This window comes from Hevea brasiliensis, chromosome 12 (genome assembly GCF_030052815.1).
Source record: "Hevea brasiliensis isolate MT/VB/25A 57/8 chromosome 12, ASM3005281v1, whole genome shotgun sequence".
Classification (NCBI taxonomy): domain Eukaryota; kingdom Viridiplantae; phylum Streptophyta; class Magnoliopsida; order Malpighiales; family Euphorbiaceae; genus Hevea; species Hevea brasiliensis.
Genome location: NC_079504.1, coordinates 36,495,648 through 36,567,736, shown reverse-complemented (window position 1 = coordinate 36,567,736; position 72,089 = coordinate 36,495,648). Strand labels below are relative to the sequence as shown.

General features: G+C 32.4%; 3 protein-coding genes across 6 annotated transcripts; 2 read left to right on the top strand and 1 right to left on the bottom strand.

Annotated features, from left to right (window-relative positions):
- The first annotated feature begins 24,354 nt into the window (after positions 1 to 24,354).
- LOC110643521 (lysine histidine transporter-like 5) lies at positions 24,355 to 26,856 on the top strand. Its single transcript, XM_021795956.2, has 8 exons — positions 24,355 to 24,424; positions 24,507 to 24,742; positions 24,865 to 25,248; positions 25,358 to 25,754; positions 25,958 to 26,063; positions 26,157 to 26,248; positions 26,353 to 26,421; positions 26,587 to 26,856. The coding sequence occupies exons 1-8, from the start codon at positions 24,398 to 24,400 to the stop codon at positions 26,683 to 26,685; spliced, it is 1,410 nt and encodes a 469-aa protein (XP_021651648.2). The 5' UTR covers positions 24,355 to 24,397; the 3' UTR covers positions 26,686 to 26,856.
- Positions 26,857 to 28,576: 1,720 nt separating this feature from the next.
- On the bottom strand, positions 28,577 to 58,919 carry LOC110640592 (wall-associated receptor kinase 2). Its single transcript, XM_058130679.1, has 14 exons — positions 58,001 to 58,919; positions 57,742 to 57,912; positions 55,807 to 56,828; positions 47,429 to 47,593; positions 46,967 to 47,047; positions 46,673 to 46,751; positions 43,730 to 43,868; positions 43,556 to 43,604; positions 36,192 to 36,256; positions 36,014 to 36,092; positions 30,645 to 30,732; positions 29,569 to 29,633; positions 29,360 to 29,449; positions 28,577 to 28,953 (listed from the first exon to the last, which is right to left on the bottom strand). Exons 1-14 carry the CDS (start codon positions 58,917 to 58,919, stop codon positions 28,840 to 28,842), a joined length of 3,126 nt encoding a protein of 1,041 aa, XP_057986662.1. The 3' UTR covers positions 28,577 to 28,839.
- LOC110640413 (vacuolar protein sorting-associated protein 9A) lies at positions 48,118 to 55,745 on the top strand. 4 transcript variants are annotated; one of them, XM_021791749.2, is made up of 6 exons: positions 48,118 to 48,330; positions 49,206 to 49,353; positions 52,356 to 52,526; positions 53,807 to 53,986; positions 54,741 to 55,062; positions 55,291 to 55,745. In XM_021791749.2, the coding sequence occupies exons 1-6, from the start codon at positions 48,209 to 48,211 to the stop codon at positions 55,563 to 55,565; spliced, it is 1,218 nt and encodes a 405-aa protein (XP_021647441.2). In that variant the 5' UTR covers positions 48,118 to 48,208; the 3' UTR covers positions 55,566 to 55,745. The 4 variants fall into 4 exon arrangements, with proteins under 4 accessions (XP_021647441.2, XP_057987469.1, XP_021647562.2 ...); XM_021791801.2 differs by having other exon boundaries at positions 48,119 to 48,330; positions 54,753 to 55,062; XM_058131486.1 differs by lacking the exon at positions 52,356 to 52,526 and having other exon boundaries at positions 54,753 to 55,062.
- Positions 58,920 to 72,089: the final 13,170 nt, after the last annotated feature.

The following is a 72,089-nucleotide window of genomic DNA, read 5'->3' as shown; positions in this document are numbered from 1 at the left end:
GATCTATTTGATCAATTGAAGGGAGCAGGCATATTTTCCAAGATCGATCTTAGATCAGGGTATTATTAGCTAAGAGTAAAGGATGCAGATGTGTCTAAAAATGCATTCAAGACCCGGTATGGGGGCTATAAATTTTTGGTGATGCCGTTTGGTTTAACAAATGCATCAGCAGCTTTCATGAACCTTATGAACTGTATCTTCCATCCATACCTAGATCGGTTTGTAGTGGTCTTCATTAATGACATACTAGTGTATTCCAAGAACAAAGAGGAGTATGATGAGCATTTGAGAATTGTTCTGCAGACAATGAGAGAGAAGAAACTGTATGCTAAGCTATCCAAGTGTGACTTCTGGTTGAATGAGATTGCCTTTCTTGGACACATAGTATCAGCTGATGGGATTAGAGTGGATCCCAAGAAGATTGAAGCAGTGATGGAGTGGAAGCCTCCTAGAAATGCAACTGAAGTCAGAAGTTTCTTGATGCTAGTTGGGTATTCTGTAAGGTTTGTGAAGTTGCTACATAAAAATGTCAAATTTGACCATGTTGCTACATAAACTCATTTTCAAATGTCGGGAAAAGATTTTGTGGTCTATAGTGATGCTTCCCATAATGGGTTAGGGTGTATTCTGATGCAAAAGGGGAAAGTGGTCGCCTATGCTTCAAGGCAGCTAAGGCCACATGAGAAGAACTACCCTACTCATGATCTGGAGTTTGCAGCAATCATCTTCGCACTAAAGAAATGGAGGCACTACTTGTATGATGAAAAGTGCTACATATACACGAACCACAAAAGTCTGAAATACTTGCCAACCCAGAAGGAGCTTAACCTTAGACATAGGCGGTGGATTGAATTCCTAAAGGACTATGATTGTGTGATAGACTACCATCCTAGAAAGGCAAATGTAGTTACTAATGCCTTGAGCAGAAAGTCCATTACAGCATGGAGATCATTGCATGCCCGTTTGTCCTTAGCTTATGATGGAGCTATTTTAGCTGAGTTGCAAGTAAGGCCAAACCTACTACAACAGATACAAGATGGGCAGAAGGTAAATGAGAAGGTAATGATTATTATGGGCAAAATCACAGAGGGGAAGGAAACTGAGTATGAGGTAAAAGAAGATGGGTATTTGTATTACAAAGGAAGAGTGTGTGTACCAGATAATGGGGAATTGAAGATAAGCATTCTGAAAGAGGTATACACCAGTGTTTATGCTATGCACCCAGGAAATACTAAAATGTACCATGATCTGAAGCCTCATTATTAGTGGCCTAGTATGAAGGACATGGCTGACTATGTGACTAAATACTTGACATGTTAGCAAGTCAAAGTAGAACACCAAGTTCTATCAGGTTTGTTATAGACCATAAGTATACTTGAATGGAAATGAGTGTAACACCCCTATTGGTATAGCCTGGTATATTTCATTGTTCCGGTAACCGGTGTCAGTCCGGACAATTAAGGAGATTAGAGCCACACTTAAGACAACTTGAGAAGCCATAAACACAAATAATTAGTAATGTTTAATTAGTTAACTATAAATAAGAAAAACAGAACATAAGAGGTTAAACGAGCCGAGAGTCACAGCGATGAGTGACCTCCTCGAACGATCATGAAGTCATTTTAAACTCAAATTTCGAACCGTAAAAAGTAACGCTGCGGTCCTTAGGACCCTTATGAACACAGTGGAAAAGAGAAAATCATGAAAAAGAACTGTTAAGCCAGTCAAATAATTAGGTCAAGGAGCCGGAAGAAATATTGGATTATTTGCAAACCGGGTTGAACCGGCGAAGGGCAATTTGGTCAATTGACCCCGAGAGCTGACTCCTGACCTAACTGTCAAATAAAATCGGAGAAAAGAAAATTTCGGAATCGAAAATTAAATTAAAGAACTAATAGAAAAAAAAAAGAAAAAAGAAGGAAAATGAAAAAGGTGTAGGGAAATGACATCATGCATGACATCATGCATGATGCCATAAATCCCATAATTAATAAATTAATTAAATGAATTTATTGTTGTCTTCCATAAGGATAAAAACATAAAAGAAAAGAAAAAAAAAAGCATTCTTCTTCTTAAAAAACGTGTATCTCTCCTCTCTCTCTCTTTTCTCCTTAGTTTCCTCCATAGCCATGAAATTCAAGCTTTCAAAGCTTGAATCAACCCCATAAACTCCCCAAAAATTCTACTAAATTATGATTAAGCTTTGGTTGGGCTACTAGAAGAGGAGATTGAAGAAGCAAGAAAGAAGAAAAAAGAGAAGAAAATTAGTGATTGGAAAATCAAACAAAGGTTAGTATATAAATTTGAATTCTTTTACTAAATTTCTATGTTCTTAGTTTAATTAACTTAGAAAGTAACTTAAAATGAAACAAAAATAATTGTGAGGGATCAAAGCTGAATTTAGGCTAGCTAGGGTTTGATGTGTGTGCATGAATTTGATGGACTTAAAGGTGTATATGAGCTTGATAGAGTTAAAGAAGCATGTATATAGGCATTGAATTGGTTAAATGAAACAACTTAGTGAGTTAGGGTTTTGGGACTTAGGGTTGTGAACCAAAAATGCAAGAAATGAGTAAATTGCATGTTTAACCTATTGTGAAGTGAAAAATGGTCAATTGTGACCAAATAAGTTATGTTTGAATTATTGGATGTGAAACCAAATTCGTAGGTCAAATGGTCATGCTGCTGGCAGCATGACCAAACCAACTTTGAAGGACCAAAACGGAAATTTTACAAGTCCAATTGATATACCACCAATTGGGGATAAAAATAGACATAAAATAGCACAATTTTCATTAGGAACCATGCCCAAAAACTGACTAAAACTTGGTGAACCAATTGACCAAAGTGAAATGAGAGCAGGCTGCCACTGCACCAAACTGATCAAATGAACAGTAGTTGGTCATAATTCGAGCTAGACAGGTCAAATTGACCTGAAATTTTACCAGCAATTAGATAGGACATAGATCTAAAACTTTCATGAAGAACACCACCCCAAATTATGCCATTAACCCATTCAAATTATTGAGCAAAGTTGAGTTATTGTACCTGCGATTCTGCAGAATTCCATTTGAGCAGTAATGTTTGAAGGGCTATAACTCTCTCTAGGAAACTCGGATTTAGGTGATTCTTGAACCGATGGAAACCTAAGACATAGTAGAACAATTCATATGAAGAAAGTTAGACCAAATGATGAACTTAACTTGATCAAATTACTGAACAAAATTGGACCAAAAATCTACCAGAACCAAAATACCAGTATGAACAGTGCACGTGAACAGTAAATATATTTTGGCTATAACTTGAGCTACAGAACTTCGATTGGGGTGATCCAAAAATGAGAATACACTTAAGACAATAAGGAACATTTTCTATGAAGGAAGTTTTGCCAAATTCCAACAGTAGATTGACCAATGGAATAGTGCAACTAAGAGCACCAAAACCGAAAATTGGCAATTTTGCCAAAATGACCTAAGCTTTGGGAAAATGACCAAGTGTCGACACCATATTTTGGCCGATCCCAAAAATCAATAAAACTTTGAAACTGACCTCAGTACTAAGTCTCCTTTTGACAGCTAATCGCATTTCCGATCTCTCTTTGATAGACAGTCACATTTCCGATCTCTCTTTGATAGACAGTCACATTTCCGATCTCTCCTCAAAGAATTGAATCAATGCTAAGTCCTCACATCAGTCAAATCCTTACCAGTCTATTAAATCGCTCACCGATCTCTCCGACCCGTTGTAGTATAAACGAAGTGAACTAGATCTTTTCTTACCAGTTTTATTGCCGATCTCCCTTTCAAAAGTTTAAGAGCTAAGGTTTTGGTCCGGTTTAATGAGGATTTCGATCTTAAGTGTTCAAGTCAAATTTCCAATTTTAATCAAGTCCCGTTCAGTATTTCTTCCCTACCGATCTTATGCTCATTGTGTTTTCCGATCTCTCACACAGGTTAATAATCATCTTCAGTTATTTCAACATACTCAGACAATCAAGTGTTTAATAATTTAGAAATTTTCCGATCATAACCATTCATCGAACAAAAAGGGCATTCCACTTCATTTCATTTCAAAAAAATTTGTACAAGTCATTCGGCTGGGGGATCACCCCCAGCCTGATCTACATTTTGCTCATTTTCTCTCTCACCCTCGGCCTCCTCTTCGCTTTCCTCCTCGCCTTCGGGAGCCAGGTCGGCCATCCAAGAGAAGTCCTCCTCTAGGTAACGCTTTTGGAGCTCGGCCAAGAGATCCTTGTGAGCGTTCACATAGGCACCGGCTATTCCTGTCACCATCTCTTCATTGTTTGCCTTAAGCTCCTTAGCAAGATGAGCGACTGAGCGACCGTTGGCCGGAGTGCGGACTTCTAAGAGCATGATCCCTTTCAGCCAGAACATGAGTCTGTTCGGCCAGCTTATCCTCATAGTACTTCATCCGCCCCTCAATTTGAGATATGTAATCCTGAGCGGATGAGAGTTGGGATCGGAGGGATGCCACCTCTTGACTCTTCTTCTCGACCTCCTTACCCAGGCGGTGCGCCTTTTCCCGGACTATGTGCTGGTTCACCAAGCACTCTACATTCAAGCTCATGGATCGGGTCAGGATATCGTCAAGATTGTCCGGAGACAGTCTGTCCCGATCCTCCCGAAGGCAGATGGAAGACCCCAAGACTTTGGCAAAATCGGGGTTCTCCCGAACAGTCCGGTTGTTCTCCAGGGAGGCAATCAGCACTTGAGCACCACGAGAAGGGGGCCTCGTAGGAGGTCGAGAACGACCCCCTTCTATGCTTGGAACAACTGGAGGAGGTGGAGGCGGCTCTTCTCGTCGAGGAGGAGATCGGACAGCTTCTGCGATCGGTGGTCCCGAAGGTCGAGGCGGGTCCCCTTGTATCTCCCCAGGTTCATGGCCGGGTGTTTGAAGTAATGCCGAACGCTTCATCTCCTTTATTTTTCGGGAAATCTCTCTTTCTTTCTTCCGCTTCCTAGAACCTTCACCACCCGCCATACCTGCACAAAAAAGAGGTCAGTGAGATCGCTAAGGTCCAAATATCTGAGAAATAGAAAAATACCGATGCCAAGATCAGAAAGCGGAAGCCCGCGACTTTCGCCCGTGATCAACTCCATCATCCAATGACACAAAATGACGATACCGCATCTAAACAGAGTACTTTTGAGTGGCATTGATTCTTGCCCATCACTATTAGGCTTTCCTCCTTGTTCAGGGTAATGCGCTTCGGAATCAAGGGCCCCTGGTGCCACCAGCTACGAGGGAAGTCCTCGAAGCAGGTCGGATTTTTGCTCCTCAGAATGAAGAAGCGGTTCTTCCAATTCTTAAGGGAGGAGGGCAGATCGGTGAAGAGCCCACAATGAGGCTTCGCCTGAAAGAACCAGTGCTCATCATCCTTTCATGAGTTAGCACATGCGATTCGGCGAACACCTTAGCCGTAGGTCTGATTCCCTTAGCTCGGCACAGGCCTCGGAAGGCTACCAAGATCTGCCACGAGTTAGGGTGAATTTGGGCAATGCACACTCGGTGAAATTTTAAGACCTCCTTGAAGAAGTCATTTAGAGGGAACCGAAGACCGGCCTTTAACTGTTCCTCGTATACCATCACCATGTCATTCTCTTCAAAGGAGTGATCGGCTCGGTGATCGCCGTGACACCGATAAGTTCATATGAATCGGGCTCAATGTTGTACTCTGGCTAAACGATTGCGGTCGGATTCTTGCAAGATCGACGGCAGCTCATCCATAGGAAGATTCTCCCTCCCCGAAGGAGGTGCATGCCTTGATGGTGCGATCCGCCCCCGAGCTGGAACGGAGACCCTAAGAGGTTCTGGTTGTGCGCTCGGCCCGACCACCTCTTCTTCATCAGACGACCATGAAACATGGACGGAAGGTGGGCTTGCTGCTCTCTGACCTTCAGCACCGCTCATTTTTAAGGAAAACAAAGAACTTAAAGCTAAAAGAAGGATAAAAACCCTTACCGGAGCTTGAACGGAGTCGGAAGAGCTTGAAAATCGGGAGAGTTTTGGAATTGCTTGTGAGAGACAGAAAATGGCATAAAGTAAGAAACTGGCTAACCCCTACCCCTATTTATACTCGTCCGAGCATTTAATGCTCACGATGTCCCAGGCAATGCATCGGTTAACGGGATTCGCCAGCTATTCTGACACGTCTCTCAAATTCCATAAAGAGAACGGCTAATTAGAGATCGGCATATTAGGATAAATGTTTCTAATTGTGGATCAGTTAAGGATTGTTCAGTTAGGAACCAGATCGAATAAACACATCAGAGATCGGAAAATAATCAATGCAATAATAATAAGATGATAATTGACTTTTATTTCCAAAAGATCAGATTACATCGTTTGGGCGATCTCTAGGGATCGGAATAATAGAGATCGGAAGATGGGAGATCAGCATGAGAGATCGGAATAGGAGCGTGGGAGGGATCGGAAGGCAAAAAGAATAAGACAAATCCCAAATAACCATCGTCAGAATCAAAGCCGAGGTAGTTAAAGCGTGGCAGACGAAATCTCTACCGCACGCCTAAGAATCGCCCGCAATCTTTGACAGTGCGAGGTATGTCATGACAGTCCTGTACATCCCAATCTCCACCGTTGATCTCACTTGTAAGGACAAACCCGGAACCCTTGGATCAAGAGACAAGACGACAAGACCAGCGTCTTTCGCTCTTAGCCCTCAGATCACTCCTGACACGAGGATTTGAGACCGTCCGATTGAAAGAAGAAAAGGACGAATATTCTGAAGAATAATCTCAGCCGTTCATTTTGGTTCTCTTTAATTCTCAAGCATCCGATCATGTCCTTCAAAATCCAGACCCTCCATCTGCCTCAAAATAAATCCTGACCCTTCATGGAGAGCACCCGATTCCTATAAATACCTGCCTGAAAACTGTTCAAAGGGACGAAAAAAAGATATAGACAAGAGGCAGTGACTATAGTGGGATAACTCTGAAACTTAATTCAGTTTGTTACTCTGCTATTTTTTTTTGGTGTTTTCGTAGAAAAAAAAAAAAAAAACTTTTGAAACTAGTTTTCTGAAGTGTTTTCTTGCAAAAGGGATTCTTGAATACTGAAATTTTTCATTTTCAGTTCGTTCATTATCCTGTGGCACTCTCACTTTCTGTCTTTGTTTCCATTCACATTGTCTAAGCTCAACTCCACTCAAGCTTGGTTATTTTGACCTGTTTACATTTTAACAAATAACACTTCATTTCGAGGCAAACCATAGTCCTCCGGCTGCCAATCTGCAATCTTGCTACCTTTTGCGATTCTGTGTTTAGTTCAATAGACTCGACTCCCTACAGGTCAGTGTTAATATTGTCATTTTATTAAGTCTAGCTCTCATTTCACGTATTTCCTTTGTTCTTTTTCTTATGCCTGTTGTTCTCTTTAAGTTCATGTCACGCTAAAAAAATACAAAGGAAAGGTATGCTCTAGTTTACTCCCGTGCTGGCTAACCCACACTTTTGTTAATCTTTATTATTTCTGAACGCAAGTCATCTAGTCCCGAGTTACAAAGAAGTAGCTAGGCAAAATGTAGGTAACTGTGTTTAAAGTGTCTTTGAAAAAAGAGGGTCTAAATAACACGTCAGGGAAATAGCAAAATTGAATCACTAGGCTGACATGGAAGGCGATCCGGCGTAATGCCATAAGGCGGAATAAAAATCAAAACCCAGATAAGTAAAGGGGTACAGATAGAATACTGGTAAAATGACCTTAAGGGAGGTCAGCAAAATTCAGTCCGGCGTCCCTTATTTAGTCTCAAAGTACCAACGAGTTAAAAGAAGTCTTATTTCGACCTTTGGCAACTTTAAATATTAGGACTCTTAAACTTAGACTCCTACGATACATGGCTGTGTCCAAATTTCAAAGAGGTCGGAAGAGAGTCTTTATCTGTTCCTCAAACAAAATTTTTAACAAATAGTTTAAAAGAGATCGGAGGAGAGTCCTTATCCGGTTCTCAATCCAAAATTTTAATAAATATTGAATAGAGATCGGAGGAGAGTTCTTATCCGGTCTCAACTCAAAATTTTAATAAATATTAAATAGAGATCGGAGGAGAGTTCTTATCCAATCTCAACTCAGAATTTTAATAAATATTAAATAGAGATCGGAGGAGAGTTCTTATCCGGTCTCAACTCAGAATTTTAATAAATATTAAATAGAGATCGGAGGAGAGTTCTTATCCGGTCTCAACTCAGAATTTTAATAAATATTAAATAGAGATCGGAGGAGAGTTCTTATCCGGTCTCAACTCAAAATTTAAAATAAATACTTAATAGAGATCGGAAGAGAGTTCTTATCCGGTCTCAACTCAAAATTTTAATAAATATTAAATAGAGATCGGAGGAGAGTTCTTATCCGGTCTCAACTCAGAATTTTAATAAATATTAAAGAGTTCGGAGTAGAGTTCTTATTCGATTCTTAAATTAAATTTTAATAAAATATTCCTTTCAAAATAAAATTAACATACAACAGTAACTCACTAAGGTTGTCTCATTTACTTATGTATCTGGGTGATCCAAATTTAGTGAAAAATCAAACGTTCCTTTAGTCAAAAGGATTAACATGTCCATTCAAGCCCTCCTAACTAATGTAAAATTAAATCTACTTACCCTTATTAAGGGACGAGGTGGGGTGCCTAACACCTTCCCCACCCGTTTACGGACCCCGAACCTAGAATCTCTGTCTTGAAGTGGTTTCATTTCAATCTATTTTCACAAATGGTTTTCTTTAATTCTCCTCAAAATTAAAGTGGCGACTCCTCACTCTTTCCCACTTCGGTGAGGGTTCGTTCAGGCGACCGCAAAATCCCTTGCGACACCAAGACCAACAATTTTGGTGACCAAAATGTGGTATGTGGGTGAAGTTGGAGTTTCCACACATATTAAGCCTTAGAAAGTCAACAATTTGACTTGAATAGTGTAGTGAATAGTAACCCAAAACACAAAATTTTAAGAACGTCGAATTTAACACGTTGGAGCTAAATAAAAGTGAAGTTAAATTTATTATTGGATTTATGTTAAGTTCGAGTGCTAAAACATTGTAAAATTGTGTGTTTCAGTTAAAAAGAATATCGGGAAGGAACCCGAGGAACCGAGTCGAGGCTAAGGGACGACTCGTTTGAGGTTTGTGCACAACTAACACTTTTGTTACTTTTCAATTCCAAATTGATTTGAAATAAATTTATTGTATGATTTATGATTTTATTGTGTTGGAAATTTTAACTTATTGAATGAAATTGTATAATTTGAATATTAATTTCTTATGCATTTAAGGATTTATTACATTATTTTGAGGATTGTAAATTTTAAGTTTGATGTATTGCCAATCTTGAGCATGAATTTATGATGATTAAATATGTTGATTTGTAAATACTTTGTAAATAGAAATTGTTTTGAATATGATTTGAAACCACAGTTGACATGACAAAATATGTTGTGAATTCTCATTAGCTTGTTTAGTGAGATAACTCCTCCACTTGATGGGGCGAGTTTCTTCCTCTCTGGCTTGCCAGTTGGGGAATGATGTGAATGAGTACTCATATATACTAGCTAGTCTTTGTTTCTCCCTTTTAGCCTCGGTTATTGGGAGAATGTGAAATGTCGTGATGTACAACACGGCATCTATTCAAATTTTGGGTCATGGGTTCGACTGTGTGTATTGTTGGCAACGCCCTTTAAACTATGCATGATTTGATAAATTGTGATTAAAATAAATAATTTGTCAGTGATTCAAAAATTTCTGTATTGTTTCGGAATTTAAAAGAAATGTAAATAAATAGTCACTATTTGATCAAAATGTTATTCAAATGAATAATTTGCATGAATGAAAATGTTGATTTCTGAAGGTCATGAATTTTGAAGAATTTAGAAATTTTAAAATTCTAATTGTTATGAATTGTCAAACATAAATTGTATTAAGTTTTAAATTATTAGTTTGTGCACCACTGAGTTCACCACTCAGCGATAGCTTATTATGCTGTCGCAGATATAGAGACTAGAGGAACAATGATTGAGTCACGAGGACAGAGAGCTACCTGCTAGAAGTTATCGGGTATAATTTATACCCTAACTGTAAATATTCATTTTGATGTATGTATTGCACGTAATTGTATGGACATGTAAAATCGGTCTTGAGCAGCTTGTACAAAGTTTGTATAAAGTTGTAATAAATTTAGTTTGGATTTTCTTAATGTAAATTTCTAGTATGATGAATGTAAATTGATTTGTTTCTAATGAAATATGAATGATATTGATTGACAGTATTTTGAGACATTGATTGAGATTGAGTATGAAATTGAAGCAGTTGTTGAGAAAAATTTTTAGAAGTGCTTTTTACAGGTATTTGAAGAACTGTTTTCTCAAAATACAGAGGGAATTCTGTCAAAATTTTTATAAAATTTGCGGAAAAAGAAAATGGGCTAAAATTTCCAACTAGATTTAATTTAACTAAATGTTTTAAGTACTTATTAGAAAATGCTCACCACTTGTCAAAAATAAGAAAATTGTTTTAAAATCCCTTGTAGGGTACTTAATGAGTTATCGGTAGGTGAAGTTCGGTAGTTCATTAGGTATTCTACAGGATCATGTTATACCTTACAGAGGGGTAAGGTGTGACAATGAGACCAGGTCACTATGGATTTCATTAGTGGTCTGCCACTCACCCAAAATAAACATAATGCAGTATGGGTGATAGTAGATAAATTAACCAAGTCAGCCCATTTTTGCCAGTTAGAATTGATTATCCACTAGAAAAGCTAGCAGAATTGTATATTAGTGAGACAGTTAGACTGCATGGAATCCCACTTTCCATCATATCTGATAGAGACCCAAGGTTCACATCCAGATTTTAGAAGAAGTTGCAAGAAGCCTTGGGCACACAACTCTATTTTAGCACGGCTTTTCATGCTCAAACGGATGGACAGTTTGAACGAGTGATTCAGGTAAAACTTTAAAACTCATTGAATTATTATAAACATTAAATTGAAATGATAGTAATAACATGAAATAAGTGGTAGGTGCTTGAGGATATGCTAAGGAGTTGTGTTATTGAGTTTGAGGGAAGTTGGGACAGATATGTCCCACTAGCAGAATTTGCTTATAATAATAGCTACCAAAGTAGCATTCAGATGGCTCTATATGAGGCATTGTATGGGAGGAAGTGCAGAACATCATTGTGCTAGACTAAATTAGGTAAATATAAGCTTGTGGGACCAGACCAGACAAACAAACTGAAGAAAAGGTGAAGTTGATAAAAGCTAACTTGAAAGTTACTTTAGATAGACAAAAGTCTTATGCTGACTTGAAAAGAAAAGATATAGAATATGAAGTTGGTGATAAGGTGTTTCTCAAAGCATCACCATGGAAGAAGGTATTGAGGTTTGGAAGAAAGGGTAAGTTAAGCCCTAGGTTCATTGGCCCATATAAAGTCATTGAACGTGTGGGTCCAGTGGCCTACAGGCTAGCTTTACTACCAGAGCTGGACAAGATCCATAATATGTTTCATGTATCCATGTTGAGAAGGTATAGATCGGACCCTTCACATGTTATCTCCATAGAAGAGATTGAAATACAACCAGACTTGACATATGAAGAGGAACCAATAAGGATTCTAGCTTGAGAAGTGAAAGAATTGAGGAATAAGCATATTCCACTAATGAAAGTGCTTTGGAGGTACCACAACACTAAAGAGGCAAACTGGGAAAGCGAAGAGACGATGAGGCAACAATCCCCTCAACTGTTTGCATCAGGTAAATTTCAAGGACGAAATTTTTGTTAGAGGAGAAGAGTTGTAACGCCCTCACTTTAAGTAGTCCGTACATTCTACTGTTCCAGTGACTAATGTCTGTCCGGACAGCTAGAATGTCTGGAACTATATCTAACCTAAAGTGAGGAGTCATAAATAATCCAAATAATGACAAGAAAAATTAAGGACAAATTTATGCAATAAAATGCACAAAGGTTAAATGAGTAGTAGCTCCGGCGATGGGTAACCCTAACGGGAAGCGGCTGTGAAGACAGTTAGTGACCCTAGACCCATGGGGAAACCCTGTGAAATAATTTTTGGGACTCCAATGAAGGATTATTGAGGCTTAGATGGCAACAGAATTCCAAGGAAATGCTAAGAAAATTTTGTAAATCGATACAGATAATTTTAACTCGATAAGCTTACCGAAGGGCACTTTGGTCATTTCACCTTCAGAGATGATTTTTGACCAACTTGACCATTTAAGTAAGTGAGGTATATAACATAAAATGTGAATAAATATTGATGAAAATTATTAAACATAAGTAAAATAAAGAAGAAAGAAAAAGAAAACAAAATATGAGTCATGATGATGCAATTAAAATTTTTTCAACCAAACACATTTGGACAACCTTAAGTATAAAAGCCAAATTAGAGATAATTGAAACAAAAAAAATCCATATCCTCTTCTTCTCTAACCTTGGCCGAAACCCATTCCTTCTTTCCACCATTGATGCTCCTTTATCAAGCTTACAAAATCTTGATTTTCTCACCACAAAACCTATAACTTCCTTTATTAAAAATTGTCATTTAGTCTTGCTAAGGTGTTTGGCTGCCAAGAATCCAAGAGAAAGGGAAGTTTTGGGAACTTGAGAATCTTGCTTCAAGAGGTTAGTGCCCATTTCCACCTTTCTTTCTTTATATTCCTAATTAGGACATTGAAGTGAGTTAGAAATTATGGAAATTGAACAAAAATATGCATGTTAGGGCAACCTTAAATTTTCGGCAGCCATGGATGTGCTAGGGTTTTAATGATTTTAATTGAATTAAAGTGGTGTATTGGTTGCCCTTGATGAGAATAAAAGGATTAGAACTTTGATTTTTCATGTATGGTGTAAAATGGAGAAATTGGGAATTAAGGTTTGAGCAAAATTAGGGTTTTGCCAATTTGATGGTAAATTGATGTTCTAATGGTCAATTAGTGACCATTTGGCATGGTTTGACCATAAAATGAAGTTTGTTGTGGCATTGGATTATGAGTTGGAGTGCTACGCTTTTGTGCCAGAAATTCTAGACTTGAGTCCAGTTGGTTTGGGCAGCTAAAACTTGGTCTGTGTAACTTCAATTGGTGTAAGGTTAATTGGAGGTGAAATTAGGGACATAATGCCACATTTTTTATGAAGAGACTCTGCTCAAAAAACTAACTTAAAGTGACCTAAAATTTGCCTAAATTCGAGTATCCCAATTCTGGACTTGGAAAATGACTAAATGAACAGTGTTTGTTCATATGGCCGTAACTTTGTGTAGAGAGGTTCAAATGACCTGATTTATGAACTCATGGAAATCTTAGACAATGTAGAACAACTTTCATGAAGAATAAAAACCCAAATTCTGACCATAACCTATTCGAATTGTTACCCAAAGTTAGGACATCAAAACTGCCAAAACCAAATCTGCCTAGAAAATCTGGGAATGGACCAATCTGTTTCATGTATCCATGTTGAGAAGGTATAGATCGGACCCTTCACATGTTATCTCCATAGAAGAGATTGAAATACAACCAGACTTGACATATGAAGAGGAACCAATAAGGATTCTAGCTCGAGAAGTGAAAGAATTGAGGAATAAGCATATTCCACTAATGAAAGTGCTTTGGAGGCACCACAACACCAAAGAGGCAAACTGGGAAAGCGAAGAGACGATGAGGCAACAATCCCCTCAACTGTTTGCATCAAGTAAATTTCAAGGACGAAATTTTTTAGAGGAGAAGAGCTATAACGCCCTCACTTTAAGTAGTCTGTACATTCTACTGTTCCAGTGACTAATATCTGTCCGGACAGTTAGAATATCTAGAACTATATCTAACCTAGAGTGAGGAGTCATAAATAATCCAAATAATGATAAGAAAAATTAAGGAAAAATTTAAGCAATAAAATGCACAAAGGTTAAATGAGTAGTAGCTCCGGCGATGGGTAACCCTAACGGAAAGCGGCTGTGAAGACAGTTAGCGACCCTAGACCCATGGGGAAACCCTGTGAAATAATTTTTGGGACTCCAATGAAAGATTATTGAGGCTTAGATGGCAATAGAATGCCAAGGAAATGCTAAGAAAATTTTATAAATCGGTACAGACAATTTTAACTCGATAAGCTAACTGAAGGGCATTTTGGTCATTTTACCTTCAGAGATGATTTTTGACCAACTTGCCCATTTAAGTAAGTGAGGTATATAACATAAAATGTGAGTAAATATTGATGAAAATTATTAAACATAAGTAAAATAAAGAAGAAAGAAAAAGAAAAAAAATATGAGTCATGATGATGCAATTAAAATTTTTTCAACCAAACACATTTGGACAACCTTAAGTATAAAAGCCAAATTAGAGATAATTGAAACAAAAAAATCCATATCCTCTTCTTCTCTAACCTTGGCCGAAACCCATTCCTTCTTTCCACCATTGATGCTCCTTCATCAAGCTTACAAAATCTTGATTTTCTCACCATAAAACCTATAACTTCCTTTATTAAAAATTGTCATTTAGTCTTGCTAAGGTGTTTGGCTGCCAAGAATCCAAGAGAAAGGGAAGTTTTGGGAACTTGAGAATCTTGCTTCAAGAGGTTAGTGCCCATTTCCACCTTTCTCTCTTTATATTCCTTATTAGGACATTGAAGTGAGTTAGAAATTATGGAAATTGAACAAAAATATGCATGTTAGGGCAACCTTAAATTTTCGGTAGCCATGGATGTGCTAGGGTTTTAATGATTTTAATTGAATTAAAGTGGTGTATTGGTTGCCCTTGATGAGAATATAAGGATTAGAACTTTGATTTTTCATGTATGGTGTAAAATGGAGAAATTGGGAATTAAGGTTTGAGCAAAATTAGGGTTTTGCCAATTTGATGGTAAATTGATGTTCTAATGGTCAATTAGTGACCATTTGGCATGGTTTGACCATAAAATGAAGTTTGTTGTGGCATTGGATTATGAGTTGGAGTGCTACGCTTTTGTGCCAGAAATTCTAGGCTTGAGTCCAGTTGGTTTGGGCAGCCATAACTTAGTTTGTGTAGCTTCAATTGGTGTAAGGTTAATTGGAGGTGAAATTAAGGACATAATGCCACATTTTTTATGAAGAGACTCTGCTCAGAAAACTAACTTAAAGTGACCTAAAATTTTCCTAAATTCGAGTATCCCAATTCTGGACTTGGAAAATGACCAAATGAACAGTGTTTGTTCATATGGCCATTACTTTGTATAGAGAGGTCCAAATGACCTGATTTATGAACTCATGGAAATCTTAGACAATGTAGAACAACTTTCATGAAGAATAAAAACCCAAATTCTGACCATAACCTATTCGAATTGTTACCCAAAGTTAGGACATCAAAACTGCCAAAACCAAATCTGCCTAGAAAATCTGGGAATGGACCAATCCAGCCAGTTATGGTAAAAATGTCATAACTTAAGCTATAAAACTCCAAATGGAGTGATTCAAAAAGGGAATTAAAGAAGACACATTAAGGAACAACTTTGATGAAGAAAGTTTAGCCAAATTTTCACTGTAGATTGATCCAATGGAACAGTAAACCTAAGTGACCAAATCTAAATTTTTGGAATTACTTCCAATGAGCTTTGAATTGAAATTGGCAACTAATGCCAACAAATGTAAAATCCAAAATGTGGTATTTTAGTAGAATTAGAATATGCATAACTATTAATTATGAAAAAGTCAACATTTTTATTTGAATAGTAAGGTAAGTAGTAACCACCAAACATCAAATGCAAAGAATTAAATAATTAACTTTGTCAACATGCCCTAGTATGCCTATATGATTGGTTTGGATAGGTTGGCATGCCAATAGGGTTTCGATAACAGTACTGCATATTGCTTTGTGCCGCTTTGTGATTTATGGCATATAGTGCCATTTTGTGATATTATGGCTTTTGGCCATTTTGATACTCTGGATATACTTGGCCATGTGCCCGATGATTATTATGACTTGTTAACCGTTCTGTTGCACACCTGGCAGACATTATGTGACTGATAGTGTGACGGCCCAAGATACTTGGTACCCAGTGCCAGTTTACCCGTTTATCCAGTCCAATTAACTGGTATAGATTACTTGGGCAACCAAAATAAGTCTTAATAATTTATTACCAAATAATGAATATAAAAAGTACTAAAATAATAATATTACTAATAATTACCAAATTTCAGTATGCATGAAATAAAAACAATTTATGCATATTTATTTATTTAGTTTATTTTTATTTTATATTGACACCACTGAGTTGTATTGCTTAGCTCGTCACTTTTTGCTACGCGTAGGTACTGGAGACACAAATAGAGAGCTCAGCAGACCTCAAACTGGGTGAGAGTTCAGATCAATGTTGAGTCTGGTGTCACCTCCACTATAGTGCATTTTGGGTAAGACCCATTAGGCTTGTTAGTAGTTTTGCATTTTGTAGTTATGTATTCATTTTGTTATGTAAATTATGGACTTATGTAATTACTTATAAATTATGTAAATTAATGAAATGAAGTCTTTTATTTATGAATGTGAGTGCCATTTTAATTATGTATGAAATGTATGAATGAAATTTTGAGTTTGAAAATTTGAGATGAAGCTTGAAATTGTAGAAAATTTATGTTATTGAAATTATTATTGAGATTTTTAACAAGTGGGAAAACGTCAAATATTATTAAATTTAGGGAAAATTCCGTCAATTTTCCCTAGTTAATAAATTGACCCCAAATTAAATAAATTAAATGTGATTATTAAGAATGAAATAAGATAAGTTATGGCACTCAGACACCAAGTATGACATGCATCGCTCGGCTACACTATAGACGGATAAGGGGTGTCACACCGTAAGCTATAATGAGCTTATTTTTTATGATAACAAAACTTAATAAAATATACATTATCCCTTTGTGCATAAGTATTTGAAGTGATTTTATAGGTCATGATATGCAAAGACATTGATGGAAGGTCTATTCTATTGACTTGGCTGAAATAAATGGAGATTATTATCTTATATAACACAAGTCGAATCAAAGTCCATAAAGAATTAGGATAGAAATTAAGTTCTTAGGTCCATTGTACAAGATTGGAGAGATTATTCCATTTAAGACCTAAAATCAATTTTGTTTTTAGATCCAAGAGTTTAGAAAGTGTTTTTACATCATTTCTAAGGTTTTTGAATGGTCAAAACAATTTTTACAACTTTCCTTTAAAAACTCAAATTTTCAAAATTTAAGTCAGACAGTAGCGAAATTAGTTAACCCATTGTGAAAATTAGTTAACTAGTTTTATTGTCTAAAATTTTTTGTCTTACTAAACTGGTTAACCAGTAAAAATTTTAATTAACTATTTTCATATTCTGACCTGTTACAACTATGCTGCATGACTTTCAAAGAAGTAACGCTAGTATTTTGAAAATTAAAGAGTCATTAGAGACACTCTCCAGCAAATGTTTTTAGCAATGGAAAGAACCTATAAAAGGCATCATTTACTACAATTTTACCTAATGAAAGTGTTTCTATTCATTGAGAATTTATTATGCTATTTTTAAAGCTTTCATTCAAATACTCTTGAGCTTGAGTGGCAAATCCTCTCTCTCAATCTTTTAGCATTAAATTCTGTATCTGAGAGTTATTGAGAGTGATTTCATCTATACCAAAACCTATTTAAGGTTGAGTAAGTGTAAGGACACACTTATGGAAGGTTTTCAAGCACCTTGTGAAGCTTGTGAAAGGTTTTCAAGCACATTGTGAAGCTTGTAGTCTTTTGTGAGAAGCAAAGACATTGTAAAGGTTCTCAAGCACCTATGAAGCTTGCTGAGATTGTAAAGGCTTTGAATCTTGCCTGTTGAAAAAGATCAAACAGTGGAGTGACTTTCAAAGTGGGACTTTGGGAAGAGTCGATACAGGCTAAGAGAGCCAAACCACTATAAACATTGTGTTTGATTCTCTTCTTCTCTTAACTCTTTAATTTTCAGCACTTTATTTCTCTAATTATATATTGAATGTGTTGAGAATTTGTTTTATTGAGTTAATACTAAGCTTGAACAATCAGACTTGTAAACTCTAATTTTTATGTGAGAATATACACTTGATATTAAGGAATTATTTTGTGTATGAGCTGCTATTTGTGCATAACTTGTTTGATCACTTAAATTACATCTTAGAAACAAAGTTATACACATACATAGAAGTGCAAAACCACAATTTTTTATTAAGTCTTGAGCAAGGATTGAAAAATTACCTAAAGTATCTAATTCACCCCCCTCTTGGTCACTTTCTTTGGGACAACAAGAACGTCTACAAACTAACAGTTTAAGCCACTTTGATATCAAAGAAATGCCGGTCATCATGGAGTAGATTGGATGTTGAGTAAATCGGTCCAAAGTACCACCGATCTAGGCTTTCTTCTTTTTTTAAGCATGAAAACTCCATAGGATGACTACAGGGAAACTAACAAAAGAGAGTTCATTGAAATGAGTAAAACCCATATGAAAATTAAAGAGACAAGAGGAAAAAAGACAAAAGAAAAGAAGAAAGAGGAAGATAGAAAGATGCCATATTAAAAAATGATGTGAGAAGGAAAAAGGAGAAAGAGAGAGAGAGAGAGAGAGAGAGAGCAGGAGGGGTTGTCACAAAAAGCCATTTTTGTGTTGAGAGAGTTTTTAAGTGAGAGAAAGTATAGAGAGAGAGAAAAAAAAAACATTATGTAATAATTTTTATATTGTTTGGACAGAATTTGGATAGTGATATTTTGGCCTAACATAAACTTAAATAAGTTTAGGGTCTGTTTGACAATACTAACTATTCTAGTAATTGTCAGCTATTTTACTAGTGGTTAACTATTAGATATTAGTTGTTAGCAGTAGTTGTTTATATAATAATTTAAAATAAAAGTATTTAGTAAAAGTAATCATTAAATTAACATTTAAATGTAAAAATTGTGGCATTATCTTTTTTTTTTACTTTAATTAAAATGCTCCCTAAACCTCTAAAAACTAGGAGAGTAATATTTTATAAATAATTCTCTCAACTTTTAAATACTAATAGAAATATTATGTTATCAAATAATATAAATAAAAAAATAATATTTTTATTAAAATCTAAGCACTTAGCATTGTCTTAAAAATTATTACTGGATAAAGACCGGTTCAGCAAACAGGTCTAACAGTTCAACCCGTTAGAAACATTTTCTTTTTATGGAAGTAATTAAACTTTATCGAATAATGAAATGTTCAAAAAATACTAACCAAATTAATTTTTTTTAATTATTTATCATTATAATTAAAAATAAATTAATAGCCGATGTTTCTCTCTCCTCCTTTTTCTTCAAAATGTTAATTGTTATGACTTTTAAAGTGAAGAAACACGACTTTCCTGTGAATGACAAAAACATGTCGATGACAATACAAAATCGAATTATAAAATTTTGTGGCTTTATTATTATTTTTTAATTATTTAATTTATTGAAAAGATTAAAAATAATTATAATTATAATTAAAATTAAAAATATATAAAAAAAAACAATTTATTATAGGAATTAGAATAGGAATAAAAATGATATTATGTTAGTTTTAGAATAGAAATTATAATAGTATTGGGAATTGAATTTATTTTTAATACTAATATTATATTATAGTGCATAATTATTTTTATTTATATAAATAAATAAAATTTAAATACCTTAAATTAAATTTCAAATATTTGAATTTACATTTTAACTCAAATCTTTTAATTTTAATAATTTTGGATCAAATTACTAAAATTAAATATAATTTTATTCAATTGACTAATGATGTGGTGTTAATTTATTCAATTAAATCAAAAATCAATTTTAACACATAAAATTAACCAGAGCAAATAAATTAACCTAAACTATTAATAAATAAAATTAAAACAAACTAAAATTAATAATTCACTTTTGGTATTTTAGGCCCATGTGGAAATAATCTCGTCATCCTTCAAGGAGGAATTATTAGGTACACTTTATGCATATGCACCATCTCTCATAATTATGTAGAATTCATTATCTATATTATAGAAATGACTTACTTTTCTATGAGAAAATGAGCAATATTTTTTAGTGCTCCTGATGTATATAATAATTAGCCTCCTTCAAGCTAGAAAAAGGAACTACACTATTAAAAGGAAAATTCTCATTATAAATCTCATTTAATATTCTTTTAATCACTTTAACAATAAATGTACTTATAAATTATTTTTTATTAAATTATAAACACTTTAATTAAATAAATAACTATTTAAAAATTTAAATACTTATAAATTTAAATTATGTGCTTTTCATAAGTTAAACCCAAATATCTTCTTAATTAATTATATTATTAATAATTTAACAGCCTAAATAGTAGTAGAATTAATGCATATTTTTGGTACTTAATTCCAATTCTCCTAATTCATTAGTGTATTATTTATATAATTTTGTATATTTGCGAAAGTGTATCAACTAAATTAATCAAAATTCAAATTAAAAATAATATTTTATTTATTAAAAAAATTCCTTTTTTTGTATTTGTTTCCCTTTTTTATCCCTCTCATTCCTTGTCTGTTCCTCTCTCTTTTGTTGTCATCCATTACAACAATTGGTTGCCAAAGTCAATTTTGCTTACCATGAATTCTCCTCCTTTGTGCAACATTATAATAATTCTAGTAGTAAGGGGAGTGACTATGACAATAAAAAAAAATTTTAATTTTTCTAATAAATAAAATATTTTTTTTTTCTAATAAATAAAATATTTTTTTTAATCTCAAATTTGACAAAGTTGGTAAGTTAGATGAAGTTGCATCCAAATGCAATAATTTGACTTAAATTGTTAGAAATTAAAATATTTAGACAAAAAACTTAAATTAAAGTTTATATTTTTGGCGTAATTAAGCCAATAAATAAGTATTAATTGTACTTATTTAATTTAAAATACTAATTATAGTATTTGTTTAGTTAATCCTATAAATATAAGTATTTATTATTTTTAGGAATTTTTATATTTTTTATTATATTTTTATGAATAGTTGTATTATTATTATTATTATTATTATTATTATTATAACTAATTAAGATATAAAATTATGAATAATATAAATATTTTTATTTATTACTTATAATAATTATAATTTTATATAATTTAAAATCATTAAAAATCTGTTTGAGCCACTGAAATTTTTCCCAAATAAAATTTTAAAATTTGGATTGCTTTTATAGAAGATATAAATACATACAATTGAAAACGTAGATAAAACTAATTAATAAGTTGGCTTTGGAATAGGAATTATAATAGGATTGTAAATTGGATTTATTGTTAATAATCATAATAATTGGTCGCCCGTGGAAGCGTTAATGTGATAGTGCATAAAATTTCGTGTACTTATTTTTTGTTAATTCATTCGTGCTATTTAGTACACTATTATTATTATTATTATTATTATTATTATTATTATTATTATTATTATTATTATTATTATTATTATTTAAAAGACTTATATTTAAATTTCGTTCGTTCCACATAATATTTTTACATTTTTTTGGCATTTGAAATACTTAATAAAATAAGTTTATGAAAAATATTTTTCTAATTAAGTGGTAAATTAAGTTATTTTTAAAGAAAATATTTTTTAAAAAAAAAAGGAATCATTTTTATTTTTTAAATTTTAATAATTTTATTAAAATGTGAAAATATTTATACATATATGATATAAACACAAATCATTAATTTAACATTATGATCAAGCAATAAAAAATATTTTTATAGAAATTATTTTTTTTCAAAAATATTTTTTATGAAATATATTTTTTATATGCAAGTTTTTTTTTATAAAACGAACAGAGTTTTAATTTTTTTTTTTTTAATTTGAAAGAATTGAAATACTTTAAGAATTTATATGATTATATTTTATGGACCAAAATAAACCTTTTACCTTAAATATATGAAGTTTATCCATCATTCTTATTTGTATATATTACTAGTTATTTTTTAAATGTGTGTTACACATTTTTTATACTTGTTATATGTATCGTAATTACATTATTATGATAATATAATGATATTTCATTTTTTATGATATTTATGTTATATGTGCACTTATTATTTTTAAATTAAGTTAATAAAAATAAAAGTATATCAATAAAAATTAAAAATTATTTTGGTAAAATTTATTATGAAAATTTTATTATTATAATATAATTTTATAATTATAAGTATTTTATAAATATATAAATTTAATTATTTTTTTTTTCATATATTTTCGTGTTAAATTTTTTCAATAATGAAATGTATAAGTTTATCAAAACTAATTAGCTTTTAGCATCATATAATTATTTATAAAATATATATAATTAGCATGAAAAATATAAACTTTTTTCAACACTATTTAAGAATTTATACATATAATAATAAAATAAATTCAATTTAGTATAATTTCATATAATGTTAAATTTTTATTTTTTTATTTATTTTTAATTTTATTTGATAAAATTATCTATGGATACTATATAGTTTATATAGTTTTATATTTTCTTGTGACATGGAGAAAAACTTTAAAAATAAGATTAATAAATATATTGACACTAATACATTATTCATAAATAATAAAGTAATGATTAAAATTTTTTTTTGTATAAAAGATAAAAAATTAATGCTAATAGAATAAAAAAATATTAAAGCTAGTATATTATTATTTTTAATAAGAATAATTATATTAAAAATATGCATAGACAATTATTTGATTACAATAAAATATTTTATTAAACTAACTTATAATGTATTTTTAAATTAAATTTTTTATAATTATTTTTTTAAAAGAAATTTCAACAAAAAAAAAACTAGTATTATAAATTTCAATCATCCTATTAATTATATTAATTTTATTATTAAATTCAAGCTAGCCAAACATATTATGTTAATTATTAATTTCTTAATAATATATTTATCTATTTAATTTTTTATATATATAATTTATTTTATATGTTTTGTATCTAATTATATATTTATTTATAAATTAACGAATATGAATTTTTTTATAATACTTTTCCATTGTTATATATATATATATATATATATATATATATATATATATATATATATATATATATATATATATATATATATATATATATATATATATATATATATATGACTTATCAATAAGTATTTACATAGGATTTATAAATTCAATTTTAATTAGAACTAATTTATATGTTAATGCAATAATTAAGAATTTTAGAAATATATTTATAATTAAAAAAATATAAATTTAATTTATATGAAATATTTTTAAAATAAACTTATAAAAAAATTAAATTAAAAGAAAAATTAAAAACATTAATAAAAGAATTATTTGTGTAAATTCAAATATAACTGTATTAAAATATTTTTACATAAATAATTATAAGATAGAGATAGAAATATATTAGGTTTCATTAAAAAAGTGATTTATATAAACAAAATGCATTCCTATTTTTGTAAATAATATAAATCATGAAGATATTTTTATAAAATTTTATTTTAAATTATATTATAATAAAAATTTAATTACATAAAATTTAAATATAAATAGGACTAAGAATTTTTAATTTATATAAATTTTAAAATTATATAGACAATTAAATTTTAAATTTTAAGAATTTTATATTTATATAAATTATAAAATTAAATTAAATAATAAAAAAATATAATTGTGAATATTAAAAATAATGAAGGACAATTTAGGTATAGCTAATGTCCCCTCTCTTCACACATTTATATATTATTATTATTATTATTATTATTATTATTATTATTATTATAATAGAAGATAGACATATAGTTGAAGGTGACAAGGGCAGCACAAGAGCTAAATGTCACTAGCCTCTCGGTGACCAAATAATTATAGGCGTATAAATAATTATAACCATATCTGTAAAGATAATTCCACTTAATTTAGAATTTATTTATTTATATTTCTAATGATAAACAATTATTTATAAAATATTATGAAGAAAAATCTCAATATACACGTACGCATGATATGCACAGTTTGAGGTTAGCCAATTTTTCCAAATCTCTTACTCCCTCCCTAAAATATCGGTACAATTAATGAAAGAGTGGTTAATATTGAATTAATTTCTTGTGTTTGTATCCAAGTTTGCTGCTAAATCACCGCTGTTCTTAAGGATTCTTTCTTTTGCAATAGATAACCTTATCTGGATCGGACACTTTAACCAGTTTCAAACTATACTGTGGCTGGGATTTCATGACTGATTCAAGATCAAAGAGCCACCTACTTAGGATCTTTCACTATAAATACTAAGGTCTTTTAGCTGTCCCCCTGTACTGTTTCATCACTAAAGAATCTCATCAACTCTATTTGCTCAAGAAAGACAAGATATTCAACAATGTCCAACCCACAGATTTCTTCCATGGTATGTAATTGCACTGTGTTTGTTTTGTTTCAGATTTTAGATGAGTATTTAGTTAGCTAAGATCCAATCCACATATGATCAGGAAAACAATGAGAATGGAGCTACTGAAATTAATACGAGAGAAAATATTGAGAGTGGAACTACTGATCATGAAGCTACCACAATAACAACTGAACATAAAGGGCCAGACCCGAATAGCTGGTTACCTGTGACAGCATCTAGGGAAGCCAAGTGGTGGTACTCAACTTTCCATAATGTAACAGCTATGGTGGGTGCTGGGGTTCTAGGCCTACCATTCGCAATGTCTCAACTTGGATGGTACGCATACAGGAGAAATATTACGCATACAGGAGAAAGATTCTATGATCGGACATGAGTTTTTTTTTTATTGAACAGTTCATTAATTAACGTTTTGGTTTGTTCTTCTGAACAATTTTCAGGATCCCTGGAACCATTGGAATATTTCTTTCATGGTTGATCACTTTCTACTCACTGTGGCAACTTGTGGAACTGCACGAAGTGGTGCCTGGAAGGCGTTTCGATCGATACCCAGAACTTGGGCAGTATGCTTTTGGAGAAAAACTTGGGTATTGGATAATCATGCCTCAACAAACGCTTGTTCAGGTGGCTAGTACCATAGTTTACAATGTAACTGGAGGGAAATCTTTGAAGAAGTTCGTGGACCTGGTCATTCCATGCCTCTCTAATATCAAACAAACATATTTTATCCTCATGTTTATTTGTGTGCAATTTGTGCTCTCTCAAACTCCCAATTTTAATGCACTTAAAGGAGTTTCCTTACTTGCAGCACTCATGTCTTTCTGGTAATGTGATTCTACCTTTTCGTCACTCTATTTTCTTTCTTTTATCGGAATATTAGAGCAAAGAAGCTTTGAAAATTGATTGACTGTGATTGTTTCAAAAATGTCGCAGCTATTCAATGGTGGCTTTTGTCGCATCAACAGTTAGGGGTAGCCAACACCATCCAACAAGCTATGGAGTTCGATCTCATACAACTGCAGGCATAATCTTTAATGCTCTGAATGGGATTGGAACTATAGCATTTGCTTATGCAGGGCACAGTGTGGTTCTAGAGATTCAAGCTACAATTCCATCAACTCCACAGAACCCTTCCAAAAAGCCCATGTGGAAAGGTGTCGTTCTTGCTTATATCATCGTTATCATTTGCTATATTTCAGTTGCTGTTTCTGGCTTTTGGGCTTTTGGGGATCTCGTAGAGGATGATGTTCTTATTTCACTTGAAAAGCCCCGCTGGCTTATCGCTGCTGCTAATCTCATGGTGTTCTTCCATGTCATAGGAAGCTACCAGGTATCTCTTCCCATACATGTATAAATATTAGAATCCTATTAAACAAAACTACAAATTCATCAATTACATAAATAATCATCTTTATTACCAATGAGTAACTCAGTGATACAAGATTTCGATTTCGAATCTCCTCTTTTGTCTCCAAATACTTGCTTGACGAGTCACAGGTCTGCTGAGCCAATAGAATTCGTTTTATTCTACAGGTTTTTGCCATGCCAGTGTTTGATATGATCGAGTCATATTTGGTTCTAAGGAGGAATTTTACTCCTGGAAGACCTCTTCGCCTTATTGCTCGAAGTGCATTCGTAGGTATGCATTGCATTATATAAACAAATTTCTATTGGACTTGTGTTCGACTGAAACTCAAACACCAGAGACTTACACTTGTGAACATTATTACAGCTTTGTCAGGATTTATAGGGATTTGCGTTCCATTTTTTGGAGGACTACTTGGATTTTTTGGGGGACTTGTTTTCGCATCAACTTCATATTTTGTGAGTGACAATTGATAAAATATTAATTACTATGTAGCTTCTCAATTTGTTACTGTCTTTTTGAAGTTGCCTTCATGCAAAAACTAAAAACCAATTGCTTGCAGATTCCATGCATCATGTGGCTGGTCATCCACAAACCAAAGAGATGGAGTTTTCATTGGTTCGCATCATGGGTAAGTTTAATCATGCACATCTTGAAACAGAAAAACACATACCTAAACTCAATCGATCATAAATTTAATATATATATATATATATTTGAGTTAATAATGGACAGAGTCTTAGACAAGAAAAATCGGTATGAGCTTAATGTAAATTTTCTTGCCTTGGACTTGCAGATTTCAATCATTATTGGCGTTCTAATAGCAATGCTTTCACCTATAGGAGGACTACGACAAATTATTATTTCAGCCAAAACATACAAGGTTTTCTCTTAGGAGATTGTATTTTCTAAGTAGGGATAGCAATGGCGTTGTTGTTGTGTATGTACTGCAGTTAATTGATTGGCTGCAGATATAATCATTTTATTCATTCATGTTTGCAGATATAATCATTTTATTCATTCATGTAAATATACATTTTATTATTAATAAAGGTATTTTTTTATATATTTATATTTTTAAAGTTGATATTATTATTTAGTGAATTCAGAGTAAAGATAAATTGATTATTTATGAAAATAAATAAATAAATGCTTTGCATAATTATTTCATAGAGCAACTAGAAATTGATCTTCTCCAGTTCAGATGTAATTGGCCTTATCTTTGCATTGTTTGACTTAGGGACGGAATTAGAAATTCATCATTGAGGGTGGTGCAAAAAAAAATATTAAAAAAAATTATATGAAATTTTGATAAAAATATAAAATATTAAGAGATTAAAATTAAATAATATTAAAAAATATGAATGAATTTACACAAATTAATATATTGAAGGAGTAAGTCTCAGTTTTTTTTTTTTAATTTTTAAAAAGTATATTAAAATTTATTGATAAAATTTTAATTTTAAAAATTAAAAAGACAAATAAAATTTGCTACTTTAATAATAGAAAAAAAATTATTACATAAAGTTTAAGTAAGATCATGATTTTTGAAACTCGATCTGACCTGGTCAGTCGAATCATAAAACTCGTTAATCAATATTAAATTTGTGAGATATTAAAATAGATAAAAATTCTTCGAACTTATTGGGTACCTAATCACTCAATTGACCTACTTCAAATTTAGGTCTTTAGTAAACTTTTTTTATTCACATGATTTGATGAAAAATTGACTTCGTTTTCTAACCATTCTTCATATATACATATATATATTAACAAAATATGATAAATTTTGTATTTAATTATGGTAATTAAAACTTAGCAATTAATCCCAATAAGATTTAATCAATGAGCCTCAAGTTCGTTAAGTTATTTATCATGCAAAGAATATAGTAAAAGGTAATTAAGAACATGCATAATTATTTTAAAATATTATTATTTTCTATTTAATTGAATTTCATTTAATGCACAGAAATAAAATTAAGTAAATAATTTAATATTATATACGTCAGCTCATTATTCAAGTATAACTTTTTGAAATTGGAGAATAAAAACTAAAAGCAGAAAACAAGATTGATGCACGTTGAATACAGATATTTAATTTGACTTATAAATTGATTAAACTTATAAGTAATAAATTATAAATAAATTAATATTTAATTTAATTTATAAATTAAAAAATTATTTAAAATAAATAAAAAAATCATAAATTACCTTTATTTATTATTTATTTATTTATTTTAAAATTATTTTTTAACTAAATAAAAAATTATATTATCTAATAATCTTTTTTTTTTCTTTTACCATTTAACTTTAGAATACGTATTTTTAACTAATTGATTTTTCATATTTAAACTACACAACTAAAATCTGAAATGAAAAATTTACAATTTAATCCCTAAATTTTGCCTTATATTATAAATTAGTATCTGAATCTTGAAAAATTAATTATTTGATCCCTAAATTTCGTATAATATTATACTTTAGTACCTGAGTTTTGAGAAATAAATTATTTAATTTCTTTAATTTTAATATATAGAATAATTTATTTACTGTAATTTTAATGTTTATAACAATTCCCTCCATTAACTGGACTAAATTATTATATAAATTAAAAATACAAGGACTAAAATGTGATATAATATAAAATCTAGAGACTAAATAATTAATTTATAAAATTTCAAGGATTAAATAATTAATTTTCTAAAATTCAAGGACTAAAATGTAATATAGGACCTAAGGACCAAATTGTAAATTTCCCGTCTTAAAATGATGGTGCAACACACAGATACACGAGACCTATTCTTTGCTCTTGCTACAAGAATTTACCATTATTAATAAAATTGCAGCATATGAATCAATTACAGTCCTACAAAGCCTTTTCTTTTCCGAATCCAACCCCTCTCTATTTCTCATTCACTAATGGCAAAACATCTAAAGATAAATTATTTCAAACAAATGAATGTAACTAAGTGAATGAGAAAATGATATTGAGAGAAGAAAGTGGCATCCAAATTCATAGTGAATGCTACTGAAGGAAGTGATGGTGGTGTTAGCTACCACTGCCAAACTGCTCCTGGATGTCCTTGAAAGATATGGTAGCAGATCCCCTTCTTTTGGCCTTCTGCTGTGAAGGATGTTCCCTCCAACCTGTCATGTAAATGACCTACACAGAAAAGGCCAGTACAAAAGATAATTGCCATGCATCATGTAATGCTTCAGTAAGCCAAACTTAATTGCTTTTAGTCTCAGAAGGACCAAAAATTAGATAACCCTTCATTTTTCTACAGTAGGATAACACAATAGATACATCAGCTTGTAGAAAGAGACATCAATCAGTCAAATATCATTTCCCTTTTTAGATATGGTCTCAAAGTGACAAATATCATAATTTCATTTAGCAATGGCAATCTCATAGAATTTGTTTGATCATAATATCATGCTAATTATTACACATAAATGTCTAAAGTTGCGTGAAGCGTGTTCATTATTGAACTAGCATCAGAAGATAGTGGATGAATATTTTACTTTTCCTACCAAATAAATATTCCCAAGTATTCCACAACGCACACCTGGAATGTTGCAGGGATGGTGCCATCTTCTGCTGCAAACATTGAATCATAGATTGCAGCAGTTGCTAGGGCTGTTTCTCGCTTTAGGATCTGTTTTTCATTCATGAATACATCAAACTTCCAACAAAAAAATATTGCAGCCACAAAATTTTTATATCATTAACAGAAATATGTATAAAAGCAAATGCTTTCACAATCACAGGTCTTACAGTGTTCCTTTGCAAAAGAGCATTAGTTTCACCCATTGCACGCAGATGCTCTATCAGCTCCAGAGCTATGCCGAGCAGAGAGAGAGAGAGAGAGACAGAGAGAGAGATAACAAACAAATAAATTTCTAGAGATAGAAGGCTAACCACTGATGTAAAACCAATAGAACAAAAGGGGGAAGAGAAACAAATACTCAATATTAATAATAATCATAATAAATCCTATCAAAATACCTAGAAGACATAGGTATTATAGTAGTATTTGAAATCCTACTAGTACTAGGATTTGGAATCCCAAGCAAGAAATACTAATTAGCAATTTTGGAATTTCAAATCCCAAACAAGAAAACAAGAGATTTCTAATTAGGAATCCAAAACCAACTTAACTTCGTAAATAGAATAAAATACTACTTAAATAATATATTAGTTAAAAGGACCAAGCAGAGTACACTAGAAATAAGGACTGCAAAGAAGTATTTCAACTGTTACACAAAAAGGAATGATAATAGTAACCAAGTTTCAACCAGAATGTTTTTTGTGAGAATTACAGACAGCATGATGTATTGACACATCATAGAATGAAACACTCCCTCATGAAGTAGTCAAAATAGTTCATCATGTGACAAGATTCCTAAGTCCCATTACCAAAAGTTGAATCTCTTGCATTATAGCCCTAATCTTTTTTCCTCACTTTCACCTCATCCACTAATGGAAAAGAGAGATTTCAGCATAATGGGAGACAGAAAGTGCATTTAGGACCAGCAGATAAGAACAAAGTGTAGCTCCTAAGGAAGCCATGGTGAAAAACAGGAACAATTAACAGTCTGCACAAAAGAGATAGTTCAACTAGTGAATAAGATTTCACAACTAAGTTGTTCAGCATAAAACCCTAGTTCTAGAGACTTGTGTGCTTTGAGGCAAATCCCAAAGCAGCAACTAGAGCATGCAATTTCATTCTCAAAATATTATGTACAGATAAATGAACAATAGAATCAATAATAGCATACATCTTCTTCCAAGTCTAACAAACCTTGGCAAACAGAACTACGACACAATACTTATCAGAAGGATTTTCTCACCACTTCTATACCTAACTACATATTCATCAACATCAACACCAGGAAGGGCCAAGCCTGCCCTGGTTAAAAGATTGCCTGCATCACGGACCTGTGGCAAAAAAAAAAAATTAAATAAATAAATCATCTAAGTCTTTCCATTGAGGGCTGGCAGGAGTGAGGGCTGGGGAAGAAAGCTAAAGAAACTTAACTTCAACTACCCGCACATTATTGTGGGGAAAAAAAAAACTAAAAGATACGGGGAAAATGACTAAAAAGAAGGGGAAAAAAAAAAAGAACTATAACTGTGCAGCCAGACACTAGCACCACCTAGCTATACGAACATCCCCAAACCTAACTCAACTCAACTAAACCTTTATCCCCAAACCTAACTAAAGAAGAAAAAGAAAACGACAGAATTATATATACCAAGCATGTTGTCTTAATTGAAAAAGTATGCCAGAACCAAAATACTAAATTCAAATTGATCTACTTTGTTATGGAAAGTCAATCACTATATTATTTCTCCGTATATTCTGTATTTTGTATTCCTATTTAGGATTTTTTATTTAGGATTTCTTCCTAATTAGTAGAACACAATTATAGGAATCAATTGTATATATATACCCATGTACAGATTAATTGAAATCAATGAGAATCATCTCTTTCTACATGGTATCAGAGCAAGTCATCTATCTAGGGTGACTATTTGTTCTTATCAGCCAGCTCAGGAGAGACCTTGGCCGCCGATCGGCCGTCCCCTCTGATCCGGTCGCCAGAATCCAAGCGCGTGAGGCTCACCCCCCCAACTCAGGTTCTCGCCGTTTCTTCACTCTCCAGTGCGTGGAGGTGCGTTCGCCGGCCATTTTGACTCCGATCAACATCGCCGGCGTCGCCTCAACCCCCTCATTCCACCACTGTGTGTTGTTGCCTGATCCAGTACACCATTAAAGGATTTCTGAGGTTTGGCTCTCAGATCCTATTTCGGTATTTGCTTGATTTGTGATTTTGGGTTATTTCGCAGCTCTGTAAGCACTTTGGATTAGCGTTTCGGTTAGTTTTCTTTGTCTCAACAAATGGCAGACAATAAGAATGTTATTTCTGATGTGATTCCGGTGATGACTAAGATCACGGAACATAAACTTAATAGTTCGAATTACCTGGAGTGGAGTAAGACTGTTAAGGTCTATTTGCGTAGATTGATAAGGATGATCACCTTACTAAAAACCCACCTACTGATGATACATGGCAAACTTAGCTAAGGGAGGATGCTCAGTTGTTTTTGCAGCTTCGGAACTCGATTCACAGTAAGGTAATTAGTTTAATTAATCACTGTGAATTTGTTAAGGAATTGATGGATTACTTAAATTTTCTGTATTCTGGTAAAGGAAATATCTCCCATATTTATGATGTAAGGCATTCTACCGTATTGAGAAAGAGGATAAGTCTCTCACAGCTTATTTTATGGATTTTAAACGGGTATATGAGGAACTTAATGTATTGTTGCCTTTTAGTTCTGATGTGAAAGTTCAAGAGCCCAACGGAGCAATCGTGTTATGAGTTTTCTTGCAGGCCTTCCTTCAGAGTATGAGACTGCTAAATCTCAGATTCTCTCCAGTTCTGAGATTTCCTCTTTACATGAAACGTTCACACGGGTCCTTCGTACAGAGAGTACTCAATCTTCACAGCCTGCCAGTAATACTGTTATTAGCCATAATCCAAATGGACAACAGGGTAATAGAAGAGGAAGTAGAGGAGGAATTACAGGCAACAGAGGTAATCAACGTAATGGGGAGGCTAGTTCTAATCAGGACTTAAGAGGAGTCATTTGTTATTATTGCCATGAGCCTGGCCATACAAAATATAATTGTCCGCAACTTCAGAGAAAAAATCAGCGATCACAGATGGCAAATATGGCAACAGAGGATTCTACAAAATCTTCCTCTGAGAAAACTGTTTTAGTATCTGCGGAGGATTTTGCACAGTTTTCCCAGTATCAGGCATCTCTAAAGCCTACCAGTTCCCCAGTCACTGCGATCGCTCAGTCAGGTAAATCCACTACATGCCTTGGTGTCTTCCTCATCCAAATGGGTTATTGATTCTGGTGCGACAGATCACATGACATGTAATTCTAGTCTTCTATCTGCTTTTCAATCTAATCTCACTTCCTCTACTGTTACTTTAGCTGATGGTTCTACTTCTTGTGTCATGGGTTCTGGAACTGCGAACCCGACTTCGTCAATTTCTTTATCATCTATTTTGTGTCTACCAAAATTCTCTTTTAATCTACTTTCTATTAGTAAACTTACTCGTACCTTAAATTATTCTGTTTCCTTTTTTCCTGACCAGTGTTTGTTTCAGGATCTTACGACGAAGCAGATTATTGGTAGAGGACGTGAATCATGTGGTCTCTACATTCTGGAAAATCATGTACCGCGGTAGCTTGTTTGCTCCAGTACCTTAACACCTCTTAAAGCTCATTGTAGATTGGGTCATCCTTCTTTGTCTACCATAAAGAAGTTGTGTCCTCAGTTTCAGTCTTTATCAGTACTAGAATGAGAGTCGTGTCAGTTTGCAAAATATCAACATTTGCCTTCAGTGTCTAGAGTCAATAAACAGGCTTTATCTCCTTTTGAGTTAGTTCATTCTGATGTTTAGGGTCCTTGTTCTGTTACTTCTAAAACTGAATTTCGTTATTTTATTACTTTTGTTGATGATTACTCTCATGTTACCTGGTTATATTTAATGAAGAATCGTTCTGAGTTGTTTTCTATCTTTTGTGCCTTTTGTAATGAAATCAAAACTCAATTTAATATTTTTGTGCGCATATTAAGAAGTGACAATGCCAAAGAATATTTTTCAGCACAATTTCAGTCTTATATGACACAAAATGGTATTCTTCATCAGTCTTCCTGTGTTGATACCGCATCCCAAAATGGCGTGGCCGAAAGAAAAAATCAGCATCTTCTTGAGGTAACTCGTACTCTTCTTTTTCATATGAAAGTTCCTAAACACTTTTGGGCAGATGCAGTTTCTACGGCATATTTTTTTATCAATCGTATGTCGTCTTCTGTCCTTAATGGGGATATTTCTTATACTACTTTGTTTCCTACAAAATCTTTGTTCCCTGTTGAACCCCGTATTTTTTGTTGTACCTGTTTTGTGCATGATGTTCGTCCACAGGTTACTAAATTGGACCCGAAGTCTCTCAAATGTGTCTTCCTTGGGTACTCCCGGCTCCAAAAAGGGTACCGCTGTTTCTCTCCTACTCTTAATCGTTATCTTGTTTCTGTAGATGTCACATTTTTTGAGTCTGCTCCATTCTTTCCTCAATCATCTGTGTATCAGAGTCAGGGGGAGGAGGATGATCTCTTAATATATATTGTCCAACCAATGTCTAGTCCTCTCCCACAGCCTGTTCCTTCTGTCTCCAGACCTACTCGACCTCCCGTTGTTCATATTTATTCCAGGAGATTGGAGATTCCTGACTCAGATCCTCCGCCAGCTACTTCGTTGGGAGATCCTGTGCCTCATACTGATCATGATTGTGACCTAGACTTAACCATTGCTCTTCGTAAAGGTAAGCATTCATGCACTTACCCTATCTCTTCTTTTGGTGAGGCACTGTCTCATCCTGACTGGTGTGCTGCTATGAAAGAGGAAATTGAGACTTTAAATGCTAATGGTACATAGAAACTATTGCCTTTACCCACTGGTAAGAAAGCTATAAGTTGCAAATGGATAAATCCTGATGGTTCTGTGGCTAGGTTAAAAGCAAGCCTTGTGGCAAAAGGATATGCTCAGACATATGGGGTTGATTACTCTGACACTTTTTCTCCTGTAGCTAAACTTACTTCTGTTCGCTTGTTTATCCCTTTAGCAGCTACATATGATTGGCCCCTGCACCAATTGGATATCAAGAATGCTTTCCTTAATGGTGATCTTCAGGAGGAGGTGTATATGTAGCAACCACCTGGGTTTGTTGCTTAGGGGGAGTTGGGTAAAGTTTGTAGGTTTCAGAAGTCTCTTTATCGCTTGAAACAAAGTCCTAGGGCTGGTTTGGGAGATTCAGTGAAGCAGTACAGGAATTTGGTATGCAAAAGAGTAAGTGTGATCACTCAGTATTTTATAGACAATCTGAAGCTGATCTAATTCTCCTGATAGTCTATGTGAATGACATTGTCATCACTGGGAGTGACTCTGTAGGTATTTCATCTCTTAAAACCTTCCTCCAAACCCAGTTTCAGACCAAAGACTTGGGATTGTTAAAGTATTTATTGGGTATTGAAGTTATGAGAAGCAAGAAGGGTATTTTCTTGTATGTCATCGATCTATTGACAGAGATAGGAAAATTAGGTGCTAAGCCTTGCAGTGCACCAATGACTCTAAATTTACAACTGTTAGCAGGGGATAGTGAGTTGTTTGAAGATCCAGAGAGATACAGGAGATTGGTAGGAAAATTGAACTACCTTACAGTCACTCGTCCTGACATTGCTTATGCCGTTAGTGTGTTAAGTCAGTTTATGTCTTCCCCAACTGTTACTCATTGAGAAGCCTTGGGGCAAATCTTGTTTTATCTGAAGGGCTCTCCAGGAAGAGGTTTGTTATATGGTAATCGTGAGCATTTGAATGTTGAATATTTTTCAGATGCCAACTGGGCTGGATCTAAGGTTGACAGGAGGTCAACTATTGTATATTGCATTTTTGTTGGAGAAAATTTGGTGTCTTGGAGAAGCAAGAAGCAGAGTGTAGTTTCTCGATCTAGTGCTGAATCGGAATACAGAGCCATGATACAATCAGTATGTGAGGTAATGTGGATACTTTAATTACTAGATGAGACAGGTTTTAAGACCTCTCTGCCTGCGAAATTGTGGTGTAATAATCAAGCTGCTCTCCACATTGCTTCTAATCTGGTGTTTCATGAGCGGACCAAACATATTGAGATTGATTGTCACTTTGTTCGTGAAAAGATTCAACAACAGATCATCTCAACAAGACACATTAAAACTAGAGAGCAGTTAGGAGATATTTTCATAAAAGCTCTGAATGGAGCTAGGATTGACTACATTTGTAACAAGTTGGGCATGATTAACATCTATGCTCCAACTTAAGGGGGAGTGTTATGGAAAGTCAATCACTATATTATTTCTCTGTATATTCTGTATTCTGTATTCCTATTTAAGATTTCTTCCTAATTAGTAGAACACAATTATAGGAATCAATTGTATATATATACCCACGTACAGATTAATTGAAATCAATGAGAATCATCTCTTTCTACATACTTATACATAAATGCACACATCTTTACATTTTAGTTTCCTAAGTTTATGAAAATATATGCCAAATATTACCAAGGGAGTACACTAATTACAATGCAACAACATACATACTTGCGCCAAAGGTGATACTCGAGGACTGATGCCTCCTTCACGCTCCATTTGAGCTACAGTGCATGCTATTCTCAGCTCCCTAGTCATAAATACAAGAAAGTGAAAGAATAAACAAGCAAATTTAGGCATATTACTTTGAAATTTAAAAACAAGAAAAAGAACAGTGAAAATAGACAACTTCAAGGTTTCTCCACCAAGAATAGCTCCTAAAAATAGACCATCTGGTTTCAGCGCCAATCTGCACTGCACAAAGTTCAATAAAATGAACAGCTGTCACAGACATGTCGATATTGGAATTTCACACTGAAAATAAAACCAGTAGAGATATTCCATGATGCTAACAACCAACCAAGAATGTAAAACAGGGGGAAAAAAAAAAAGAAAAATTACATATTTTTATTACACCTAAAATAGAAAAGAAAAAAAGGAATGTATCAGCCCCATAGTTACTCGGAATGCTGTACCCCTTGGGTCTTGGTACTGGCATGGGAAGGTGGTTTGCTACTTAATTAAAAATAAGACATAGAAGTAGGGTTATTTGGTATGCTAATTTGGATTGCGGCATCCAAATTATATTTATTCAGTACCTAAATTATATTTATGTGGTACAATTTATTTTCTAATTTTATTTACCATAATATATTTATAAAAAATTTAAAAATATTGAATTAATACGAATAACTAATTAATATGATATTTTTTAACACATTTTCCAAAATTTAAGTTATTATTATTATTATTATTATCCTTCATTTTTAAAAAATAATATAATTTTAAATAATTAAAGAATATAATTAATAGTTATTATTGTTTGTATCTCCTAGAAACTGTCACCTATGAAGTCAACTAGTTACTCTCTCACATAAACCCACCAACGATAAAAAAATAAAAGATAAAAAAGTCCCATTTTGTCCTTTTCTCCTCCTTTACATAGTTTTCTTTTTCTTCTTCTTACATCGCTTCTTCTGCTTCTCCTGTGCATTGCTTTTGCCTCTTCCTCTTCTCCTTCTTCTTTCTTTCTTCTTTTCCTTATTTGGATTAGAACCCCTGTTTAGGGTACCTTAGCAATATGGGACATAAATGTCCTGCAAATTGGAAAGCACAGCCCAGATCATAGAATCCAAGGGGGCGAGCGAATCTGATTACTGTGGTTAGCTCAGGCCACCAAACATGATTAAAGTCCAAAGTAGGAAAGAAATGTTGGAAGAGAGAAAGAAAGGGTAAAAAAGAATACAACCACCATCAGTCATAATGCATTTCAATTTTCAATTATAGTGAATAACTAATTTTCTCTCTTTCTCTGCCACCCCTCCCCTTCCACCCCTGGCCCTATATATAATGTTTTCCTTTGTAGAAAGAGATGATTCTCCTTAATTTCAATTAATCTGTACATGGGTATATATATACTATTGATTCCTATAATTGTGTTCTACTAATTAGGAAGAAATCCTAAATAAGAAATCCTAAATAGGAATACAGAATCTGAGAATATCTGAGAGAAATAATATAGTGATTGACTTTCCATAACACTCCCCCTCAAGTTGGAGCATAAATGTTAATCATGCCCAACTTGTTACAAATGTAGTCAATCCTAGCTCCATTCAGAGCTTTTGTGAAAATATCTCCTAACTGCTCTCCAGTTTTGATGTGTCCTGTTGAGATAATCTGTTGTTGAATCTTTTCACGAATAAAGTGACAATCAATCTCAATATGTTTGGTCCGCTCATGAAACACCGGATTAGAAGCAATATGGAGAGTAGCTTGATTATCACACTACAATTTCGCAGGCAGGCAGGTCTTAAAACCTGTCTCATCTAGTAATTGAAGTATCCACATTATTTCACATACTGATTGTGCCATAGTTCTGTATTCGGATTCAGCACTAGATCGAGAAATTATACTCTGCTTCTTACTTCTTCAAGACACCAAATTTCCTCCAACAAAAACGCAATATCCAGTAGTTGACCTCCTATCAACCTTAGATCTAACTCTGTCGGCATCTCAAAAACATTCAACATTCAAATGCCCATGATTACCATATAACAAACCTCTTCCTGGAGCGCCATTCAGATAACACAAGATTTGTCCCAAGGCTTCCTAATGAGCAACAGTTGGGGAAGACATAAACTGACTTACCACACTAACGGCATAAGCAATATCAGGACGAGTGACTGTAAGGCAGTTCAATTTTCCTACCAATCTCCTGTATCTCTCTGGATCTTCAAACAACTCACTATCCCCTGCTAACAGTTGTAAATTTGGAGTCATTGGTGCACTACAAGGCTTAGCACCTAATTTTTCTGTCTCTGTCAATAAATCGAAGACATATTTTCTTTGAGACAAGAAAATATCCTTCTTCTCATAACTTCAATACCCAAAAAATACTTTAACAATCCCAAGTCTTTGGTCTGAAACTGGGTTTGGAGAAAGGTTTTAAGAGATAAAATACCTGCAAAGTCACTCCCAGTGATGACAATGTCATCCACATAGACTACCAGGAGAATTATACCAGCCTCAGATTGCTTAGAAAATATTGAGTGATCACACTTACTCTTTTGCATACCAAATTCCTGTACTGCTTCACTGAATCTCACAAACCAGGCCCTAGGACTTTGTTTCAAGCCGTAAAGAGACTTCCAAAGCCTACAAACTTTACCCAACTCCCCCTGAGCAACAAACCCAGGTGGTTGCTCCATATACACCTCCCCCTGAAGATCACCATGAAGGAAAGCATTCTTGATATCCAATTGATGCAGGGGCCAATCATATGTAGCTGCTAAAGAGATAAACAAGCGAACAGAAGTAAGTTTAGCTACAGGAGAAAAAGCGTCAGAGTAATCAACCCCATATGTCTGAGCATATCCTTTTGCTACAAGGTGTACTTTTAACCTAGCCACAGAACCATTATGATTTACCTTTACTGTAAATACCCATTTGCAACCAATAGCTTTCTTACTAGTGGGCAAAGGCAACAGTTCCCATATACCATTAGCATCTAAAGCCTCCATTTCCTCTTTCATAGCAACACACCAGCCAAGATGAGACAATGCCTCACCCACAGTATTAGGAATAGGAACAGAGTCTAAAGAAATAACAAAACACCGAGAACAAAAAGACAATTGATTATAAGAAACAAAAGAAGAGATAGGGTAAGTACATGAACGTTTACCTTTACGAAGAGCAATGGGTAAGTCTAGATCAGAATCATGATCAGTATGAGGTACAAGATCTCCCAACGAAGTAGCTGGTGGAGGATCTGAGTCAGAAATCTCCAATCTCCTAGAATAAACATAAACAACGGGAGGTCGAGTAGGTCTAGAGACAGAAGGAATAGGCTGTGGGAGAGGACTAGACATTGATTGGACAGTATATATTAAGAGATTATCCTCCTCCCCCTGACTCTCATACACAGATGATTGAGGAAAAAATGGGGTGGACTCAAAAAATGTGATATCTGCAAAAACAAGATAACGATTAGAGTAGGAGAGAAACAGCGGTACCCTTTTCGCAGTCGGGAGTACCCAAGGAAGACACATTTGAGAGACTTTGGATCCAATTTAGTAACCTGTGGACGAACATCACGCACAAAACAGGTACAACAAAAAATACAGAGTTCAACAGGGAACAAAGATTTTGTAGGAAACAAAGCAGTATAAGGAATATCCCCATTAAGGACAGAAGACGGCATACAATTGATCAAACAATATGCTGTAGAAACTGCATCCGCCCAAAAGTGTTTAGAAACTTTCATCTGAAAAAGAAGAGCACGAGTTACCTCAAGAAGATGCCGATTTTTTCTTTCGGCCATGCCATTTTGGGATGGGGTATCCACACAGGAAGACTGATGAAAAATGTCATTTTGCGTCATATAAGACTGAAATTGTGCTGAAAAGTATTCTTTGGCATTGTCACTTCTTAATATGCACACAGAAATATTAAATTGAGTTTTGATTTCATTACAAAAGGCACAAAAGATAGAAAACAACTCAGAACGATTCTTCATTAAATATAACCAGGTAACACGAGAGTAATCATCAACAAAAGTAATAAAATAACGAAATTCAGTTTTAGAAGTAACAGAACAAGGACCCCAAACATCAGAATGAACTAACTCAAGAGGGGATGAAGCCCGTTTATTGACTCTAGACACAGAAGGCAAACGATGATGTTTTGCAAACTGATATGACTCACATTCTAGTTTTGATAAAGACTAAAACTGAGGACACAGCTTCTTCATGGTAGACAAAGAAGGATGACCCAATCTACAATGAGCTTCAAGAGGTGTTAAGGTACTGGAGCAAACAAGCAACCGCGGTACATGATTTTCCAAAATGTAGAGACCACCTGACTCACGTCCTCTACCAATAATTTGCTTCGTCGTAAGATCCTGAAACAAACACTAATCAGGAAAAAAGGAAACAAAACAATTTAAGGTACGAGTAAGTTTACTAACAGAAAGTAGATTAAAAAAAAATTTTGGTAGACACAAAATAGATGACAAAGAAATTGACGAAGTCGGGTCCGCAGTTCCAGAACTCATGACACAAGAAGTAGAACCATCAACTAAAGTAACTGTAGAGGAAGTAAGATTAGACTGAAAAGCATATAGAAGACTAGAATTACCTGTCATGTGATCTGTCGCACCAGAATCAATAACCCATTTGGAATGAGGAAGACACAAGGCATGTAGTGGATTTACCTGACTCAGCGATCGCAGTGACAGGGGAATTGGTAGGCTTTAGAGATGCCTGATACTGAGAAAACTGTGCAAAATCTTCTGCAGATACCAAAATAGTTTTCTCAGAAGAAAATACTGTAGAATTCTCTGCTGCCATATTTGCCGTGATCCCTGATTTTTCCTCTGAAGTTGCGGACAATTATATTTTGTATAGCCAGGCTCATGGCAATAATAACAAATGACTCCTCTTGAGTCCTGATTAGAACTAGCTTCTCCATTACGCTGATTACTTCTGTTGCCTGTAATTCTTCCTCTACTTCCTCTTCTATTACCCTATTGTCCATTTGGATTACGGCTAATAAGAGCACTACTGGCAGTCTGTGAAGATTGAGTACTCTCTGTACGAAAGACCCGTGTGAACGTTTCATGTAAAGAGGAAATCTTAGAACTGGAGAGAATCTGAGATTTAGCAGTCTCATACTCTGAAGGAAAGCCTGCAAGAAAACTTATAACAGCCAGTTGCTCACGTTGGGCCAGCTGAACTTTCACATCAGGACTAAAAGGCAACAATACATTAAGTTCCTCATATACGTGTTTAAAATCCATAAAATAAGCCGTGAGAGACTTATCCTCTTTCTCAGCACAGTAGAATGCCTTACAAACATCATAAATACGGGAGATATTCCCTTTACTAGAATACAGAAAATATAAGTAATCCATCAATTCCTTAACAAATTCACAGTGATTAATTAAACTAATTACCTCACTGTGAATCGAGTTCCGAAGCTGCAAAAACAACCGAGCATCATCCCTTAGCCAAGTTTGTCGTGTATCATCCGTAGGTGGATCTTTAGTAAGGTGATCATCCTTATCAATGCTACGCAAATAGACCCTAACAGTCTTACTCCACTCAAGGTAATTCGAACCATTAAGTTTGTGTTCCGTGATCTTAGTCATCACCGGAATCACATCAGAAATAACATTCTTATTGTCTACCATTTGTTGAGACAAAGAAAACTAACCGAAACGCTAATCCAAAGTGCTTACAGCAGCAAAATAATCCAAAATCACAAATCAAGCAAACACAATTAATCTGTACATGGGTATATATATACAATTGATTCCTATAATTGTTTTCTACTAATTAGGAAGAAATCCTAAATAGAAATACAGAATACAGAATATACAGAGAAATAATATAGTGATTGACTTTCCATAACATCCTTCAATCCCAAGAGAGTGGTGAAAAGCTAATACAGGGATGGAACTAAAAAAAAAAAAGATGGAACAAGTAAAAATTTGGAAGGAAACAGGGATTCTTACAATTAAAAGATTTAGTTTCCAAGACTTCTAAAATGAGCCGGAACAGCAAACACAAAAGGTAGCTGAACAAAAAAATTATGTTTTGAAAGTTGTCTCATATCACTTTCAACAACCTAACAATTTTAGTCTAAAAAACCACCAAATGCAAACAAAAAAATAGTCTAAATTTCACCACACAAACGTCTTTGCCCTATAGCACTTCAAATTGAAGACATATTCCAAAAAAATCCAAGTTGAGAAAACATCATTCTGATAGATGAGACACGAGGAGGAGTCAATAAAAAGCTAGAGCTTTGGAGAAGTACTCTAGAGTCAAAGGGCTTCAAGTTAAGTAGAACGAAGACAGAATACATGCATTGCAAGTTCAGTGAAGGCCGAACTGGTGATAGGGAAGGAGTTAGTTTGGATGGAATGGTACTGTCCCAAAGTAATCACTTTAAATATCTTGGCTCAGTCCTTCAAGTAAATGGGGGGATGTGAGGAGGATGTTAGTCATAGGATTAAAGTCGGATGGTTGAAATGGAGACGTGTAACGGGAGTTTTATGTAATCGCAAGATTCCCAATAAGTTGAAAGGAAAATGTTACCGTACAGTCATACGACCGGCCATATTATATGGTAGTAAGTGTTAGACACTGAAGAAGTCGTATGTGTCTAAGATAAGAGTTGCGGAGATGAGAACGTTAAGGTGGACGAATGGCCATACTAAATTGGATAAAGTCTGTAATGAGAGTATTAAAGAAAAGGTAGGAGTGGTGCCAATTGAGGATAAGTTGAGAGAAGGGAGATTGAGGTGGTTTGGTCATGTGAAGCGTAGAAATATGGAAACTCCAGTTAGACAAGTAGAGCACATTAGGTTAGAGGATAGAAAGAAAAGAAGGAGTAGATCTAAACTGATTTGGAGGAGAGTAGTACAACATGACCTAAAAGCATTACATATTTTCAAGGATTTAACCTAAAATTGTTTAGAGTGGAGAAAGAGAATCCATATAGCCAACCCCAAATTTTTTAAAATAAAGGCTTAGTTGAGTTGAGAAAACATCATTTAACACATTTCACATATGAGGGACAATAAACAAGCAAATGTTTAACTGTTGAACCATCCGAAAGCATAGTCACCAAAATATTGACCATCTCATGCAAGGTCTCTGCTGGCTGTATACATGATATAGCCAAAAGCTCCACCAAGAAAGTGGCACATCTAGGGGTCCTGTTAAACCGCACAACACAAACATTTTATTTTTTCACAAAACCATCTCTTAGTTTATGTTTTAACCTAGTGTACCATTATTATTATTATTATTATTATTATTATTATTATTATTATTTTGGTCATACCAAGAGCTCTTTGGTAGCTTGCTACTTGCACTGCAAACACATACCCAATGTATAGATTTTGTCATGTACTTTCTCATTGATTTGAAAATTGCCATTGATTGCTATGTGCTGCTGCATGCATTACCCAATGCTGGCATATGACATCTCATATTGAAACCAGATGCTAAAACTTACTAAACCAAGGCACAATAAAGAAGCCAATACCTGTATCATGGCTCCAGGAAGGTCATTTGTCCAGTGAAGTCCCAAGCAACTGATTACCAAATCTAATGAACTTCACATTCACAAATTGCAAACTATTGTATTTCAAATTAAATATTCCAATAGCAATATTATTTCGAAATAATATATGCAAAAATCATAAATCTACAAAAAGACCTTTCTTTTATGGGCAGAAACTCTTCATCACCGACAATAAAGGATGTTTCAATATTTTTATTTGCATCTTCCTTTGCATCTTCACACAATTTAATCATGTCATAGGACATGTCCATCATAATGAGCTTTTCAATGGAGCCTGACATTAAATATACTAAGTGAGCATTTGTACAATAAAATGTTTACCAGGAAAAGAGGCAGTCTTCTATAAATTTGTTTATGATGCCATGCTACTTATTATTAGAGAATAACATATAAACACACAAGTAACAACCTTCTGCATCCATACATATAATCAGCTTTTCCATTCAAAATATCATAAGAAATTATTTAGAGCATTAGAACAAGTTTGGTGTTGATCAAGTGAGTGTCACAATTCATAATTCATGTTTTTTAAACTATATATGCATAAACATACAAGTCAAACTTTCACATATATTTCCTAAGAAATATCAGAAAAATTTTACTTTTATTTATTTATTTTTCTTTCTTAATTTTGTAAAAAGATACAACATTCCATTCACCTAGGGAGTGCCAATCCATTTACAAAATAATATTAACAATATTATGAGGTCTAGAACTTCCTGCACATCACATCTGAAGGTTATTCACATATTTAAATAAACCATCCATCTCTAATAATGAAAAAAATGCAACTCATCACCAATCAAAAGCTTTTCTGCTCCTTTTCCTTCTACACGACCCCTTAAAATAGTGAGAGGGATCAACAAAAGTAATTCTTTCCCTCTTAGCACTGTATAAATACTGTTGGCACTTGGCATTCACCACATATCATCAATCTACCCACTATAAACCAGTCTAACATAAATGAGAACCCTGGCTCCCACAATTGGCTGTAAATACAGAAGTACTGCAAGAAACAACATCTCCCCCTATTTAAAAGATTATCAATAGTTGAATCTTCTCATTCCCAGGAAGCACTAAAAAGTTTATATCTATTAAGAAAAACAAAAATTGAAGAGTCAATCTGCGAACTTGCCTTTAGAAAAGCCATTCTTCAACCACTTTTCATTTTTAAGACCCCACAACCTTCTCTTTAGTGGCAGATGATCTCTTTGGCCGTTCTTGTCTAGTAAAATTTGACAGAAAGTGCAATTTTTAAGTTTGAAAATTCAAATGATATTTCTTTTTCTGAAAATACTTGTTCAGTTGTTCCCATTTTAATCATTCATTACCATGTGAGACAAACCATCTTCCATTTCTGATAGATCTTGGAATTCTGGTTTGACTTCATGTCATCACCACTGACGTTCCCATCTTCTGTATGAGCTTTCAGGGCAGATATATCCCACTAAATTAGCCCCACAACAGGAGAGAAACCCACAAAAGATAATTGCAGTGAAGGAATTTTTACTATCCAACCAGTATTATTGCTTCCTACCTCTTTCTACCATAGTCCAAAGCTTGCAATTCTTCTTCTTGATTAACAAAATAACCCACTCATCATATAAAGAAACTTGTCCCACACTTTACATTCAAATGCTGGAAAAAAAAAAATACTACTTAGAAACTGTTCATGTCTACTTCAGCAAGAGACTTCATATCTCCTTTTCTATTTCATTGTGAATAGAGCAACAAAGAGGTATCATTCTTCCTCATTCTGTGACCTACTAGCTGACACAGTCAGGGAAAACTTGATTTAGAAATTATTTTAATTTAATTTTTAATTGTGAAATTAAGAACTCTAATTCTGATTTTCTAGTACAGTTAGGAAGTTTAGGTTTCTATTATTTAGAAATTCAATTATTATTAGGTATATTTAAAGAGTTATAGCAGGTTTAGAATTTTCCTATTTTGGGGTTCCTAATACCAGTAGTAGTATGATTAGTTATTAGCCTATAAATAATTATATAACTTAGGTGTTTTACTTTTATCTACAGTGAGATTATTATTTTTGAAAATTGAGAATTAATAGAAATTTGAGAGTTTTATTTCTTTTTCCTTTGAGAGTTCTTGTGGTACTACATCATCTACATCACTAGCTCTTACTCTTTCCACCAAAAAATGATTGCATGCCTTCAAGACCACTTGAAACCCCATATTTAAGTACACTAGAAACCTCCTGTTCCTTTCACTTTCTAACTTGAAGTCAAAATACTTCCCTACTCCCTCATATAACAACAAATCTCCTAAGATCCCCTTTCATAGTGGATCAGCCATTCAGGAAAAGTCTATGTTTATAGAAGACCTTCCTAAAGCATCATCAATATTGACATGAGCAATATAATGCACTTCAATATGGTTACATTGGGCAATGCCTACTTAATATAACCAAGTTCATGCCAACCTTCCACTTTTACCCTTCTTGACAAAAGTGTATATTCTCCTTACTAATTAAATCAGTAAACATCCATTTATTTCAAAGGTGAAAACCTATGGCCTTTGAAGCAATCATATGTGACATCTCCAATATCTCTAACAAAGCATACGGCACAATGCCCAAATATACTCTTATGATGACCATCTGATGAGATCACTGCCCCACTCTCTGATGCTCTGAGCACCCTCTGCTAGATTTTGTTCTTCTTCCTTTCCAACTCAACCATCTCACTAGCTAACATATTAATGCATGCTGTCTATAGGTCAGCTGATAAATAACATAATCTATTGTAACCATTTTAAGGTATCATCTATTCTTTCTGAGCCCACATCTTATTGGAACATAAAAAGCCCCATGTAACTCTAGCTTCAATGGTTCCAACATTCCCAAAGTTAAAAATTAAAGCACCATCCTCAAGAGGAGCAATATGGGTAGTCTTAAAATTCAATATGCCTACATCCATATAAACACCATAAATTTCTGAGATTTTTAGGTTAAACACAGATGCATAGAGAGGGTGCAAGAAAAGTATGAGTGTACCAAACTATAGCAATGGGCATCAAGCATAATTGAGAGGAACAGATTGAAAGATGAATTCTTACCACGGCCACATAACAACCGTTTGACAGCTTCCAAAGAACCCCCCATAAATAATGCTGTAGGAAAAGTTCTCTTACAGTCCTGCAAAAGGCAAACACACAGCTAATTAGACTATCACTGGAGAAAATTTCAAGTGTTCAACGCTAAGAAGCTGTTGTCATGATTATGGAGGGGGTATACATAAGCCCATATGGGGAGGAGAAAAGTTTTGATGGAATGGAATACTATTTGGTAAACTTAAGATGTCTTTGGATATGAAATGTCGATGAAAAATGTAATAGAAATAAAATGACTACCTCTAATCGATCCAGTAGATTATCAGCAACGGCATCCACAAAAGAATCATTAGGGCGCATCAACCATGCAGCTCGGTCTCGCTGGCCCCAAAAATACACCCAATTAGACCAATACTAAAAACAATAAGAATGCATAATTTTGTATTAAAAAAAATGATTACAAGAAGATGAAAACCAAAATAAAAATTGTACTGTTTTTTTTTTTTTTTCTGCATTATCATAGTGTCCAAAACTGAAAAATAAAGCTCCTTAATTTGCTGAGATACTAAAATGTAACTAAAAAAGTTTAATTACAGCTAAAATTCCAACAAATTCAGCACCAAGAAATTAGAAGCAGAAAGCATTTCAACTATGTACTTTCCGTGCTGCCATACAAGATTAAGAAAAACCTTCATTCTATCTTCTTTCCACTTGTGCAGAAATGTTCCCATTGTTCAAATTGAAAAACAAGGTGGAATTTACCTGTTTGCGTTTGAGATGGCGATCGAAGATCTTAACCCTAGAATTTTGCAACCCATCATTGCTGCTATTGTTATCTGTGCAAAAGGAACTGGAAGGGACAAAAGCATATGCTCTTCTTAAAAAAACTAAAGAACTCTTTCGACACAGAGACAAGCCTTTCATTTTCTCTTCCTTTAAGCCTAACAATTAGAAACAAATGCCCCCTTTCAAGTCTTCCTTGCTTCCGCTGGATTATTCTTATGCTGCCATTGAAGACAAACAGAATCAAATCAAATCAAATCAAATCAATCAATCAAGCTTAAAGAGACTAAGCTAAAGGCTACATGAATCATTCTGTTGGCTAGCTGAAACTTCAAGTTGAAAAGAGTAAACTCATAATTGCTTTCCTGCTTTTCAAAATTTTCCCAGAAACCAAACACTGCGGCAAGCTTCAAAATAAAAATTAAAAATGCATATTTTTGAAAAGGTACCTCCTTCAAGAGAAGAATCACTCATCAGGCTAGAGAAGAAGAAGAAAGCAAAGGAATTTGAGCTTCCATGAGAGTGTAATTAGTTTTGAAACCGAACCGGATCCATGTGGGTTCCCGGTTCAACCGATCCGGTTCGGTCCGGTTTTGGACTAAGCAAGTCAACATGCCACGTGACCAACTAACGGTCTTCACTTTCCAATTCGTGATTTTTAGTTTGGACTTGTGCATAAGAACAGGAGACTTGAAATTCAGAGGGAAGAAAGAAGAGAGGAAGGAGAGTGTAACTACACTCAAATTTCAAGACAATCCGATGGAGGCACCGCCATCGTCGTATTCCTTGTCTCCAGCAAGCCAATCATCGATAACATTCTATGATTTTCTCGATAAAATGCGAAATCCTGCTTCTCTCGATCTCGTCAGAGCCATCAAGAGGTAGTTTCTCTATTCTCTTTCTTCTTTTCTTTTATTTTTTTCAGTTTACTTTTTTTATAAATTTATTAAATTTTTTGGTTATACCTATAGTTGCTGATCAATTTCGTGGATGTGATAATCTTAAGCTTTTGATTACTTTTTCTTCTCCCACTCTTGTCACAGTGTATTTAGGGTTCATTTTTAACTTCTGTTTACTTTTTTGCTTTCTAGAAGGTTACTTCTAATAGATTGTGATTTTGCTGTTAAGCAAAAGTAATAAACTAATAATATGCAATCCTATATTTATTTACAAAAATATAAGTAATTGAGAACTTTTTTTTCTTTCTTTCTTAATTTGCCTTTTATTATCTAACCCGCAAAAATGCTTTTTAAAGGAATTCTTTTTTGACCTTTTAAAATTTTAAAGGGAAATGGGTGTTAACTTTTTAATTCCCAACCCTTGTATTGTTAGATATGCACTAGACAATTATACCAATTTGAATTAATTAATATATGTATCTGTTTGGTTAAGTTTGAATTAATTAATTTAGGTATGCTTTTGGACTTCCAAAATTTTATTTTATTAACTTAATGAAAAAAAAAAATCTTTGTTTGGTTCAGTAATTCAGTTTGCTTTCTAAAGAGTAATTTGTACCAATTTAATTTTCTATAATATAAATGCAATCATAAGAAAATTTCACTTTACAGGACAAAGAAATTATAACAAAGAATTTTTTATTTTTCATAAAAATTATCTTCTTTTGCTTATATATATATATATATATATATATATATATATATATATATATATATATATTAGTGTTTAACTCATTGTTGCTTTTTTGCTTCCAAAAAAAAAAAAGAGCCTAACCAAATGTGACCTCAATCTATTTTAGCTTCATTGTATCATTCTCATTTTACACGGCCAATCCTGAAAATGATGGCAAAAGGGTACAAGAGTTCTTCTCCACAATGGAAGCTACTATCATAGAACATCCATTATGGGCTGGTGCCACAAATGAAGAAGTTGATTGTGCAATGGAGGTAAAAAAATGAGTGTTACTAGTCCTAAAAATTCTATGCAATTCTTATCTTGCAAGGACATTATTTTGAAACTTGTGTACTGGTTCAACTTATACAGCACACTTGTTTTTTGCTTTGAATTTTGAAGCTATTTGACAAGACGAGGGATAGATTTTATCCATTGTTCCTGAACTTAGAGCATTGTAACAACATTTTTTTAAACTCTAATTTGTAATCTAAAACCACATGAACTTCAATTTAGTTTAGAGGTAAAGAGGCTGACATAGCAAGCATAAAAGAGGAAAAAAAAAAAAATCTCTCCTCTCTCTCTCTCTCTCTCTCTCTCTCTCCTGTCTCCATTCTTCCTCTCTCTGTATCTCTCTCTCTCTCTCTCTCTATTTGGTTATCTCGCCAACCTCTCCTCCAATTATTTTCAACTGCCCTTAGTCCCCCATTCAATCTCCAACAATCTTAAACCACCAGAATATCAATATATTCTGGGCCCATCTCTTGGGTGGTCTCTCTGTCTCATTCCACGCCCACTACCCCAATCTTTTCTGTTTGATTCCATATTACCAATGAACCAAACACCACTTTCAGCTATATATTAAGGCTTAGAACTTTGAGATTGAGAAGTTCTATGGTCAAAGAAAACACCACCAAGCGAATTGATCCAAGAAAAGTGAGGCAAAGAGATGGATTTCCAATGCGGTTTGAGGACAGTGGAAAAAGAGAAAAGAGGAGCTGTAGAAAAGAGGAATCCATTGGAGCCAAAATCCATGTGCTCAGTTGCAGCACAGCCTCCATCAGCGGAAGTTACATGTGAGAGCCTGCTCAAAGCTGACGGTGCTTACTAAGTTGAGCTTCCATATGATGCAAGAGAGGGTCTTCCCATTAGATTCCAATATGAAATAGCGAATTGGGTTTTGTCACTGTTATTGCATGGATATTGGAGAACTGGAGAGGACGAGGGGGAGTGGGGTTATGGATCACAAAACTTCGGGTACTATATAAACCCGTCGAAACCAAATTATTACTACCCATATACTATCCAAACCGGTTCATTATTATATATATATATTACTGTCAATTTGAATCAATACTTATGTCTCTTTTTCTTCACTTGTTTGGATTATTCAGCGTTCTGGTTGTTCGTTTAACATGAACATTGTTGCAGCAAATTAGTTTCTGGAATTCTATTTATGCTTTTTGTTTATATTCTGATTCATCTTATTGTCTCTTTTATTGGATTGAACGGATGATGCAGATGGTATATTGATGTTATGAGGGGACTGAGGGTGATCGGAAATAAATGGGGGAGAGGTTGGCAGGAGAACCAGAGAGTCTATAAAGAGAGAGGAAGGACATAAGAGAGAGATGGATCATGGAGGGAGAGAGGACAGGAAGGGAGAAGAGGAGGGAAGAGAGAATTTTTTTTTTTTTTTTCCTTTTACATCTACTACGCGCTGTTTACCTATAAACTGGCAATAATAGGTCATATGAAGTTTATTGTTTATTAAATTAAAGTTTAAGGTGTTTTATATTAGAAATTAAAGCTCAAGGATGACGCTTTTACAATGCTCTAAGTTTATGGTCGATGGGTGAAATTTTCCCACAAAATAAGCTACAATGTAGTCATTCAAATCAATGCTTTCTTCAAGTCCTCTACTCCTCAGCTACTTGTCCTTTTTGCATCTTTCTCTTTAAGCCTCTGTTTGGATGTATGAAAAAAGGGAAGGAAAGAAAATAAGTTTGGGGAAAATAAAGTGAGATTCTCACTTATCCATGTTTGAAGTTGTTGCATAATAGTTGAGTATATGGGTTAATTATTATATGTGAAAAATCTTTCTAAGATAGAAGGTATATATAAATTCAAAATAGTATAATTATTATTCATTTTATTCTCTTTTTATAAAAAATAAAAAAAAAAAAAAAGAGAGAGAGAGAGAAAATAAATTTATTTTCCTCACCAAACAAGAGAAGAGAAAAAAATAAATTTATTTTCTCTTTTTTGTTAAAAAAAAAAAGAGAATAAAAAGAATAATAATTATACTATTTTGAATTTATATATACCTTCTATCTTAGAAAGATTTTTCACATATAATAATTAACCCATATACTCAACTATTATGCAACAACTTCAAACATGGATAAGTGAGAATCTCACTTTATATATATATATATAATCTTCTTCCTTTATTTATTTTTTTTCTCTTATTTTCCTTGCTCCCTCTTTATCTTCCAAACAAAGTGTAAACTGTATAAAAAGAGAAGAAGGTGTGCAGATAATTGCAAATATTCCTTCGAGAACTGTTGTAGTTTAAAGTATATATTATCTAGTCTCATGTTTGTTAATTAAATGAACTAAATCATAATTTTCACTTCTTACAAGGGAAACAAAAAGTTGAAAGGAAGATAACTGAAGAAAATAGTGACTGTTACTTCCCATGTGCAGTGGCAGGAAGTGGGAGAAGAGGGACAGTAATACAGAATAAATATTTCTTCCAAAACAATAAATATTTTCTGACAAGTGGATAGGAACACAGTGAAGTCATATTTCATATCTCATAAGATAAGAGAAAATTAACACCCCTTCATGTCTATTCCTTCCCCTTTGTTTCCCTGTCCATCTGTACCTTCCATCCAATTCCAAACATAGTGTAAATGTTGCTAGTCTTTTCAAGAATAGTTGAGGTGATATCCAATAAGATAAGGGAATGCACGCATTAGGTCATGATAGCTTATGCTGGTTTGACTTTTCCATGATTAGATTAGAAGTTGATTTGATTTGTGTATTAATTGTGTGTGCTCACAAACTTATAAACGTGCATATGTGTATATATTTATTATTACCATGCCTTCTATGTTTGTTTATTTAAAATCTTCCTGCCATCCTACCTCTCTATTTCCATTATCTTGAATTCCATATGATATGATAACAAATTGTTTGTAGCATTTTAATTGTCTAATTGGACAATTGTTTATTTCACTTGTTATTCATCTCTTTCATTTTTATGTTTTAGGGTTTAGAGAAATATGTGATGACAAAATTGTTCTCCCGAACATTTACCGCTTCTCCTGAGGATGTTAAGATTGATAGAGAAATCTTTGAAAAGATACAATTGTTACAAACGTTCTTGAGACCTGAGCATTTGGATATTCCAAAATTCCTTCAGAATGAAGCTTCATGGCTGGTATGCAGTTGGTCTTATTTGACTGCTGGGAATTTTCTTTAATTTATTGGCTTAATGACAACAGATTCCTCAACCTTTTTTTTAAAAAAAAAATTATCAGGAAATTTAAAACCTACCATTTCACTATTAGAAAGCTACATTTGTATCAATTTAATCATTTACAGAAAAGCTCTGTAAATTAGAATTGATTCACTCTGTGACAGACATCCACAAGACCCTTTTTCTTTATAAGATGGCCAGTAAATAAACTAGGTTCCATGTGCGTCATAAAATGGGCATCTTACATACTTGTTGGAGGGGATAGCCAAATTGAAATAAAAGCTCAGTTCTCTTTATTCTCTGGTGGATTCCAAGATCATATAGACCTCCTGGATTCAAGGATGTTTGAATGCAAACATAGTCTAGCCTTGTTATCACACTTCCATCTTTTGTTATTATCATGCCCAATTTTCACAGGCATCACACTTAGAGTTGAATTGCACCTCACAATCTAAGAATCATTAATAATTAGAATTATATTATTTGATATCTCATTAATAAATGGTTACAAGCTTGGGTATTTATAGACTGAAAGTAATCCGTAAACCTTTAAACATTAGATTCCAAAAATTAGTCAAGATATATAATGATTATGACTCCCACATAAAACCAAAATTTCCTTAAAATACGCATAAATAAATCCTAATTCCTAAAGACATCCAAATCCAACCAGCTTGTTCCGACAAAGATGGAAATTATGAAAGTACCTGTCTTAAAGCTGAAAAGTACTGAACCAGCAGCTAATTTGCTGAAATATAAAAACATGTAAGACTGTGCTAGCAAGTACTCAGTAATATTCCAACTAGACCTTTGTGAAATCTTCATCATAATTAAAAGTTACTTGAGTTTTTTTAACCTTGCTTTCACTGGAGCTTAAACTTGTTCCACCTAATCTGCATCGCCTTTTCATTAATTTAATAATAGTAACTTTTTTCAGTTTATTCTTTAGCTTGTTGTTTGGAATTGGATTATGATTAGAACTATTTAAGGTAAATATTATATGCGAAAAAGACACTTAAGATGTTGAATGATTTTTGTTATTATTACTACTTTAAAAAGTTTATTAATACAACGCCATAGTAAAGATTTTCCTTTTTTTCTTTCTTCATTTTTTTTTTATTTTACTTCAATATGGAGCCACTCTTTCTTCTTCTTTCTTAGAGGGGGAGGAGGGGATTTTTCAGTTGATGGTGATACTTGTTCCCTCAAAAGACTAGCCATAATACTCCACCTTTTCCTAGCTTGCAGAAAAAGAATTGCAAAAGATCAATGCTTTCAAGGCTCCTCGTGAGAAGCTTCTATGTATAATGAGTTGTTGTAGAGTCATCAATAATTTGCTGCTCAATGCATCAATTTCAGAAAATCATGCACTGGGAGGGGCTGATGACTTTCTTCCTGTTCTCATTTATGTTACAATCAAGGCAAGCTCTCCTTGGTAATAAGCCATTCTGCTTATCATCATTTTCCTATTCTGGATTATTGTTTCTGTACCATGTTTGCATAACCATTGAAACAGTTCTATTTGATTATCATTTATATGTTACTTGTCAACCTGAGCATGATTATGTAATTCGCTTGCTTCAACAGACATTGTAAAGTTCATTACTACCAAACTGTTGTACCTTTCTGAGCCATTTACAACAAAGTGCACTTATCAGTTCTGTTTTATGGTTGATTTTGAAAAGGGTTTCGAATGACAAAAGTTAGTCGCATGACTTTTTCTCATAGGTACTAATATACTGAATTTTGATTCATAAGGCCAAGGGTACTTGAGGTGATCATACTCTTCTAATTAAAGTCATGATTAATTCTTAATGCTTTTTCTTTCTTTCTAAAAACAGTGTTCTTTGGGCTACTATTGCAAATTCTATAAGCATGCCCCTTTATCCCTTTTTTTTCCATTTTCATTTTTTTACTTCTTTTTTCCAAAATACTTTAATCTTCATGATGGTCCAGTTTTCTTTGTAAGACGAGTATGGATTTGGTTCTATGAAAGCCTCAGCTTTTGTGATGGATATGATATGTCCATGCTTGTTTCTTTTATATCTGCATTATTTTGCTGCCATTTTGTGTATATGTGTGTATATTTTCCAAATATTTTGAAGCTTTGTGTGAATTTCCTTGTGTAAGAAGAAGTTGGTTTTAATGTTTTCTTGCTTCTTAAAAATTAATTAGTTTCTTGAGCAGGCCAATCCTCCTCAGTTGCATTCCAACCTCAAATTCATCCAATTGTACCGTAGGCAGGCAAAACTGGTCTCTGAAGCAGCTTATTATTTTACAAATCTTGTCTCAGCCAAATCCTTTATCATCGACTTAAATGCCAAGTCTCTTTCCATGGATGAAATTGAATTCGAACAAAGTATGCAATCAGCAAGGCTGGCCAACAACAAATCACAAGTGGAACCATCATCTATATCATATGGAATGACAGATTTAGGAGCAGAGACAGGTCCTGGTACTTCAACAAGCATGGACGATGTAGAAACAAATATGAATGGTGAGCTTGTAAACTAACAAAATTTTGCTTGCCTGAATAGACCTTTTCTAGTCCATATGGCCTTTTTCCGAAGGCCAATAGTTTGTTTGTTGCCTTGTTTTGGATATGGTAACTTATCTTGATTTATTTATATGCAATGAGTTATCCTTCCCATTTTCTTTCGTAAAGAGTAGGCCAGTAAGGGAAGGAAATTATTCGAACCATGTTTAACTTTCCTTTCATCATCAGGCACATTACATTATCCTTATATGGAAGCTGAGGCTGGCGAATTGACGGTCAAAGATGTTGAGAGATTGCTAAGTCTATACAAGGATGTGGTTACAAAGTATACTAGCCTCTGCAGTGCAGTTAGACGAATTTCCGAGTCTGGCATGGTACCCTCTCATCCTATTTTCAGAGGAACCAGCGCCTTTTCCTCGCAAGTTGAGGGACAACCTGAGGGAACAGATGTTAGCGTAGATGTCAAAGAAGAAGAACAAAGTCGTAAACAAATTTGCAAGTAATCTGTTGCTTATTAGAGATCTAGAGTTTTTTTTTTTTCCTGTTCTCTTCCAAGGCTTGATATTCTTGGAATATAATCTTTCATCTTCGCTTTTGTATTCCCTTTTTTCTGATAAATCTTGCATTGGAGAATCAATGTACATAACATTATGAAGAGCTAAATATACATAACATTTTCATTCTATTTTGAGCACAAATCATCACTCATATAGATCTCTCAATTGGACATAAACTCTGTAACACAAATGCTACTTCTTTCATTGTGGGCCTTTCCTCTCCCTTGACACTCACACAGTTCCTTGCCAACATTGTCACTGCCTTCAGCTCCTCAATATTTTTCTCACTCAGCAACTGTTGATCAAGAACTTCAAGCAATCTATGTTCTTGAATCGAAGTAACAAAATGCATAGCCAAATTCCTCTCTTCTTCTCTTTTCCTGAAACAAACTGCCTTCTTTCTGGTCAACAATTCCACAAGAACAACACCGAAGCTATAAACATCACTCTTCTCTGTCAACAGGCTTGTCTGGAAGTACTCAGGATCCAAGTATCCCAGAGTCCCTTGCACAAGTGTAGTGAGCTCTGTTTCGTCTAAAGGCATCAACTTTGAAGCTCCAAAATCAGATACTTTGGCAGTGTAATTATTATCTAAAAGTATATTAGCAGACTTGATATCACGATGAATTATGGGAGTAGAAGCAGCAGAGTGCATGTAAGAAAGAGCTTCTGCAACTTCTGTTGCTATCTTCAGACGAGTTTCCCATGTAATCAAGGTTGATGGGTACTTCTCTTCATTGTGCATAAGATCAAAGAGGGAACCATTGGTTACAAATTCATATACCAGCAATGGAACTTGAGTTTCTAAGCAACATCCCAAGAGTTTTACCACATTTCTGTGGTTAATCTGAGAAAGGATAATCACTTCATTGATGAATCCTTCAACTTGGGTCTCACCTCCTAACTTTGCCTTCTTAACAGCAACTATTTGATTATCTGTTAATATTCCTTTGTACACAGTCCCTTGTCCTCCTATCCCCAGGATTCGACTTTCATGGTAGTTATCTGTTGCCCTTTTCAACTCTTTTTCAGTAAATATTTTAGCTACTCTCATAGAGCTACCTTCACATTGAGAAAGTTTTTGCTGAAATAGATAACCACCATTTTCTTTGAAGTATTTTTCTCTGAGTCTAATGAGTCTCCTTCTTCTTAATCCAAAATATACCCAAGAAACTACCAAAAGTAGAATCAGAAAGCTTATGCTGACTCCTACACAGAACAGTTGAAAACTTTAAATATCAGCGTATTTTAAAGGATCCCACATAAAATCCTACATGATCAATAGTCAATATATATATATATATATATATATATATATATATGAGCGTAATATATTTTTAATATTTTTTGTTTTGTTGTCAATAGACATAGACAAAAATAATGAAATATATCATTTAATGATCTTTTCCACTTTATTTTTTTTAAGAAATTTTCACTTTATAATTGATTAAATTGAATAATTTATTTAATTATTTATTATAAAATTGAATAAATTGTGCTTATTAATTACAAAATAAAAATTTAAGTGCGTAACATGTCGAAACAATTCAAATGGTTCACGAACTAATTTATGTATCAAGTTTTTCTTAAAGTAAAACCCATTTTTTAAAAAGATAGATTTTGGATTTTTATTTATGAAGGTTGAGAAGTGTAATTTAAAAAATATATATATATATATTCAAAACAAATGAAATAAATTTTTTTTTTTTTAAATTCATGTTTGGGCGGAACTAAATTGTTGAACCGAAATATAGGTACCAATTTTAATCCAATTTAAGTGTTTAAAAATTTCCCAGGGAGGGACTTATAAAGTCTATTTGAGAGTTAAAATTGATTTTTTTTTTTTTACAATATCATTTTAAATATTATTAAAAAAGATAATTTAAAAAAATTATTTTATTATTTTAATGTGCTAATTACTAAAATTTATTAAATGTAATTCTAATTAATATATTTAAAACAAAAATATTTTTCTCAGTAGTGACTCCAACTCCTATGCTAAACATGTGCATAGTGGTTTTGATTTAAAGTAATTCATTAAATGGTCAATTGATTTTAAAATTTCACCAAAAGAACATGGAGAGAAGAAGGAAAATATGAATAGAAAGTTAATAATAAATACCGTAAATGATCTTAAGTGGTAATTGCTTATGAGATAAGCAACCCATTCCATCTTTTCTGCCATCGCCATGGAGACCCTTCGGACATGAACATGTGTAATTTCCTTTTGTGTTCTTACAAACACTCTTTTCTACGCATTGGTGGAGTCTAGGATCTTCACATTCGTTAATATCTGCAGTAATTAAAAAAATAAAATAATAATAATAATATTAAAATCATTATAAATCAAACTCTATTCAGAACCTATAATAATCACTTACCTTGGCAACCATCTGATAGATATGGGTTCCCCTGGTAACCCCCATAACACCTGCAACGATATCCACCTCCATTAGTAGAATTATAGCACTCACTGTTCTCACTTTTACATGCATAAGTTTCCCCATTTTTTTTAGCTTCCTCACATGTGGTATCCCCAATAGCCCAATCAAGAACCATTGGATAATTTGTTCTCTTCTGCAAATCCTGTAGATCTGATTGGAGGAAAGTATATTTATCCCAAGCAACAAAAGCAAAGCTGCATGGACTGTAATTATAATAATGATTTCCATGTGCGTCACTAAAGGTTGTCACAATCTCAAAAGCCTTGACGCCTTTAGGCATGGCTCTTTGGCAGCAACCCTTCCCAGAGCAATCCTCATCATCTACGTCATCGATTTCATCACAGTGAGACGAGCAAGAGATGTTCCGATGATCATTGTCTGCTGTCTCAATAAGTACTGCAGAAGTTTCACAACCCACCAAAGTAAAATGGTTTCCGCTATCTGAGACTGTGAAAGGAGAGAAATCAAATGATTGTTTTTGGGTTTCATTATGGTGGCCTTGTTTGTCAAAACATGAATGGGTTATTAAGGATGAAACTGTCAGCTGGCCATGAATAATAGATATGTTTAGAACCGTTGCATTGCTTCTGGGTAAAACTGGTTCATTGGATTCCGAACAGGTTATATGGAAACTATCATCAAGGTAACATCCATGATGCAGGCCAAATGGGTATGGAATGCTGAAGTTACCGCAAAGGTTTGGACAACCCGGCTTTGTTTGAGAAGTTGGCTGCGGCGGCGATCGTGCTGTTGGTGTTGGTGGTGGTGGTGGTGGTGCTGCTGCTGCTGCTACCATAAGAAGCAGTAATAGTAAGAACTCCACAAGGATGGCTACTTCATGATAGAGAGGTGCCATGACTTCAATTTTTGTTTTTGGAAATTGTTCTAGGAATACTTTACAAGATTGTTGGAGTTTATATAGAAACTTCTTGTTAATAAAATAAAAATAATTAAAAAAAAAAAACATAAATCGCATAAGATACTGGTTACTGTGAGGAAAATTATTATTTAGCCCCTGTATTATAGTGAAATTAATAAGTTAATCCTTATATATTAAAAAATATAATAGTTAATCTCTAAATTTTGATTTATCTATTTTCCTCAATTTTTGCTGTTAATGATAAATTTCTAAAAGTTTTATCATTATAGACATTTTCATTTATTTTTCTCAATTTTCACCGTTAATGATAAATTTCTAAGTTTTTATCATAATAAACATTTTTTCCCTAAGTTTTTACTTGTCCTTCATTGAACACTTTTTAATCCCTTGAGTAAATGTTAAATCGATAAAAATAGACAAAAATGATTAAATTAATAATTAATAAAATTAAATATGAGCAGCTAAACCATGTATTTTTAAAAACATAATCACCAAATCTAAATCATATATTTTTAAAAATAAAATGACCAAATCATTAATTTTTACATAATTAAAAAGTAATTTATTTTTAATTTGTGTATGTGTTTATTATTTTTAATTTATAATTTAAACTTATAATATTTCAATTCAAATTTTTATATTCTTTAATTTATTAAAGTTTATTTTGTAAAAAAAAAAACTAAAAAACGTAATAATATTTGAAATTTAATATAAAAAAATAATTCTAATTATTTTAGATACATAACAAATTCTTCTGATTTTATATCTTTATTTAATTTTTTTTTATTTGCACTTGAATTTCAAAAACTTTAAATTAGTCTTCACAAATATTTGAAAGGGTCAATAATTCTTCCAATCTTTTAATATCTTTTTGTTTTACATAATTTTTTCCTCATAATAATTTTTTTTGGTACATATTTATATTACTATCATATTATAATAAGATTAGAGTAGAAAATATTTTTTTTTATTTTATTTTACTGATTGTTAATTTTCTAGCTTGATTATTTTAATTTGGCATTAGAATAATAGTGCTGTAAATTAATGTGAAAGTGATGCTAAAAATTTTAAGTTACAGATTTATAAACATTGCTAAGTATTTATTAATAATTCTTATTAATATTATATTTTAGATTTTTAATAGCGTATAAAATATGTTGTTAAAGATAATGATCATAAATAATATAACATATATATTACAGATTTTTATTGATTCATAAGCTTTCCACGTTATTCATGCTTTTGTATATATTATAACTGTTTTCTCACACTTGCATTTATAATATATTACTTACTCGTGAATATGTTTAATTTATAAATTAATTTTAAATAAATTATGTGGATATTCACATTAATTCTTAATTTTATGAGTTATTTGCATTGAATAATCTTGAAGTGCAACATTAAGTTACATTTAGTTAAGTGTAATGTAATACAATATAATTAATTATATAATGAAATTAAAATTATAATATAATGTAATGTAATTGTCATTATATTTTAATTTTTTATTATAAAAAAAATTATAAATAATGTAATGTAAAAATAATTTTTATTTTAATGTTTAACTTATTTATAGTATTAATAATAAGTAATTAATAATTGCTGTAATGATTAGTGATCGTGTGGTAGTGCTAGCTAGCTAAATAGTGATGGTAGTGATAATAATGGTAGCTATAATGGTTGTTAAGTGGTGGTGGCGGCAGCGGTGACAGCAATAGTGACTAAGTGATGGTGGTGATAAGATAATAATAATAATGATGATAATAGTTGTGATTATTAGGTTAAAATAAATTTAAAAAATAAAAATAAATAATTATGATTATATCAATTTTTATGTGTAATAATCATTACATTACTTTAGTATAATCGATTACATTATATAGTTGTATTTTATTGCATCAATTTTTTTTATAAAATATAAATAAAGAAAATTAAATAAAGATGAAATGAGAAGGATTTATTCAATACCTAATTAAAGTAATTAGAGTTATTTTTTTATAATAAATTTCAAATATGAATACATTTTTAACAAGAAGTTTCTATATAATCTTGAAAAGTATGCCTCAACCAATTTCTTAAAACAAAAATTTGCTACATAAAATTAAACAATCTTGAAAAGTAGTCATTCTAGCAAAATTCGATGTAAATTTTTATTAACGGAATTCAAAATTACCAAGTAAAACTAAGGTTAAATATTTTTTTAAATATTTTTTAAAAATAATTTATTTTTTATTATTTAGTATGACATTAAAAATTAATTAAAAATAATTAATTAGTCACTAGTTTTGATGATTCAAAAATTTAAGTGGGTCCACAACCAAAACAAAAGGATTAATGATACTCAAATATCCAGAAAAATAATTTTTTAATGAATTAAAAGCTGAATTACACCTATTTACTTATCAGGAAAGTTTAATTTAATTTATTTTTATTTTTTTATTTAATTTAACTTAAATATTTTAATTTAAGTTCAATTTAATTCAAAAATTAAAAAATTGATATTCTTAATTTTTAGACTTAAATTAAGAAATCAATAATTTAGTTTTAAAATTATGAAATTAAACTTTTTAATTTTTTTTATTTAAATTAAGAAATTAAAAAATTTAATCCATAAATTTTAGTTTTTGAATTAATTTAGACAAAAAATAAAAAATGGGTTAAGTTAAAATTTTCTAATAAATACAGTGACTAAATTAAATATTTTACTATTTTTAATAGTATTTTTCTCTTTTACTTTTAAATAATAGAAAATATAAAAATAACCCAGTCAGAAGTGAAAGGCACCCGCATCAAGTGGACGTCTTTATAAAATAAATATTTTTATTTAAAGATTAATAATCTAATTTAAATAATATATTCTATTCATACATAAAAAGTTGGAATAAAATTTATTGGTTAACGATGTTTAGTTAATATTGGATTCATTTTCTATGACATTAAAGGTAGGATTTGTGATTGCCTTTTATTTTTAGAGAAAGTGACAACAAAAAAAGTCAAAATTTTATGTCATTATCAATTTTAACCAAAATTTTTAATGTTATCAATTTAATTATTAACCTTTTAATATTGATTTCGATTTTATCAATAAATGCAATTATATTTATGTCATGTATTCTAAATAAATACATATAATTTACAATATAAAATTAAAATTTTTATTGATTAATTCACAACCTTTTCATGTTATTCATGCTTTTATATATCATTATTTTTTTATTTTTTTATTATTAATATTATTATTATTATTTTCTTACACATATATTTATAATATATATATATATATATATATATATATATATATATATATATATTTTAGTAGATTACAGATACCTCCTAATCTACTGGGTTAGAACTAATCTTACTTATGTCAAGTTGGCCGATTACGACGGTAAAGCGCTCCTAGCTGAGATTTTCTCTGTTGACAAGATTCAAACACTCAATTTTACTTAAGAGATATAAAATATTTTTACTATCTGTTGATTTTATTTATAATATATTAATTATTAACTCATGAATATTTTTATTTTATAAATTTGCTCTAGATGAAACTCAATTTTATGAGTCATTTATGTTAAATTATTTTGAATTTAATGTAAATTAAGTAAAAAATTTAGTGAAAAGCTTTATGTATAAGATATTATATGTATGATAATAGTTTAATATTTGTTAAAAATAAAATTAGAACTAATATTTTTAAATTAGTTGCAAATAAAATATAAATTATATTAAAATTTATTTTTAAATAAATAAAGTGATGAAAATATGTCAAATGAAATAAGAATTTTAAACCCCTAAAAAAAGAATTTTAAATCTATTATGTACACTTGTATGCGAATATAGTTTTAAAATTAATTATTTATAATCAAACTTATAATTATATATTGTAAATTATATGTATTTATTTAGAAAAAGTGTTGATTAAAATTGATTATTGATATAATTTTTTTTTTGCCATTTTCCCTAAAAATTAAAAGCGATAGCAAATTTTATTTTAACAGGTATAGAAAGTGAATCCAATATTAAATAAGCATATAGTTCATCAATAAATTTTATTTCTATTTTTTATAAATAAAACTATAAATAGAATATCATTTAAATTAAATTATTAACTAGTTATTTTATTAACTAATCATTTTACTCGTGTGTTGTGTAAACTATTTATTATTTCATTTTAATAACAAAATTTAATATATATTTACTATATTTTATATTTTCATAATAATAATAAAATTTTAATTAATTATAATTTTATTTCAAATTTAATAATACATAATTTGATTAATAGATTATGTTTTATTATTCTTTAAATTATATGACATATACTAATAAAAGGATAAAAATAAAATAGCATATTCCACTTGATAATTTTTGATATTATCATTATTAAAATTTTTATATTTTAAATATAAGAAATGTTTTTAAAATATATATTTAAATTTTCTAAATAATTTTATGGTGAATATATATATGTATGACATTTCTTAAATATAATTTATCTTTTTGGTAATGTAATTAAAACCTTAATTAAAAAATAGTTAATTTTAGAGATATATGATATGATGAGTAAAGTTTTATAATATATGAATTTGTAAACTTAAGAAAATTTTAAAATTTTCAACAATGTACTATAAAAATAATTTTAAATTTTGATAGTTGATATAAAATTTTAATAGTTGAAATTTAAATGTATTTAGCTTAAAATTAATATTTAATATGATAAATTAATTTTTATATATAAATTTAAAAATAAAAATAAAAAGAAATACTACATGAAAATTTTTTAAACACTCTTATTAAATCCTTTTAAGGTTTAGTTTTAATATATATATATATATATATAAAATATTCATTTTATAAATACATCTACTTCCACTTAGTTGAATTATAAAACTTTCATACATGTTGACAATGATTTAAGTGTTGACATAATTAGACATGAAATTATATATATAAATTGTTAGTTGTTCAATCATGTCTAACCTCTATTTATATATATATATATATATATATATATATTAATGTATGTATTCTCTTCCACTCCAAGCATGGTAGGTGTCTCTTATATATATTTTTGTACTCAAAATTTCACCATCTTATTAACTTACACGACGGACTATTAGATATTACTTTACCTTTTATTAAAAAAAATTAAAAAAATTACTTGACCCGATTATTAATTTTTAATAAAAATTAATAAGAATTTAAATCTTTGCAATTAATTATTATTATTATTAAATGAAGTAGCAGGGGCACCTAAAGCACATCTTAGTACTATAGCACCATTTCTAGCCTCCTCTACTGAGCATTGGCATTGTGATCCAATATATAGTTTCCAGCTAGATCTGCAAGTTTTCGTTTCTGAAAGCCCCATTTAGTAAAAAAATTATTAGATGCACCCAGTGTATGTGTAATATCTCACATAATCATGTTGATCCACTCTCTATATTATAAGAAGTGTTCACTTTTTTGTGAGAAAATGAACATTATTTTTTAGTGTTCCTGATTTATTTAATAGTTAGCCCATTTAGCAGGTGACAATGGTTAGCTAAAGAAAAATTTTATTGGATGCTTTATACATTAGCATGATAGTGATTGGGTGGGAATAGAACCTGCTTATGAAAGAATAGGCCAAACGTGTGTTACGATCCATATTTAAAAGTATGGAATAAAATTACCTTATTAGTATTTGGGTCTCATATTAAAAATATGAAATTTCAATATGAGACATATATGAACTTTAACTCTTTAATCTTAAAATTACCTTTTGGGATATTATTCTCCTAAGTTCGTACAAAATTCAAAGAAAAATAAAAACTAGGTTTCCCTTATTATGTCAAGTCTTAAATACGAGTGTACAGGGGGTGATCTACTGGTCAAGGTGTAGTTTGCACTTGTCCATCGACTGTGTCATTACCATTTTGGCTGGTGAGCATAGCAACTAAATGAAAAATGACAGAACATTGAGCTATTTAAATTCTATCTAAAAATTTATATCCAGACTAAACCACACATGATGTCAAATTTTTCTCATGCATGTCGTTAACTACAAGGTGCTGATGTTAATTCTATGGATTTTTCTTTACAGACCTAGTTTATCATAAATTTTAAACACATTAGACACATTTATTAAATATATAAATCTTAAATATTTATATCTTGTATTTATGATGGACTACGTCTAAATAATGATTTCCTTATTGATAATAAAGGTGTATCTAACACAAGACGCAGGAGTCACTGGCCCTAGCACCTCAATCCACAAAAGGTAAGAAGGGGGTGCATATCTCAACATTTAATATTGAAAGTGATTATAGTTAAAACCTTAAGATTAATTTGGGAAATTTTAAATTTTATCCATCTAGAGTAATGATTGATAAAAAAAAAATTTATAATAAATGTACTTTATTGTGAATAACAAAATAAACTCAAAAATTTTAAGATTTGAATATAATTATTCACAGTAAAAATTGAAATATGTAGTTTAAAATTAAAACATTGAGATATAATTGCAACTTTTAACCTCTAATTATTACCTTAAGTTTCATTTTTATTTTCGATTTCAAAAGCAATGCAGTGATTTTTAAATTGTCGTGAACGTGACAGAGCTACTTAGAGACTAGAGGGGGCCATGATTCCCAAGTCCCAATAGCTCTCCATAAAAAAAATTATGACGGCTTTTTATTTATTTTTATGAATATTTTTAATTATTATTATTATTATTATTGGATGGATATCTATCTCCTTATCGATATTGAAATTGGAAGTACAAATCTGTGAGAGAAAAGAACAAAATTAATAATTATTGCATGTAAATCTTTTTTGTTAAGCTTAGTGAAGAGGCCACAATTGTAAAATTAAGATGTGTAATTAAATTTCAGCCACAATTGTAAAATTAAATCCTGCTGGCAAGTAATTTCAGCTGCTTCGAATCATTTGAGGAGTTCGTTACAACTCAACCTACCCTGGAAAATCATCATGTTTAGCTTAATGAAGAGGAACACTGGCAGCCACTTATGAATAGGGAATTCAAGATTCATTTTGATGCCGCAGTCGATAAAGAGGGAATCGTGGAGCAGTTGCCATAGCTCATAACAATATAGGCCAACCTTGCGAGTGAAGCTGTAGACATTTTCTGGAATTTCAGACCCGCTAATCTTGGAGAATTTAGCTGTCCTGAAGCCACTTTCATTGCTAAGAGCAGGAATTTTGCTCAAGTCACTTTTGAACGGGAGATAATCAAGCTATTATCATCGGTATCTAAAATGGTGCGTCACCTTAATCTATTAAAGGAATCTTTTTTATAAGCAATAATAATTTTAATAATCTAAATCTAAGGAAAATTTTAACTTAAAATACTCAAATTTAAGTAAATAACATATAAAACTCACAATAAATCTGATGATTCATATGACTCATTCGGGTTTAATCTCATTAATTTGAAAATTAAGTTGATAAAAATAAATTTTAAAATTAATTTATTAAAATTAATGTTTTAATTTGAAATAATCTGTAATTTGCATATTAACTTAAATTTGATTAAAAATTAAAATTCTTTCTGTGCAATAATTTAATAATTATATTGAATTATTTTATAATTCAAAATGATTTTACTTAATTGAAAAAGTCCAAGGTAAAACTAATTTAAAATAATATAGCTCAAATGCTTTTTAGCACATGCATTTACTTGGAAACAAATGACTGGTTTAAATGTTGAAATGATTAGATCCAAAACAAATGGTACACCATAATCTTGGAAGTTAATTTGAACATTAGGATATATAAAAGTAGCCAAGTGTCATGACCTAAATTATGGGTCAGACCTGTATTAAAATTTGAGTCAGTATAAGGCTCCCAAAACCCATAATAAGCCTCACTGATTTTAGCACAATCATAAAACCCATATCTAGAGCCTATTTTTAAGGAATCAACCGAACAAAATCCAGCCATAAACTGAATTACCCAACGGAGAGTTTTAGCTCACCTGACCTGTGATAACAAAATATATAAATTTAGGGAGCTCTACTCACCCTCACAATCCTCAACATAACAATTATATCAAATGGGAGCTCAGCTCCCTCATCCAAGGTATATATTCATCCCATTCAACCACATACATAAATATAGGTTTACAATTTCAAAATAAATAATCTTTTACAATTCTACTCTAAATATAATATTTATAGCACATGCGGAGTTCTAAATTTTAAATCAAGAAAACGAAGTACAAGGAATGACTGTTGATAAACCTGCAAGAAATGAAGTAGGTTATTCTAAAAATGAAACCCTCCCGTAGTCTGGAAAAATATGGTCAACAGGAGTGAGCATTCGATTTATAGAGTAAGATATTAATTTTAAATATAATTTCTGTAAGTATCTAGAGCTAATGCATCCCTAAGGATGAAATGCAACATGCAGCATCAAAGTCAATCAAATTCAGACAATATTCACACAAAGAACATATATAACTAGTAGGAGCCAACACATGCCCATATACCCATACACAGTACAAGTATGAAAGCAGTATCAAACTCAAATCACCTATATATAAGATAACTGTGCTATCTCAAGTCTAAAGATTATATGCACTGACATGATTTATGACAATGCATTGACAAGAGTAAACTCCATGTGCTTGTCATAAATGTCACTGGTTTGGCCTACTTATCATGTATAAGTGCCTATCATGTTTGTTATATGGCATGAGACTCACCATTCCATCTTATTTAAATCTCATATAAATAACTTGGGAACAAACATGATTACAATCTTTCTGGATAAGTAATGTCCTTATTGTGAAGTATCCTCGATTGCGAACCAATTTATGATACTTTGTGCTAGAAATACTGTCACTCATATTCTTAACAACTTAAGAATCATATTTTTAATAAAATATCAATGGACATTTTCTATTACACATAAATATATTATGTAAACGGAAAAGTAAAAATGCCTTTTATTAATAAAAACATATACAAGATACATACTAAATGATATGCTCTAGGGCATACTACTAACATTAAATGCCTTCACTAAAGGCCACATGTCCCAAGAATGATATGCTCTGCAGCTAGAACTCACACTTTGAAAATTTTGCATACAGCTGATGCTCCCTTAATGTTTGTAACACCATCCTTGGATGCCATACATGCTCTTCCTCGATTCGAGAATACACCAAAATGTCATCTATGAATACAATGACAAGGCGATCTAGGAATAGTTTAAACATCCTATTCATTAAGTCCATAAAAGCTACTAGTACATCAGTGAGTCTAAAAGATTTCATTAGAAACTCATAATGACCATACATAGTCCTGAACACTGTCTTTGGCACATCCTTGCTTCTGATCCTCAGCAAGTGATAACCTGACCACAACTCTATTTTTGAAAAGTACCTTGCTCCTTGTAGCTGATCAAACAAGTAATTAATTCGAGGAAGTGGATATTTGTTCTTGATAGTCACTTTGTTCAACTGCCTATAATCAATACACAACCTCAAAGTTTCATCCTTCTTCCTCACAAACAGAATAGGAACACCCTAAGGTGAAGTGCTTGGTCGGATGAAACCCTTCACCAGCAGCTCTTGTAGTTGCTCCTTCAGTTCCTTTAGCTTTGCTAGTACCATCCTGTAAGGTGGCATAGAAATGGGATTTGTACCTAGCAAAATATCTATGCAGAACTCTATTACCCTATCTGGTAGCAATCTTGGAAGCTTCTTAGGAAACACATTTACAAATTCTTTGACAACAAGTACATTCTCCACATCAGTACCTTCAACAAATGTGTACCCTACTAGTACCAAATATCCCTGACATCCATGCCTCAATATCTTTCTAGCGCTAATGGCTGACACTAAGTTGCATGGAACTACACTCTATCACCATCAAAGTTAAACTCTTCCACTTTAGGAATATACAAATATGCCTTTTTATTATTTCTTAATCTTAACTCTGCGATTGGTTTTCACTAGCACATCAACCATATAGTATCATCCTGTAATACTAACCTACTACTCATTTTATAAAACATAGTCTATTTACCCTGGATGATTCTTTCTGTTCCTCCTTCCTAATATGACCATCAAAACATTATTGTCCTCTACTATCCTTTGTAAGGAATTGCCTTTCATGGTTAGATAGGTATCTTTGAACCTATAAGTTCCACCTAAACTGTCATAGTAGTGAGAAATGTGTGTTGTACCACAACCCTAGAGAAAATACTTTATATATTCATTCTTCTTGATAAAGCCACATCTATTGCCTATAGCTTTCCAGTCTTTAGCCTCAAATCTACCCATTAGCAAAAGTTTCATCCATCGAATCTCATTCACTGTTAGCACTCCCTCCAGCTTATAGTTCAGAAGGGCTATAAGCCCTGGTAACTAACTTGATCTAACTCCTGTCATTACCCTGATCATCCATCCATCCTTGACATTAGGTATGCACTTGTCATCATTCTTATATCAGGAGATTGTGTATGAACTGGTGCCTACTAAACTCTCAAATAACTGGGTCATCTCGACCCTCCATTCCTTACATAACCCTCTAGAGCCAAAAGCATGAGCTAAACTTAAAGAGGAGAAATATCCTCCTACAGTCAACTACATATGATTTTGTATAATAATGTTTAACCCATGTCTCTCTCTCTCTCTCTTTTTTTTTTTTTATCATCTTAAGATTTATTATCTTTACTTATACTCCATTTTTACCTTTTATGCCTACCCTCGTTTTTTTACATCCCTATATCTTACTGCATTCTAGAAGATACCTATCACTAACAGACTCTTTTAGAATTGATTCAAATCATACTTACGGTCATAACTCTTATTCTAGTACTTCTCAGTGACTTGTGACAATCACTCATACGTATCTCTTCTGGCTTTATCTCCTACTGTTGTTCTGTCACTTATTTTTATTCAAGTTTCTTTATAAGGTGACCCTATTGGTCATACTAAAAATGCTTACCTAACCCTTGTTGCAGACCCCATAAATGCTATCTCACCATCTCTTCTTAGGACCTAAGCCTATGTGCCATTTTTCACCATCTTGTTTGTTTGTCATGCCAATTTGAACCATTAGATTTACTTTTATTTAACTTACTACTTATTAATTCACTCCTTTACCTGATGGGATCATTCAAGTCACCATTGCACATCTTATGTCTTTCGCTTGCTCTGGTTGCATCCCTCAATTAACTTTTCTCATACTGTTAGAAGTTTAAATGGATCTTATTCTAGTGCTACCTATTCCATCTTTGGAACAGGAATAGACAGAGTTTGATCCATATCCTGTAACTCTGAACTCCATGTTTTGACTCTTGACATTGCCCAAACTATGACCTGCTCTAAGTCCTACACTTCTGGATCCTATATCTTGATAACTATCCTCACTCATGTAATCTTGTTCTGGGCTTTCTAATATTGTTTTTCACTTTATCCTATTTATCTTGCCCAGGATAGCACTTTATGTACTTTATATCTCACTTTGATATTCCTAATCTTGTCCTATTTTTAGCTATTCGATTTTCTCTTTAATTCATCTCTTTTATCTTACCCAAAATAGAGCCTTGATTACTTTATTCTCTAGTTCCATTCTTCTTCTTGACCTAACAACTATACTAGATAACTGTACTTTTCAGTGTCTCTGCTAGGTCATCTTCACCTTTTTACTACTCAGAATTGGTCTTTCGACCACTCTGTTTAGTACTTTCACTGCCATTCGAATTTTTCTCTTGTTACATCTAAAACCAACTATTTAAAATTTCATTTCTATAATTCCTTTTATCTTCTGACATTCTATGACTTATTCCCGTTGACTTGCAGTCATTATCTTTTCCTCTGTTTAGCTACAAACTACCTTCTAATATAACTCAAGGAGGGAATCTATAGGATCCCCTTTTTCCCTTACTACTACAAAGCTCTGCATCCATCATGATCTAATTTCTTATGATTCTTATAACAAAAATTGTACTCTCCCTAAGGAGGGTTCCTGAGCCACTATTTCCTATCACACTAAAGTCCCATTTAGGACATCATTCCACATATCATTATATTAGTGGCACTCTTCTGTCTCTCCTGAGAAGACATTACCATACTCTATAGCATAATTGACTACAAGAAAGGTATTACCTCTACCGCATTACCATAATTATACAAGGCTATCTGCTCTCTTTTTATATTGTAAACTTTTATAGAATGTCACTTTGTAGGCTACGAATATTATTCATAGCCTCTAGTCTCCTTTAGGGAGTAGAGACATACTTATACTCTACTGTCACATAAAGGAGGTGCTATCTTCATTAAACTTTAGTCAATACATCCATCATAACACCAATACTGCCAACAATCTCATATCAGAGACGAGATGATCCCACTAAGTAGGTGTCATCATTACACTAAAACCATACTAAAAACTCTAGTCTCGTGCCACTTATGCTATAATTCTGCGCTCAAGCTAGGATAACTGAGTCACTGACTATAGTTACCGCCCAACTGTGACCTTCGATGTTCTAGCTTAAGGGTTTTAAACCGCTAACTAAGAGTTCCAAACTCTTTTGCAGAAATAGAACTTTGTTCTAGCATAACTATACCAAAACATAGATGGTCTGCAAACACCCTCACCCAGGTGCACCATGGGAAAGCAAGCAACTCTATACAATAATCTCATGTCGGTACTGTAATCTGTAACTTACAACACAAATATTGAGAACATTAAATAGTTACTACGATGCATCCCACATACTAGATTTTCCGAACCTCTTATCTCTTTTGAACTCACTAATATTACTGTAGACCCTTATTTTGTGATGAGTATGTGCATTGAGGCCGTGGGAAACCCAATGATGAAAAATTATATGACTGTAAGATGTAATTGGAGGCATGGAGCTGAATTATTAATTCCGTGGCATGATCTTGAAAAAAATAAAAATAATAATAAAATTTTGGGGAAATTAATTTAATTAAATTTAAATAAAATTTTATTTTGTTTAAATTTAATATGGGTAGTTCTTAAATGGATCTAATTAAGTTTAATTGGGCTCTATGGGCCTAAGAAAGCCTAGTTAGGAATTTTAAATGGGACCCATTTAATTATTTTCTAAAAATTAAAATAACAAAATATCTCTCTCCTCCTTGACCCCACTCTCTTC

What these genes read in the sequence shown, in the direction of transcription:
- LOC110643521 (XM_021795956.2), top strand. Translation starts at nt 24,398, where the DNA reads ATGTCCAACCCACAGATTTCTTCCATG. An exon ending in GCAATGTCTCAACTTGGATG is followed by an intron (nt 24,743 to 24,864) that starts GTACGCATACAG and finishes AACAATTTTCAG; the next exon opens with GATCCCTGGAACCATTGGAA. An exon ending in ATGTCATAGGAAGCTACCAG is followed by an intron (nt 25,755 to 25,957) that starts GTATCTCTTCCC and finishes TTTATTCTACAG; the next exon opens with GTTTTTGCCATGCCAGTGTT.
- LOC110640413 (XM_021791749.2), top strand. Translation starts at nt 48,209, where the DNA reads ATGGAGGCACCGCCATCGTCGTATTCCTTGTCTCCAGCAAGCCAATCA. An exon ending in CTCGTCAGAGCCATCAAGAG is followed by an intron (nt 48,331 to 49,205) that starts GTAGTTTCTCTA and finishes AATCTATTTTAG; the next exon opens with CTTCATTGTATCATTCTCAT. An exon ending in TCATTTATGTTACAATCAAG is followed by an intron (nt 53,987 to 54,740) that starts GCAAGCTCTCCT and finishes AAAATTAATTAG; the next exon opens with TTTCTTGAGCAGGCCAATCC.
- LOC110640592 (XM_058130679.1), bottom strand. Translation starts at nt 58,919, where the DNA reads ATGGCACCTCTCTATCATGAAGTAGCCATCCTTGTGGAGTTCTTACTA. An exon ending in ATCTACTGGATCGATTAGAG is followed by an intron (nt 46,752 to 46,966) that starts GTAGTCATTTTA and finishes TGCCTTTTGCAG; the next exon opens with GACTGTAAGAGAACTTTTCC. An exon ending in TGTAGTTAGGTATAGAAGTG is followed by an intron (nt 29,634 to 30,644) that starts GTGAGAAAATCC and finishes TGCTCGGCATAG; the next exon opens with CTCTGGAGCTGATAGAGCAT.